This window comes from Eublepharis macularius, chromosome 16 (genome assembly GCF_028583425.1).
Source record: "Eublepharis macularius isolate TG4126 chromosome 16, MPM_Emac_v1.0, whole genome shotgun sequence".
Taxonomy (NCBI): domain Eukaryota; kingdom Metazoa; phylum Chordata; class Lepidosauria; order Squamata; family Eublepharidae; genus Eublepharis; species Eublepharis macularius.
Window position 1 is genome coordinate 46,360,817 of NC_072805.1, and position 51,771 is coordinate 46,412,587.

General features: G+C 48.4%; 1 protein-coding gene across 1 annotated transcript; it reads right to left on the reverse strand.

Annotated features, from left to right (window-relative positions):
- Positions 1-3,967: 3,967 nt before the first annotated feature.
- Positions 3,968-46,690, reverse strand: SLC7A5 (solute carrier family 7 member 5). Its single transcript, XM_055000229.1, has 10 exons — positions 46,138-46,690; positions 30,992-31,117; positions 15,221-15,326; positions 14,577-14,621; positions 10,943-11,066; positions 10,104-10,207; positions 9,437-9,533; positions 7,914-8,063; positions 7,140-7,317; positions 3,968-4,776 (listed from the first exon to the last, which is right to left on the reverse strand). The coding sequence occupies exons 1-10, from the start codon at positions 46,673-46,675 to the stop codon at positions 4,721-4,723; spliced, it is 1,524 nt and encodes a 507-aa protein (XP_054856204.1). The 5' UTR covers positions 46,676-46,690; the 3' UTR covers positions 3,968-4,720.
- Between the last annotated feature and the right edge of the window lie 5,081 nt (positions 46,691-51,771).

The following is a 51,771-nucleotide window of genomic DNA, read 5'->3' on the forward strand; positions in this document are numbered from 1 at the left end:
ACTCTCCACATTGGGAGAACGGGCAACAAAATGGCAGGTGAAATGCAGTGTAAGTTCATGCAACGTGATGCACATGTGAGCGAAAAAGCCCGTCTGAGCTGCTGAGGACAGACCAAGGGAAAAAGACCTTGGGGTTGCAGTGGACACTTTGCTGAGAATGCTGGACTAGTGTGCCGCTGCCGTTTAACAACAGCAAATCCCATCCTAGGGATCCTCAGGAAAGGGACTGTGCATAGCACAGCTGGTACAGTAAAGCTGTTACACAAGTCCCTGTTGCGGTTTCTTTGTGGGTTATAGCTGGCCACTGCTGGAAATAAGAAGAGCATCTAGATGGAATATCGGTCTGATCCCACACAGCTCTTATCTTCCAGTTGTTGGTACATTTAGTTCGCTCCTGCCTCACCTGACAGGCAGCATCTCCTGAGCACGGAGAGGTGTTTTCCCACTGCCTGGCTCCACAAGTCCCTTTACCAGGAAATGCCCAAGACCGAACGTGGCACGCAAAGCAGGCACTTCACCACTGAGCTACAGGCCCTTCCCAGAATGCAAGGGACAGCTGCCTGCCACACAGCTGATGTGGGAATGTCGTATGTCAGGCATGCATGCAGACTCATAACAATCGTATTAGAAAGTCTTACTGCAGGTAACCTGAAGGGGAAAACACCTTTGCTTAATCACACAACCCCTTGTCCAAACAAGACCCAGCATTCCCTGCTATATGTGAACAATGAATGGGCTGCCCCCCTTTATGCCCATATGTTTTATGCTTTATGCCCCTTTTGGTCCCAAGATTTTTAATAACCTGTTCTATATGCGTGCACACAGCTGCACATTTTTCTAAATTTGAATCGACTTTTTCAGTGAGGAACGGAAGAGGAAGTGCACCCAGCTAGCCTCTTTGCACCAGCCGAGTTTCCTTTCAACCTAGCACTATGCTTGGTTCTTCAGGCAATTTTGCAAGACGGAGCCCTGCAGTCAGCCTCAGCACCAGAAACGAGTCCTCTTAATACTACCATGGAACCAACACGTCGCAATTATGAGAAGTGCTACAAAGATGTGAAATCTGCCATAGAGGTAACAACTCTGCTTCAGTCCCAGATGTTCAGAAATATCCCAAGTAAGTGGCAATTCATTTCCTTGAAATTAAAAAAACAAAAAATTAAACCAGAAGTGGTTTTGCAACACAGGACTCAGACGGAGTATCCGCTACAAAGCCACTCACACAGCTATATTAAACAAGTTGTCACGAAGAAATGCATCCCATAATAATATGCATCTGGGCATGCCGTCCCCCAACTGGATCCTGCCATTCTTAGCACTACAATGGGCAATGAGTGAATCTATAAGCTGTCTTTCCGTTCTGTTTTAGCCCAGTTTTGAAAGAACAGTTGCTCTCTTTTCAGCAACACAAGAGAGTCTTTTACAGGCAAAAAGGAAAAGTTCTAGAATCTTCAAGAGTCAGGTTGAGACAAATCTTCCTAGTTTTCTGCTAGAATATAAAATTGGATAGCCTTGAACACTAGAGAGAGAGAGAGGCATTTAATTGCAAGCCATCTGACCATTTTATAGAACGGGGATCGACTTGCCCCATTTTTCTGTCCCTGAGGCAAAGCTTAAACAGGCTGCTGCCCCAAGGAAAACAAACCGCCTCCCCATATGGGACTTTGCATTCACATAGCACCTCATTCAAACCGGACTGTTCCTGACCAAAGCAGGGACGGCATGGCTCTTGATGTTCCAGCACCCAGGTGGCAAAGCCCCAGAGAGGTTTGTTTCACCTGGGTGGAGCAGACAAGTCAACTGCAAAGAAAATTCAAAGTAAGAACACAAAGCCGGCTAGGACCACACCAAGATGAAAATGGCAAGATGAGCAAAAACCAAGAGGTCTTCCGTGAACGAAAGAGGGTGCAGCAGCAGTCTTTGCATTTGTCTTCTTGAAAATGCAAGGCAATTCAGTTTTGGTCTAAAGCAGGAGATAGGAGGAGAGATGTTCTCTCCCTCTTCTGAGGACAAGCATGAAGGCTCTCCAAGCTAAATCCTTCTACAGCCTTTCCCCACAGCTACAAACTGCTGGTTATTTTTGTGCCCTTTCTTGCCCCAAATAAGAGATGCACGTGCTGAAAAGGTTCAGCAATACTGAGCTCCTATTACCTATTTTCCAAAGGAGATGCTTTATTATTAAACTTTAACTGATGGCAACAGAGCAGCTTATTTTAAACAGTTATTCAACCACAAGCGGCTATCTGCATGGACCGAACATGCTACACACGTGATCCTTCGCCTAAAAAAAAAATTCATTGTGCAAGTATCAAAAAGCTGGAAATACAGTACTAGCAGCACAAATATGTCGATTTCCATTTTATTTTTATAAGGCTGAGCTATTATCCCTCTTCTGTAATGATCAAAGCTGTTAATATGACAGCCGGTAATACATTCTTCCTTACAAAGTAGTCAAGGGCTTCCAGGATACTGGAATGACCAAGTTGTTGAGGGTTCCACAAATTTAGCTAACAAAGCAATATGGATTCTCAACAAAACATCCCCCCAGGCCAACTGCTGGCTTACATTCATTTCCAGGAACGTGTGAACCTTACAACTCCAGGCACATCTACCCTGTAACGCTGAAGTTTTTCCCCAACCTCCATGATGGTATCCTGGGATTTGTAATTCCGTGATGGGACTAGGTGATAGAGCATTCTTAGCATCCTCACCAAACTACAACTCCCAGGGTGCTTTGAGGTGCGGCAGCCATGGCATTCGCATTGGGTTCCTACCAGCCTTGAGCCTGGTGGGTAAAGGGCTCTAGGGAACCAAGGCTCTTGGAGGTTGGCTGTAGTCAGCTAGAAGGTGGGCACACAGAAGGGAAACACACAACTGTTTCCGAGATGGAAGAATTATGGTCCACGGACGCAGCTCCCCTCCCTCTCAATTGGTGTTCCAAAAGACGTCCTCTACCCCAAATGAAACCACAGGTACCCTACTGGAACAACAGCAACCCCCCCCCCCAGCCACCACACAAATACTGAGGGAAGAAAACCACTGCAGGGCTGTTCCTGCATCTTGAAAACACAGCCCTGTCAAGATGGCCCCAAGAGTCACAACTTGATTGAACTAGGCTCCGGATGGTAGCAATTCCAAGGGGAAGTTTAATTCCCACAGTTGGGGCATGGGGAGAAAGCATTTAAGAACAAGAAGAGAGGCTTGGGCAGTTCCCCTTCCCCCAAAAAAACACTCTACTCCCAGAAACTGACGCGAAAATGTTACAATCCGGATGTACACGAACAGCAATTCCTAGGAACTACACACGTCTCCTCACTCTAGCCTGTGTGGTCCCAAGTTCTGTGGGAACCAGTAGCGCAGCAGCGTGGCAGTTACCAAGAGTAAGAAGAAAAACCAGAGATGGCACGCCTTTTCATCTCTCTTGTAAGCACCCAGTGTTACATTGTGGTGTGTGTTTGACTAGACACAAGGACATATTGCTGCCACCATTGGCAGCTGTCCTCAAGCTTTGACTTTTTGCACATTTTCACTGCCCCCACCTACCAGCTGAAGTATTCTAGGTTCGTCACTGAACCGAACCTTCGTTCTCTGCCCACCCTCCAAACCTCAAGAGCGAGCCAATGTATGCGATGCGAACAAGTTACATTCTTGGTAGCAAGAAGACCAATGGAGACCAAAGAAGTGGCAGTACGAGACTGGAACATCAAATCCATCTTTCAGAAGGTAGCTAAAGTACAGACAGAAACCAGGCAACACAGCACGCTTTCGATTTCTCTTTCAGCACCAGAGCAAGACTAAAATTAGCCTGCTCACCACACCTGCCAGCACGCGCATTTTAATGCTACCGCAGAGAGGACTGCGCCACCTCTTTGTAGGTTTGGAGCAAGTCTGGTGGAACGTGGGTTTTTTGTCGGTGCGCCAGCGTCAACCAGAGTTGCTCGAAACAATCATAACGTTGCGAATGGGACAACATACAAAAAGTTTATTGCAAGTCGATACAAAGCAGAACTGCACGGGAGTCTCAAAGAAAAGTTAAAAAATTAAAAAAGGAGATCTCTAAAAATAATAATAATAGTAATAATAATAAAAATAAAAGTTCATATTGGAGTAGCTGTCCATCAAGCATGGAACTGGTTGATATTGGAGCTGGTCCACAACGAAAGGTCACGTTTTATGTTGCCGGTCCCTCTCCGTTAGCGTTAAAGAGTGTAACTCTCAGGAAACTTTGCATCGCTGGGTGAATCAGCGGCACTTTCGGCAGGTCTGGTGGCATCTGCGGCGTGCTGGCAGCTCTGCACCCTCACCTTCCTTGGATGGAGAAATTAAACTGCTAAATTTTTTTTAAAAAAGTAACCCAATAAAGAACTGACCTATACGAGTGCAGCCACTCACGGAAATGTAACAGAATGCCTGTTGGGTTCCCTGTTCAAAGACAGGTTTGAAACTTGTTGGAAGTTCCTGGCCGAAACTTCTCTTCCCGCAAGATTCGACGTTGGTGCCCAGAGCTCTTCTTCTCTGTGCTGGTCAGCTGCCTGGCATGGTGGGGAGAAGAAGCGAGGGACGGGAGGGGCAGGGCATGCGGGCTGTGGAGTTCTGGAGGGGGCGGTTACCTCGGCGGCCCCCAACTTGGATTTTTAACGAGGAATCGGAAGTACTCGCGTTTTAAAAAATAAAAATTGTGCGTTGGCCGGAACCATACACGTTGACGCGTTTCCGGTTCTTAAGACTCTTGAGGGACAACTTCCATCAGCTTCTGGCACAGGACTGTTGCAGAGTCTGAAAAGGGGGAAAGAATGGGGAGCATGTTGAGGTTTTTGAACTTCCTGGCGCCACTCAGTGGCCGACTCTTCTCATCAGTCCGTTACTCCCTCTCTCACCTCCAGCCCCTAAATCATTTACATGCATGGCAAAAGAAGGGCAGGGGAGAACAAGCCAGCTCCCCCGCCACCCCCAGGCTTTGAAAGGTATGTCACTGCGGATTTTAAATTTTTTAAAAATTGATTTTCAAACACAACAACAACAACGAAAACACCACCTAGGCCACAGACATAACATTCAGAGTTATATAAGGGAACAGAGAAAAAACAACATATGCAATAAAAGCAAAAAAAGAATAAAGGAAGGAAGAGAAAAAATAAAAGGAAAAGAAAGAAAGAAAAAGGAAGGAAGGAAGGGAGGGAGGAAGGGAGGAAGACAGAAAGACAGAAAAAGAAAGAAAGAAGGCAATGTTGAATCAACCTGTTATTGGAGGGCTTTTCAACTTTATCTTGTACTATATAGAACTCAGAGATGAATTTTTAATGGCATTTTTTCCTTTCTTCTAAAGCATTTCCATGTATGCTACAAATCTAATCTCTTTTCCACAGTCTGAGAAGGTCATTGTGGATTTATCCCCCTTTTTTGACCCCCAGTTAATCAGGTTTTTCAAGACTGTGTGCATTGTTGCAGAAACTTGTGCGTAACTGAGCTGCGGCACTGGGAGAAAAGGAGTGCGCCCCCTTTCAGCTCTTTTGCAACGTCTGTCTTTATTCCAGCCTAAAGGGCTGCATATATGGTCGGCCAGTCGCATCACTCTAGCAGCCGTGAGACGTTCCACGGGCCACTGAGGGGCTGATCGAGCGCAGGAAGTTGCACAAGCAGGCAAGCGGACTGTGGGTTTTGCATTCAGGCACTTAACAGACATTTGTCGCCACATTTCTTAGAAAATTATATTCTCTGCAAAAGCAGCTTGCAAAACAGGGTACTATGAACAATCTAGTTTGTTACCCGTTGGCTGTAAAAATGACTGTTCTTGGGACTGAGACCAACAACTTGGAAGAGGAAGAAAGGAAACAGAAGCAGTCCCAGACTTCTGAAGCTCTTGCCTGCCCCGTCGGCCAAAAGCCGAGACAAACCCAGGCTCTGCAGCTGGCCTGCCTTTCTAGGTCAGCCCCCTTTATTGTCTTGAATGCTCCAGAGACAGATGGTGGCATTCAGTTACAAGCAGACCATGCAGGGAGACTTTTTCATGGTTCAGCCATTCAAACAACCAGAGTTTCCAAAGCTAAGAGAAGCCAAGTGGACTCGGGAACCTCGAAGACTTCAGAGGTCTGCTTCGGTCAGCGCTTTCATTCCGTGTTCTCCCACTACCAGAGTTCATTACATTTCCACTTTAACAACATAAATTTATTTAGATTTGTTTAAAATGCTGCCTCTCCAGGAACCTGCCCAAGGTGGCTTGCAAATTAAAAAGCCTGTAACTTCAGTTGTTTAGGAATTGTGGTTAAGTTTTGCGCTTGCTGCCGGAAAGCGAAGCGAATGTGCTGGAAGATCCAGGATATTGCCGATCCAGATCTTGCCATAGCCACAAACCTATGAGGTAGCCTCAAGCAAACTACTCTCTCCCTCGTCCTCCCATTTGCTATACGGAGATAATCGTTCTGATCTACTTTACAGGGCTATTGTAGGAAGAAGGCCAAGATAATGCACAAGAAGGGCTTTGGACTCTAAAAGCAGTGTATTATATGATAAACCAGCCACGCTTTGACACAATATGCCTAAGCCTCAAACCCACATTCATCCCGAAAGGGTCTACCAAAGCCGTGCGAGTGGAGAATAGCTCTTAGTCCTCCCCTGTCCAAGCCCTGGCTAACCCAGCATCTGTAGGCATGTACAACACTGGAGATTGGTTTGTCAACAAATCCACCCTGAGCCAGGAGGGATCTCGAGGGGCGGAGCTGAGTGGGTCGATTGGGTGGAGCCTGGAGCCCGACCAGCGTTGGAGTGGAAAGTGTCCACTCTCTCCAACCTGCTCTTTTTAAAACAGAACTGAAAAGTAAACTATTCTACAAGCTCTTGAACTTTCCATTGATGCAGGAACTAAAAGCCTCTTTTTTGTGGAAAGTTATGGTGTGTGTGTGAAATAATGTGTCAGAGGTGCCGCAGCCTCACCAAAGTGGCCCTTCAGCCCAGAAAGGGGGCAACTTTCTTTAAAAAAAATCAAGAGGATCAATAAGATTAATTGATCTTACTGACCAAATGCTGGAGCCCCAATCAAGAGCGTTAAGTCCGCCACCCTGAAACCAAGAGTGCAGAAGCCCCCCATACCCCCTTCCCTCCCCGCGCAAGGTCCATTTACCCACATGCCAAACTGTACTTACATATCAGCTGGAGCAGCCACTTTGGTTTATTTTGCCACCAGACCCCAAAGTAATAAACTGGGATCCCGCTGAGGATGATGGTGAAACCGATGCCGCACTCCTTCGGGGTCATCCAGAAAGAGACCACAATGAGGAAGATGCAGGCCAGGATGAAGAAAATGGGCAAGGCGAGGTTCACCTGCATGAGGGAAACCAAGCAACGGACAAAAGGCGGTGAGGGTCGCCAGACTTGTGCAGGGTGGTGAACAGTCATTGTTATTATTATCCTCCCAATACAGCTGGGCCTGAGAGGAGAGGCTTCCCCCAAGGCCCCCTGCTGAGCTCATGGCAGTGGTGGGATTTGAACCAGCAGAGCACTGATTCACAGCCCAACCCCTGTGCGTGAGATTCGAGCCAGCAGAGTGCTCATTCGCAGCCCAACCACTTAACTGCTGTGCTATAGCAGTAGCGGGATTCGAGCCAGCAGAGAGCTCATTCAAAGTCTAACCACTAAACTATTATGCTACAACAGTAGTGGGATTTGATCCTGCAGAGAGCTCATTCACAGCCCAACCACCTAATCACTATGCTACAGCAGTAGTGGGATTCGAGCCAGCGAAGAGCTCATTCACAACCCGACCACTTAACTGCTATGCTACAGCAGCACTTCGCAGAGCTGTTTCTCTTTCACGATTACTCTTCAGGTTCTCTTCCAGGACCACTCCCTAAGTGTGCCCCCTCCCTCACGGCATGAACTCGAGGAGGTTCCTCCCTTTGCTACGGTGCTGCTCTCACCTTGATGGGTCTCTCCAGCTCCGGCTTCTTGTAGCGCAGCCACAGCATGCCGATGATGGCCAGAGCCACACAGAGCCAGTTGAAGAAGCTGAAGAAGTTGATCACGGAGAAAATGTCATCAGAGAAGGCATACATCAGGGTCATGACGCACTGTGGGAAGGGGAGAGGGAGAGAGAAGGAACAGCTGAACACCCTTCAATGTGAACCCTGGGAGCCAGCACAGCATGGTGGCAATGAGTGTTGGAATAGGATCCAGGAGACACAGGTTCGAATCCCTGCTGACCCATGGCTGGGTCGGCCACATGCTCTCAGGCTAAACTACCCTGTAGGCTTGTTGTGAAGTTAAAATGGGGGCGAGCAGAATGGTTTAAGTCACTTTGCGTCCCGATTTGGGAGAAAGGAGGGGTAACAAATGAAGTAAATAAATAAAATTCTGGAGAGACGGAGCTGGTCTGGAGTAGGAGTGAATGAATGAATGAATTTTATTGCAACGGTCATTAGACCAGCGATACAGATAAAATCAGGGCATAAAACAAGATCAAATACATTGTTTAAAATTCATATACTTCAAGTAAGATATACCAGCACCTGTCCTATTATTATTATACTAGTATAAAAGGTAAGCTTAATACAGTCCTGAATTAATTTTATTGACATTATATCCCCCTAATATAAAAGCAATGTTAGGCAGAGGTCTTTAAAACGATCAGGGTGAGAGAGGTCCCTCATAACCCTTCCGGTGTTTGATGGTCTATTTTTTTGCGCAATCACCTGGGCGCAAAACTTAGCTGACATCTTGGTGACATCTGGATTTTTGTCAACCAGTAACTTTGCCCAAGGATGTCCTTCGATCCCAATAACAGGGGAAGAATTGTCGAATCACTAATCCTTTTTATCCTCAAAACCAGTGGATACAATTAATGCACAAAATGAGAGCGTAATTAACACAGAGCAGGTCAATTTCAAGCTGAAGACAGCCCTTCGAAAGGTGATAGATCCAGAGGAGTTAGCCATGTTATAGTAGAGTCCAGTAGCACCTTTAAGACTAATCAACTTTATTGTAGCATAAACTTTTGAGAACCACAGCTCTCTTCGTCAGATGCAATTTTATTATAGCATAAGCTTTCGAGAACCACATCTCTCTTCGTCAGATGCAACTTTATTGTAGCATAAGCTTTCGAGAACCACAGCTCTCTTCGTCAGATGCATCGTCAGATGCATCGTCAGATGCATCTGACGAAGAGAGCTGTGGCTCTCGAAAGCTTATGCTACAATAAAGTTGGTTATTCTTAAAGGTGCTACTGGACTCTTCGAATGGTGGCCCTCTTCTGGACATCTGAAACGTGGGGCAACCGCTACAGAGAAAGAAGAAGGGTGAGCTTCAGCACTTCAAAGGCATGCTTAAGAACTGAGGCATATGGGCATCAGAGTTGTGCATTGTAGCCCAGCCTCCCTTGGACCCATTTAACGTTCCCAATGCTATAAAAAATAAAGGACCGGTGTAGTCCAGCGAGTGTCCTTACCGTGAAGATGAGCGAGGGCAGTGGAGTGAAGAGCCGAGGATGAATCATGGACAGGAGTGATGGCAGGTGGCCTTCGCGAGCCCCGACAAAGAAAAGCCTGGGGAAAGAGCGGAAGAATCTCCATATCATTTAAACTGCAAAGCAGCTTTCTGCTGCTCCGTGCATGCTTTTGGCGCCAAGTCACAATACACAAAGGATGTTGTTAAGAGTCAGACCAATCCCATCCAAAGAGAAAGAACGATGACTTTTTCACCTCTTGCAAGGATAACTCTGTCCATAGCAGGAAAGAGACATCCTTCTTGTACGGAAGGCATTCCAGAGCAAAAAGCATGTGTGAACACAACACAGATGCCAGGCAGACTGGAACGACCCCGATTGAAGTATTTACTGTTGCACCCCTTGTCTTCAGAAGTGGAGAAAGGCCACCCGAAAGCCGTTCTTCCATCATGCCTGCATCCAGCTCTCATTCCTTCCTCAAAACATATTTTGCAAATCAATGTTTACACACTGGCTTGAAAGTGCCTGTTAGCCACTTTCGAAGTGGATCACCAACTGAAAAGCAGGAGCAACGTTTTAAAAATTTTAATAATTCACATTTCCATTCACTGACTGCCCCGGGAGATTCTGCTGCCCGAAACACCTTGCGGCAGCACGGTCACAAACCTACCGAGACGAAGTGAAGAGGGACCCATTGACAGACCCAAAGCAGGACAAACCAACAAAGACCGGGATGATCCAAGCCATGACGCCCAGGTGATAGTTCCCAAAATCCTATGAGCAAAAAAGAGGAAGAACAGCACGTCAATCCTCCTGATGTGAATGTCTGAAAAAGAGAAAACTTGGAAGCACAGGGGCAGGAGAGCATGCGCGTGCCAGCGGAAATGCAGGGATCAGCCTCACAGGGTTGTTGCATGGGTGAACAGGAAGGTTGTGCTGCACTTTGCAAAAGAAAAGAGGGATCATGTTTAAAACTTGCACTTCATTTGAGACATTCAGGACAGTGTTGGTCAAGAAATAAGGGAGAGAGGATTTCCCCTTAACAGGAATTTGAACTAGAAGCTCTCTAGCACAAGGACTATACCCTACCCAGGACAAGGAGGTGCCTATATAAATTAAAAGCCATTGCTGGCACTGACAGTTTAAAACTACAAGCAATAAATAAGGCGAGGATCCTTTCAACAGCTGGCCTTACAAGAAAAGGGACCTTTCAGATCAATATTGACAAACTGCATTTCCTGCCAGACGTCACTCTGGTAACTGATCACAAGATTACGACGCCAGTGACGCCTTCCTCGCATTCATAACCAGAGACAAGCCCCAACCTGGCGGCCTCCCTTGTTATCTGCGCTCGTTGCCACGTGAGCCTTGGTTGTGCCCTCACAGGGAAAAAGAGATCCGCTTTGGAAGAATGAGAGAGATGGAGGCCAGAGATAACATGACGAGCTACGAAGCTAGAACGGTCACAAGCCCGAAAGGTGGAAGCCACTTCCGAATGACTCATTTTACCACGGCTACTGCTTCTGACACCAGCATTTCATCCGTCGACAGGGTAGTGAAATAAGCCAGGTTGGTCAGGACGTAAACCAAGGTAACGATAGGCAGAGAAATTATGATGGCCAGTGGCAGATTTCTGTGGAAGGAAGGCACAGAGCGTGTATTAAAACACCAGGACATTGCTGGCTTTTTCACCAACAATGCTGAAGATCTATCTCCCTGTCCGCGTGCCCCACTCCAGCATATAAACTTGGCAATGTTTTCATCATGCTATCCGCTAAAGTCAAGCCTGTGTTTGATCAGCACTGCTGTCGCATTCCAGAGGTGAGAAATTTAAATACCATGCTCAGTGACAAAGCCTTGTGAATTCGGCCAGAGTGCAAAGATGGAAGGACCCTTGTGTCAAAATGACACATGTATCCTTTCGTGGCCACCCGGCGGTTTTTTGCAGTATTTATTCTATAAGTAAAGGTAGTCCCCTGTGCAAGCACTGAGTCATTACTGGCCCATGGGGGGGACGTCGCATCATGACGTTTTCTTGGCAGACTTTTTACAGGGTGGTTTGCCATTGCCTTCCCTAGTCATCCACACTTTACCCCCAGGAAACTGGGTACTCATTTTACCAACTTTGGAAGGATGGAAGGCTGAGTCAACCTTGAGCCGGCTATCTGAACCTGGCTTCCGTCAGATATTCTATAAACATAGACTAAAAGCATAGACTAAAAGCAACCTGATGCTCAGGCCACCTTAGAAAATTCAACTGGAAGACAGGATGTTGTTAAAATGAAGTTTTCCCTGACTAACAGGTGCTGGCTCCATTAAAAAAAAATCTTTCATCCTTTTGGCTGCTGCTAACGTGGTAACATTAAATAGCTGAATGAATGAACGAACGGATACTGTCCCCAAGACTGGAGAACGAACGAACGAACGGATACTGTCCCCAAGACTGGAGAACGAACGAACGAACGAACGGATACTGTCCCCAAGACTGGAATTTTCTCTAAGGAAATTGCCTCCATTCTCATTAATATTGAGGCTCTTCGAAGAAAAATCCTATCTTGGAGACAGTAATACCTGAACCAGCTCCCTTCATATGTTACCTTGAGTCCCTTCCTATTCAAAGAGACCACAGGCATTCCAACGAGGAGGTGCCAAAACGGGCGCCATGAAATATTTGGGCTGGCTGTGGCTTGCTTTTGGATTTTTCCATTCATTGGATAAACTATTTGCACAAGCAGCGTTCATGGGCCGATGGTTAAATTGCCGCCTCTGCAATGCAAGGGGGGTTTCTGCTCACCTACTGCATTGGACAGGCGACAACTCGGAAGACTGATAAAGCTGCCTCCAGCTCAGGGGTATCCCCAACTGCCCTCGGCTCTGACTCTGGCTCTGCTAGCTCTGCTTTTGCAAAACAAGAAGCTTTCACTCCTGTTCCCGTTCTTACAGAGGTACATGCCAAGCACGAAACCAGCCCAGGTACAAGAATTGTATCATTCATGCCATGGTGGGGGGGACACAATGGGAGGGAATTAAGAGACATTGTAAGGGTCTCTTACTGGCTTGGCTGGCAGGGATTGCTTTTACTCCTGGAAAGATTAACTCAAAGGGATTGCCCTGTGCCAGCTTGGGGCGGGGGGAGAAGTAAACTCTGCCAAGCCACCTAGCTCCAGATTAAGAACTTGTCCCAGTTCTGGTACAGAAAGAAGACTGTTTGAACACACAGGACCGGCTGGGTCAGCTGTGGCCCGCAGGAAATCAAACAAACCAAGCTATTCCAAGAGGCCGGAACAAAAGGCAAGTCTGCCTTTCCCAGCAACACAATAAACCGGGGGGAGGGGGAACGGGACGGGAACAAAGATCTTCCTGATGTGGGCGTGGAACTGACCTGCAGGCTGCAAAGCCACAAGAGGCTGCTGCATTCACAAATTAATGACAGCCAGAGCAAACACTCTTGATAAGAAGGAAAGCATCCCAGAATCTCTATAGCCTGGGCCAACCATGCTGGGGAAGGTTGCCTTCCTGAGGATTGGGGAGGGGGAGCTGTCCTCATTTCCAAAAAACTTTGCCACAAAAAGTCTGCAGAATTCTGCTCTGCATTCCAGTTGTGCTACTGACTGCACAGCAGCACTAGCGAACTCCTCCAAGAGGTCTTTGCAACACCTCAGTGCTTTCGAATCTTGAGAAATGGACACCCCAAGCTGTGGAGGGAGGTGTGGTAAAGCCAGGGATTCCTAAGGGGAACTGCCAACTTCCCCCCACTGGCAACGCTCCTACGTCTTCTAACAACGGCCTGACTAACAACGGCAGGTGGCTCCCCTTCTGCCAGTGCTACCAGAAAGAGCTTTCTTCCCCCTACTGAGTCTTTGCTTGTCACGTTATGCAACAGCAAAAACACATGGGATCACTGCTAGAAGTCGGTGTTGGCAACCCTCGCATCTGGTAAGCAAGGTTTGGGACAAGCGATAAAAACGTAAGGCAGATAGTCCACTCCACACTGTCACGATTTAAATTCGGGTACGTAAGATCGGCATCAATTCTATTTTGTTTAAAACACTCGCCACCTTCCAGCATCTTATATAAGGTAGCACACTGAAAAAGTGTGGTTGTGAATACTTCTGATACATAAATGATCTCTCTCTCTCTCTCTCTCTCTCTCTCTCTCTCTCTCTCTCTCACACACACACACACACACACACACACACACTCACACACACACACACACACACACACACACACACACACACACACACACACACAAAGAAACTTGAATGATTTCCTGCCAACAGAATTGGTTTTGTTCACTAAGTCAGGAGTTTGTTGACAGAAAACCAGACAGTGCAGTGAACCCAAGGCACCAAGTGTCTTTCAAGTTTTACTGGGCTTTCCAGTTTGTGGCTTTTTCCATCTGAAGAGCTTTTTTTTTTAACTACTCTGGGGGAGGGAGAAAAGGAGGACTGAAATCTTCTTCCACTTCCTTCATTTTTAAAATGTGCTTGCGGCACTCTATCTGGAATGCATTTCATTCCCTCCTCCAGTGGAAGTAGCTGGCCTAGGGCCTGCCCCCTCCCTCAGCTCTGCCTGCCAGCACCAAGCACAGCTGCCCCCTTTCCAAATGGACAGGGGTGCCTTTGAGAGCCGCATGACGGACAAATCAACAGGTGAAACTTCATAGAGTGATGGGGAAAACTTCTCCTGTAGTTGCTGCCTGCTATGAAACTGTTCAGAACACGCATCCCTTACTCTTTAAAAAAAGCAAATGTTGTCCTGCCAAAAAATGGCAACAGAAAAAGGTTCATAAAGCAAAACACACATTATCCTTGATAAGCAAGGATAAATGCCCCATTGGCAAACTGCAGCGTATACAACAGCAGAACAATTGTTCTACAAACATCACCCACAAATGTCATTGCAAACTGCCCGTCAAAAACTCATACAGCAGTACGTAATCCGCCTTGAATCTCAGTGAGAAAGGCGGTCTATAAATAAACAATACTACATTTTTATCAAGTGGTTAGTTTGCCCTTGGCACCTGGGGAGTGGTGGAAATGTTGCTTTAAGAAATGGTAGCGATCTCTAAAGAGAAAGGGTAGAATGGATTCCTTCCCCCCGCCCCCGAGTCAATAGGTTGCTCCGGGGCAAAACCTACCTGTACGGGTTGATCATCTCTTCAGTAACAAAATTCAAGTAGTTCCTGCATTTTTAAAAGAAAGATCAAAAGGTAATTGGGGTTACACATTTGCACAACAACACAATCTGTTCTTGAGCACACCTTAGTTAGGATAAAGTGGAGAAGAATTATATAACACTCTTTGGGGAAATGGGGGGGGATTAAATGAAATAATGAATTAAAATAAATTTTAAAACAGCTGGAAAGAAAAATAGGAAAAGAATGTCTACAGAATGACTTGCATACATATTGGCATTTTCTCAAGATAGAAAAAAAAATCAACAAATCCTTACGAAAGCCCAACATTCCAAAATCCACAAAGTCTTTACTGTGTTTCTGAGAGCTGGCCACGGGAGTCGAACCCAAGGCAGACGACCTGACCCATTTTTCATTTTTTAAAAAATGGCATAGTTGTTAGTTCCCCTAAACAAAGCATGCCAGTTAATAAAATGATAGCTTAGGTGATAAAGTGTCAGAAGCGTAACGGGGAAGCAGAAGTCATGCCCCCCCCCCCATACACATATAAGGCAGAACACAAATAGAATACGTGGACTCTAAACGTACAGGAAGAGGGAGGGATCGGGGGCACACAACTTCTCTCCAACATACACGCACACACTTACCAGCCTCCATAAGCGAAGAGGCCACTATATAGGGCCAGGACGATTTTCCCAACTTCAAGGTTTGTGCCCTCAAAGGCATGTTCAGGGTTCAGGTTAGCCACTTCACCTGCACAGGAGAAGTCCAACAAGACAAAATATTCAGATACAACGGGCCCAAATCTGGTGGATCCGGAGCTAAAATTGCAGGCATGTCTGTGCTAAAAGAGGTGTCATACAGTTAAAAATCAGTGCCTTTGTCCCGTTACTGGGATTGTCCCATGAAAATTTTCAGCACCCTTGCATAACAACATTTCCCATGATCCTTAGCCCAGAGGAGGACCCCGTTATGGGGAAGCAGAAGGTGTGCCCCCCCCCAATGAAAAGGCTAATTCGTGTGACATCTGTATAACCTCCACCTAGTAAGGGACAAAAATTAAATACTATCTTGCTTAACGATGCTTCATATTTATAAATACCAAAAAGGAAATATACAAACTTGTTTCATATTAACCAATGTGAGATTCTTGTATTTTAGGGGGAGAAGTAGCAAGGAATTACTTTCCAAGGTCCCAGCTGAAAGCGACTGAGAACCACTGGCCTAAATGTTTCAGTGAGAAATTGCGTGGACCATTTCTGCTTGGAGACTCAGGGCTGAGATTCTGCCTGTTCTTTGGGTGGCCAGAGAAACCCTCAAGTCCTCACGTCCCCCTGAATTGTGGGAAGGGCTCGAACAACCAGGCTTCCTGTTATTTATTCTTTTTTGAAGGAAAACAGCCCAGGAAATGGGTAAAAATAAAGGAGGGGGGTGTCTTCAATTGTACATTTGTTGAAGACACTTCCACTACAGTGTTTGTTTTCGTTGCAAAAAACTCCAGGAGAAATTTCGTTTCATGCCTTTTGATCTGAAGGCCAAGCCCAGGCCCTGGAAAAGGGTGGGAAGAGGCCGAATCTCAATCTCGCTTCCTGGCAAGAGCGCGCCCAGAGGGGAAGAGATCAGGGAAGGTCGCTGGCAGCCATCTGACCTCCCAGCAGCCACCCATGTGAGGCAGCCACCCGTGTGATTCGTGTCTCAGGGTGCTGGGCGCCGACAGCCTGGTCACATGGGAGCTTCTGCTTCGGTGGGGCTTAACCCCTCTCTCAAGTCGACATTCCAGCTCTTTGCAATGAGGAAAGAACGGCGAGAGGGAAAGAAGGGGAGGAAACGTTCCCAACAAAAGCAGCTTTCTTCCTACCACTGCAAAACCCCTTATTTCCCTTCGCCATGCTGGCTGCCGCCAGTTTCATTCAAACAGGAACATCACCCACACATGCCTGTTCCCAAAGGAAGCTTTGTCCCGGAGACACCTGGGACTGTCTTTTCAGAGATCTCCTCTTGGCTCTGCTGGCCAGCTCCCACCTTCGTGCACCAATGTGCTGCAACGACCCAGCTGAAGCGTAGCATGGGTTGAGAGCGTCCTGGGCAAGGCAAGTATCACGTCTTGGCTTTTCCTCTCCATCCTGCAGGTACACATGATGACATCACTTCCAGTGACATCATCACACTCGGTGCAGCTGCCCCCCTCCACTGCAGCCAGCTTGGCCGCTGCAGGAAGGCCAGCTCGGTGCCCAGTGAGCCGGCTGCCCCATCAGCGCGCAGGCAGTGCAGGCGTGGCGCACCCCTATGAACTTTGCACCTGAGGCAACTGCCCCTCTGCCCCCCCTATGCTACACCACTGCCCCCCTCCATCCCCTCTGCCAGCTCCCTAAATGGATCTGCTCCAGTGGCCCATAAGCTTAGCAGGAGACCATAAAGTCTCCGAAGGGTCCCAGGCTCAGGGAGAGACCTCTTGTCTCTTGATTCTCAAGACCTGATGCCGTTTAGGGAAACCCACGACCAATGTAAAACTGCCTAAGTAGGGCAGCTGGATGCAAAGGGGACCAATGATCCTGAATATTTGGAGGGCAGGCGAAACTTCGAAAGGGGAGGGATTTTATCACACGAGTGAGAAAATCTGCTTCTCTTCAAAATCCTTCTTCTATGCAAAGCACGGGAGCCCTAAGCATCTATTCACTTTTTAGGCGTTTTAAACATGTATGTTGTAAACTATGCACAGCCTACACAATGGAGGCATTAGACTACGCAAGAGTAGGGCATTCCAAAGCCAGGATCCGATGTACATACGATGCCTGCCTGGGGAACTCTGGGCTCACACGGTGCCTCGTTTACACTGGGCTGCCGCTCAAAGTGAAAGCAGCTGTATGACATGCGAGTGCCAAGCCCAACGGGCAACGCGCCTTCGCCACAGCCAACGTCATACTTCGGTCAGGCCCCAGCGGTTGCAGCGCACCCAGGCCGGCCTTGGCCATGGCCTCCTTTCTACCCATTGCCAGCTGCCTTGCACCGCTGCCCTCCTGGGCCTGGCAGAGAAGACGCAGTCCATGTCCGAGACCGTTGTTAGGCTATGGGTGACAGGCTATGGCCGATAGATCCCTGTACCATTGCAGCAAGAAATCCAGGCTCTTGGTTAAATGGCTTTATTCAGAAATCAGATCGTTTCCACAGACATATGTCCATAGGATTACTCAGAAGCAAGGTAAGCATCTAAGCAGTAAGAACAGTATTGACAGGTTGGTTGTTGTGGGTTTTCCGGGCTGTATTGCCGTGGTCTTGGCATTGTAGTTCCTGACGTTTCGCCAGCAGCTGTGGCTGGCATCTTCAGAGGTGTAGCACCAAAAGACAGAGATCTCTCAGAGAGAGATCACACTGAGAGATCTCTGTCTTTTGGTGCTACACCTCTGAAGATGCCAGCCACAGCTGCTGGCGAAACGTCAGGAACTACAATGCCAAGACCACGGCAATACAGCCCGGAAAACCCACAACAACCATCGTTCTCCGGCCGTGAAAGCCTTCGACAATACAGTATTGACAGGAATGGTAACATGTGCGAATTCCTTCCTCTTAACACACATGGTTACTCTTTCGCCCTCCCAACAGTAAACAGGACTTTTGGCGCGAACTCGTCCTGAGCACATCTCACATATTTGTACTATCAAGTCGAGACACTGAGAAAGCAAGAGATCAAAGTTGAGACACAGCAGTGCATGGGAGCGAGCAGTATACATGGTCAGAAGCACTGGAAGTTTCTACAGTCCATTAGATAAGGCACCTGGGGCTTCAATAAGCCAGGAAACAGTTATGGCACTGGTAATATGACATCAAGTTATAGCATGAAATATTGGTTCAGAAACAGCAGGTCAGCATTAAGTAGTGGCATGGATGGAGCACAGACATGACAACCGTAGCCATGGGGAGGTGAAGCCAGCGCAGGTGCTAATGATTGAGCACTCAATGGGCCTCAAGGGACCTTCCAGACCCTAATGAGTATCCAGTCATTAACAGAAATCCTCCCATCGCTAGCATGAAGGATGCTATTCCAGACACACCACCTGGCCGCGGAACATGATGCCACCAGGTGGGCGTAAGCCCCCTTCCAGCCATCTGCTTCTTCCCCCAAAATGGTCTTCTCTATTTATATTCTGCCTCACCCCTTCCCGACTTCCAGTTAACACCAGCCTCCTCCTCAATTCAGCCCATTCACCAAACTTGTCCCCAGAACCCAGTGGCAGCTGCCCCAGTGGGCCGACATTCCCCACGCCCTGGCGCCAACCTCAAATGCCTCTTCAACCACACTCGACTCTAAAATTAACCAAATTAAAAGAAACATGTACCAACACCGTGTGCCCCTCCCGCAGCCCCTGCTCCATCCACAGCTCTTGAGCAGCCGAATGTCTGGTAAGGGTGAGCTGCCCTTTTTCATCCCCCGGGGGCTATTGGCAGGGTGGGGTGGGAAGAACAGAGGAGCGGCTCTCTCGCATGACTGGAAGGCTTAATTTTCAGCTCATGTATGCACCAGTCCGAGCAGTACTGGGTAATCTGCAGAAATAGGCTATTAACTGTGATTATTAAAAGGTGGATAAATGGCAAAAAAAAAAATGTAAAGACTGGAGTGGGCCACTTCAATTACAGGAGAGAGGCAAAGGCAAGGTGTTGCAGGGGCACTCATGGGCTTGCTGGTGCCCCAAACAGTGGCATCCCAGAAACGAAACAAGTCTGAGCTTGACCAGCTATCTCCCCACCCAAAAATCTAGGTGTGAATAAGACGGCAACTGTCTCGGGCCCCCTGGATTTTGGAAGTCAAATGCGGCCAGACAATATCTCCTTTGATGTGAGCTTTCATGAGAAGAGTTCACATCTTCAGACGTCAGGAAAACTCATACTGAAATAAATGCCATTCGTCTTTAAGGTACTCCGGGACTTTTCTTTCCTTTTGCTAGGATAGACTCACATGGCTAGCCTTTTGCAATTCAAACGCAGTTGGAATCGGACAAAGATCTCCATGGAAGACCAAAGAGAAACCTTAATAATAACATTCGATTTATATACCGCCCTTCAGGACAACTTAATGCCCACCAAGAGCAGTTTACAAAGTATGTCATTATTATCCCCACAACAGATGACACCCTGTGAGGTGGGTGGGGCTGAGAGAGCTCTGAGAGAGCTGTGACTAGCCAAAGGTCACCCAGCTGGCTGCAAGTGGAGGAGTGGGGAACCCAACCTGGCTCTCCAGATGAGAGTCCTGCCGCTCTTAAGTGACTGGCCCAAGGTCACCCAGCTGGCTGCAAGTGGAGGAGTGGGGAACCCAACCTGGCTCTCCAGATGAGAGTCCTGCTGCTCTTAAGTGACTGACCCAAGGTCACCCAGCTGGCTGCAAGTGGAGGAGTGGGGAATCAAACCTGGCTCTCCGTATTAGAGTCCTGCCGCTCTTAACCACTGCACCAAACTTACCAGCTGCAGAATGGCTCCTATTGGCATGAAGCATCTGTCCAGGGCAACCTTTGGTTCAAATGGACCGTGGCTCACCTGCCCCCCCCTGGAAAGTTGGCTGCCTGTTGCCATGCCTAGCGCAGCAGGTCACAGCTGCCCTCATGCCAACCGTCAGTGTTAAGAAGGGCAACATCTTATGGTCTTCCCAGCAACCACTGGAGAGGTCATTACTTCTGAGCCTCCTGCAGTTGCCGGTTTACCACCAAACAATTCTTTCCTCACCCTTCTTTGCACCCTGGCAAAGGCCCCCGGAACAGGTCTCTCCACAAAGGGCAGTGAACACTAAGATGTGGGTTCAGAGGGCAGGAAAGTACACAGCCCAGGGGGAGGAAGGCAGGGAATGTCCTACTAAACTACCCCGATCTAAACACAGACCAAAAACGTGCCAGGCTTATGTAACCACAGAGTGTGGGGGGGGAGCCTGACCCCCCCACCTCGCCCCGCCTTCATCTTTCTCTTTTGTAAAAAAGTAATTATTTCCCCTTGCCCTTCCCTGCAGATGAGGAGGGGAGAGGGAACTTTGTTACCAAACAGTCATGAAAAGTGCTATTATTAATTGCTAAAGATGAGAGACACAAAAGGCAACTTTGGCTGCCAGATTTCCTCCTTCCCCGCTGGGCTAAAAATGCATTATTAACTCAAGTTGAAGAGGCAACGGTGTTTGCACAAGTCCCATGCCTGGGAAAGACCGCCAGCCTTCCTGTCCCCCTCTCCACCAAGACCGTATCTCGAAGGATTCTCACGAGCAAGGCGGGGCAATTCCCGCCTAGGCCGCCACCCCAAACCCAAAGAGATTCCTCCTCTTCTGTCCCCCACTCCGTTGCCTTCTCTGTCTCTCAACATCAGCCGGCCTGCCCAATTTCCCAGCCCCATCTTGCAAAAGCTACGCCTGCCAGTCCCTTGCTGCACGTACTCTGTGAGCTGCCTTTGAGGCAGGGTGCCCCATGGCACGCCGACTTACATCCCCCCCATAAGCCTATTTCCTCGGGGCAGCTCAGAGGATTTAACCTGCGGCTGCAGAAATGCGAAGCTGAAGATGAAAAAGAATCTATAAAAAGCCATCCAAGCGGCCTTCCAGACAAGCTGAACGAGCACTAATTAAAAGCTTGTTTTGCTTGCAGTGGAGCCAAAAAATCTCAGAGTCGTGCCATGCACCTCTTCTACGGTTTGGAAATCGCCAAAAACGAAGCAGCGTGTCCATTCTCATTTTCAGCGGGATGCCACCAAAAGGCTGAACAGCATGAAACGCAGAAAACGGCTGTTTTTATTGCAGATCTATGGCTCAATGTAAGCAGTAAGTGATGGACTCTAGGAAGAAGGGAGATCTAACTGTATTTACAGTCTGAACGGCAGCAACTAGCCCAGAAAGAGATCTAAGGGCTATGGAGAAGAGCTAAATGGAAAAAGGGAAATGCCGGCTCGATAGGTGCAGCAGAAGCGAAGAAGAGAAATTGCATGCTGGGGATTATTAGGAAACGGCCTGAAAATGAAAGAGCCCACTATTATAATGACCTTATATAGATCTGTTTGGAGGCAGGCAGCGTGTGGACTGCTGGCTCCAGTTCCGGTCGCCTCCATCTCAAAAAGGATATTATTGCAGATTCAAAAGAAGTGCAGAAAAGTGACTGAGGAGTGAAACGCCTTCCCTAGGAGGAAAGGGTGCAGGAGCCCTGTTCACAAGTTACAGCGGAGACAGATCAAGATGGGTAGCCACGTTAGTCTGTCTGTAGCAGTAGGAAAGAGCAAGAGTCCAGTAGCGCCCACAAGACTAACATTTGCGGTAGGTATGAGCTCTCGTGAGATACAGCTCACTTCAGATACAGCTAGAATGCAAGTCCATCTGTCCTGATATCTTGGTGTGCGGAGCGATTTCAGATGTCGAATGGCAACAGCAGGCAAATGACAAAAGCCAGTGAATGACAAGAGCAGGGGGGATCGGATAGGGTGGGGTATGCAGAGGGGTGGTAAACTGCAATTATCAATTGCAATTCAGATTGCTGAATTGCAACTGATAACAAAGCTTGAGACAATGCATCCACCTGGATTGAATCGAGACCTAGGCTTCCTGTCTCATTACCAATGCTGATTTCTCCACACCCACCACCATACCCCACCCTATCCAATCACACCTATTGATGTTCACCGGCTTTTGTCATTTACCTGCTATTGTCATTCAGCATCTGAAATCACTCACCAAGATATAAGGACAGATGGATTCACGTTCTAGCTGTATCTGTAGAAGTGAGCTGTGACTCATGAAAGCTCATACCCTACCACAAATTTTGTTAGTCTTGTAGGTGCTACTGGACTCTTGCTCTTTTCTAAATTACAGTGTCCGCACATATCATCAGTGAACAGCATACACTTGATTTTTCTACACACAATGAGCAATTCTCATGTTCCATTCAATGCATGTACAGCCAAACATACAACTGAAATGGCCTGTTTATCCAGTTGCTGCCTCTGCTGGTTTCTGTTGCAAAGTGAACGCACTCGGACTCTTTCTTACAAACTGATGTACATGCACGCATGCAGGACGTATGTGCGTTCGCTGTAACGTGTGAACGGCGCTGCTGTGTTTTAGCTTTTCTGTTTTAGAACAGAACATGACCAAAGTTTATAAACTTCTGCATGATGTGGAGAGAATGAATAGATTTTTTCTTCTTCTCCTCCTCCTGAAGTGCTAGCACTCGGGAGTCATCTAATTCAATTCACTGATGACAAATTCAAATTAGACAGGAGTGCTTCTTCACAGGATATGTGACTCATTTATGGCACTCAGTGGCACTGGAGCGTGGGGACAGTCCCGGCTAGCTTCTATGGCTCTATAGGGGGACTGGACGAAGCCAGGGACGGAGGAGAGACTTTATTAGTCATTAGCCATAACAGCTAAAAATAGAGCTTCCACCTTCAGAGGCAGTGTGATTCCCCAGCAACCAGTATTCAGTGCCACAGCGAGAGACCACCGAATGGTGTTTCCTCCTTCCTTCGACACCATGCTAATCAGAAAATCCACAACCAAGGATCTGCCTTTCCGGTGCCAGTCAAGGAATTAGCAGAATAAAGCCGTAAGGGAGTGGGGGTGGAAAAGAGGAAGAAAATAAATAAATTCCAAGCATAATATACAGGCGTGACCTGACAAGAACTTTGCCTGCCCACACAATTAGACAAGGAAGCCCTTCTCCTGGGAAACAACTGCTTCTCTCGCAAGAGTGGGCAAGGTGAGGCATTTCCTGGAACGGGCAGGGGCAGCCATGCTTGGGCTGGCATTATTTTTAGGGGCACAGATCAGCCCGGGGCATCTGCAACACCCCGAGGGCACAGACGGTTCATGCGGTCTGAAGATCAAAGCAACCGGGACCTCTCGTTCATTGCGCACCTCCCCCTTCGCCTTTCATCAGAGGCCTGCACGGTGCAGGATGATATTTTCCTGCCCACCAATGAACTGATCACTCCAGGACAAGCCCACAAAGTTGGCTAGATGCATAAACACTGCAGAAGTGACATTCAGTGGGAGTCTGGGGCTGGCCCTATGCCTCCCCTGGAAAACAACTGAAGTTAAACCCGTTTGCAGTGTCCTCAAATGACCCTGCATCTGTTCAGTAGCAGCACAGCCATAAAACAGACCGAGCAAAGGGGGGCGGGGGGAGAAGGCAGCCCTGACAGCGTTCAAACTGCAAGGTGGCCCAGACAGCAAAGAATTCAGGGTATACTCGTGAGTCTTACGATTACTGCCTCATGCTTTAAGTACAGGCAAACTCTGAGAAGTGCTCAGAAACCACAGTTGGTTCCAAAGAATTATCGACTGCGATTGGACACAAGGAACTCTGAATGGGTTGCTGCCCCCTCACCAGCCTCCAGCTGGTTTCCTGACACAACTGCAAGCTCTGGTGTTGACCTCTAAAAGCTTTGGTTTGAATCCCTTTCCGCACCAGTTAATTCCGCCCGTTCATTCCCCAAACTGCACTGGTTTATTTGCAACCCTCCGCACTCTATTTTGTGCCGTTAATAGTGGGTCAGGGTTTCTTGTGGCTTTTCCTGGGAGCGTTTTCCAGTCGGTGCTTTCCCCCCTGCATAATCTTTATGCTGGCTTTTGGCATTCAGTCCTCTTCCACTCCTCTCCCACCAGCCCCCTTCTTTGTGATTGGCCACTCTCACCGATCCAGCCACTCTCTCCTTCCTTCTTTCCATCCATCCCCCCTTCCCTCTCCCCGTCCTTTCCCCCCTTTCTCCCCCCCCCCCGCTAAATCCAGTGTTGGATCAATGCACCAATGGTTTGCAAGCATGCGGGAGGTAAGGACAACCAAGCGGAAGGCAGAATGAAACAACAATAATATCCAATAACAAACTTCCTCTATATACTTTCAAGTGTAATGTGCAAAGTGCATAATATACGGTGCAATGCAATCATAGATCAGTCATGAAAATAAATCAGTCATGAATAAGTCATACAGATACACTGAATATCATCATTATAAGACCGTGTCAGTTCCAGACAATAAATTCAGAACAGCAAATAGTCCAACTGGTACAAGCTTCAATATGTAAGTTGTTATTTTCATGTGTAGACCATCCTCCATATAGAAGGGAACTGCATGTCTACGCCAGCAAAATATCCATCCCCGTTTCACGAAAAACACTTCCTCACGGGCATATATTGGTCTTGCCACACATAAATCTTAATACCAGTTGCCGTGTGGCATTGCTCCATTGGGCCGCTACAATTGGCATTAAGACCAATATATGCCCGTGAGGAAGCGTTTTTCGTGAAACGGGGATGGACGTTTTGCTGGCGTAGACATGCAGTTCCCTTCTATATGGAGGATGGTCTACACACGAAAATAACAACTTATATTTTGAAGCTTGTGCCAGTTGGACTATTTGCTGTTCTGAATTTATTGTCTGGAACTGACACGGTCTTATAATGATGATATTCAATGTATCTGTATGACTTATTCATGACTGATTTATTTTCATGACTGATTTATTTATGATTGCACTGCACCGTATATTATGCACTTTGCACATTACACTTGAAAGTATATAGAGGAAGTTTGTTATTGGATATTATTGTTGTTTCATTCTGCCTTCCCCTTGGTTGTCGTTGTCTCTTGAGTGGGAGGAGGCGCCCCAGCGTCGAGTTAGCATGCAGGAGGTGTCAGATTCCCAATAGCTTTCATTGCTTTAGTTTTCGTTTGTGTTTGTAGGGGTTGGAATATTGTACACTGCTGGGGGGGGGGGAGAACACAACCCAAATCAGCCAATCAAAGAGAGGGTTGAACAGGAGAAATTCTGAGAATAGCGACCCCTTCCAACATTCCAGCAATGCATCGATTTAGCGTGTACAAAAAGAAACAAAACTCTTAAAGGGCTGGCACTGTGACGCCTCCCATTACGCCACTAGTGACAACACCAGCCGTCTTCAATTCTGAATTTATCTGAGTACGGAGCAGATAAATAAAACAGCACACCAGCATTACATAGAAGAGGTGCGGAGGGAACGTGGCCAAGCCAATTGCATTGGCTTGGGCTCGATTTCTTGAAAAATGAGAAGTCTGAAGTACAGACAGGACCAGAGCCCACCTGACATAGAAGTCTGAAGCAACCTGTCCCAAGATCACCACTGTGCCTACAGCACAGCGAGTAGCTGTACGTGACAGGGCCTTCTTGGCGGCAGCACCTAAGCCACTCAGCTCAGACATTCCTTCAGCCCCTTCGTTGCTGGCGTAATCCTGGAGGGAGTTTGGCATCTGATGTTCTTTTTGTCCAACACTAAGTTTACTGCTCTTTTGGCATTGGTACTAACTGATCTCTTCTGCTGTTTTCATAAATTGTTTTTAATTTAGCATCATGTTTTATCTTTGCTACCTGCTTTGAAGGTCTTGTTTTCAAAAGGCAGGGTATGAAATTTCATAAACAAAGCACATGAAGTTTCATAAACAAAGCAAGAGCAGCCTTTAAAACCAAGAGCATCGTTCAGAGAATCCGAACTTTGGTTAGTTTTTAATAGCAAGTTTCTAGCGCTGATGGATGCAAAGACGGGCACTTGAAAAGGTTCAGCAACGACCCAGAAACAGAATGAACTGCAAGTGCTCTCAACGCCACACTCGCTTTGCAGCACGCATGACTCCAGAACGCGTGCTTGCAGTGGAAATGCGGGGAAGGCCTCGGAAGCAGATTCCTGGGGTTATGATCAGCACTCAGCTTAGAGACTCCTTTGTGCCAAAGCTGCTGCTGCATGAACACCAGCAGAGTCAATGGCCAGCCAAACTCCCGGGAAGGAGGAAAGCGAGTGCAGCCGAGTGGGCAAGGGGCAGGAGGTGCCCCCGCCAGAAAGAATGCCTTTCAGAGGGAGACACATGGGAGAAGAAGAAGAACTCCCAACAAGCAAGGAAACAGAGGAAGGGAAGATTGCACTAAATGCCCTTTTTGCTTTGCTCCAAGAAAGGGGGGGGGCTGTTGTTGCTTTGTCCGACAGAAGGAGTCCTGCTTCCCTCAAAAGTTCCCACCCGCTTCTTATCTATTTATCCATCAATAAAAAAATTGCTGAGCACAGATCTGCACTCCAAGCCAGGTTTCCTCTCGGCCAGACATTCCCAGCACTTTCTGTCACGAGGCCTCATCATTAGAAGGAAACACAAACAATTAACAAAAGTTGGCTTTATTTAAAAAAAAGAAAAAAGAGGCACCAGTGAAAGCTGCCAAAGAGCCAGAATTGGGCACGGGGGCTGAAAGGGCACATGCGTCCTTTGCATGAGATCTGATTGCTCCCCCGGAGCACGGGGAGACCAGTGGGGGCTGCTTCCTCCACATCAGCCTGGAATTGGGGCCCTGGGCAGCCCAAGCAGAGAGGCCAAAAGAGGGAAGCCAGTGAATAGCCCGCTGCGGCTGAGCTCCTGCTGCTCTGTGCCCGAGGGAGAGCAACAACAGGTGGCATCTGGGGCAGAATCAACATCCCTGGGAAAGCTCCATGCATCTGACGAAAAGAGCTGTGGTTCGCAAAAGCTTATGCTACAATAAAGTTGGTTGGTCTTAAAGGTGCTACTGGACTCGTTACTATCCTGGGAAAGCTGTTTCATCTATACCTCCACCTTTCTCCCCAGAAGCTCCCGAAGCAGCTTACTTTATTCTTTCTTTTATCCTCACACACAACAACCCTGTGAGGTAGGTTAGGCAGAGTGTGTGATTGGCCCAACATCACCCGGTAAGCTTCCGTACCACAGCAGGGAATCGAACCGAAAACCTCCCCGAACCAAGTCCAATCCTTTAACCCTACTCACCTCTCATTTAACCAGGTCTGACCTCTTCTTCCAATGTACACTTTCCTGACATTTGCTGGCCGAACCCCTCCCGCTCCAATGCCTGCAGTTAGACATCTACACCAGCCGCAGGCAGCTTGTAACCAAATGAAACAGCGGCTGGAGAAGATGCAGTTGAGCGATAAGGGAAGGGAGACCAGGGCCATAGCTAGCCACACACATGCTGCCTATGTTCAGAGTGTAGCCAGACAGACAAACAAGAAGTAAGAGACTGCTTTGGAAGCGGCAGTGTGCAACCCTCGTGGTTTTTTTGCTTTCGAGGGCCAAACTAGACATTACATTTTTTAAAAAGGGCTGGGTCCTAACTTACTCTACAAGGTTGTTGTGAGAATTAAACAGAGGAGAGGAGAATGATGCTTCACGTGTGGTATACGTGAAGCATTTATTACTGTGAAACTTGTTCTGAAACAAACCCCAATTCCTGTTCACCTTCCTTTGTTTTTGATAGCTCTCCGAAACCCACACTATGAAGTTCAGCAACATCACCGATGAAATCAAAATGTTTTTGTTCCCCTGGCTTGGAAACAAGTATTTGGAAACTCTGCAACTCCCCTCACCCCCAAACATGTTAACTGTAATTACTAGGATCCATTTAACTGCAGACTCTCTGCCTTCCCCCTTCCCTTTCATTAACAGCGTTGTCATGCACATGACGCTTTCTTCCCAGAAGTTTACAAGCCAAACTCAGCAGAAAACACAGCTTTGATTGTCAACATCTGACTTTGCACAACTGATGTTCTTCAGGCACCAGACTACAGAAAGGGGGAGGGTGGTGGACTTTGGGCAATGAGGTTACCAAGGGTATTTTTTCAGTCCAGGCCAGGGTCTGTTTTCTTTCGTTTTTTAAAAAATAAGACGGAAAAAAAAAGATAAAGGTGGTCCCTTGTGCGAACACCAAGCCATGACTGACCTATAGGGGGACGTCGCATCACGACGTTTTCTTGGCAGACTTTTTGTTACGGGGTGGTTTGCCATTGCCTTCCCCAGTCATCTACACTTTACCTCCAGGAAACTGGGTACTCATTTTACCGACCTCGGAAGGATGGAAGGCTGAGTCAACCTTGAGCTGGCTACATGAACCTGGCTTTAGCCAGGATCGAACTCAGGTCGTGAGCAGCACTTGGGCTGCGGTACTGCCGCTTACCACTCTGCGCCAAAATACATGTTTCCTTCCTATGGTATCCTACAGTTATCATTCACTCACTCCTCCACATGCAAAAGTGTTCAACTTTCCCCACAGGCCAGGAGGGGGCGCAATCTCATCAAGTACAGCGCACTGCAGCCCACCGCTGCCACTCATTCCTCTCCCTCCATCTTCTGGGAATACACAGCAGGTGGAAACAGAGGAGGCCGGGCATGCATGCTAGTTCACACCAAGTTCCCCTGGCAGGAGCGAGCAGCCCGAGGGGGGAAAAAAACATATTTGGTCTGGACCAGGACTAGCAGCCTGCTGTGGAAGAAACCTTGTGACCTGCTGCTGAAATCCACGCTGAGTGAGTGATGCGCTCAGGTGCCTGCATCGCATGAGGGCAAAGCAGCACAAGGACAGCCGAGGGTACCGGCAGTCAGGTGACCCAGAAGAGCCAACCTACAAGGGTATAATTTCTCACGGAGAATTCAGCTCTCACTTTGGGGTCCAGAAAGGGTTGAAACAAAGAGGCCTGATCAAGAAAAGGGGCACCAAAGCCCGCGCTCACACACTTCGAAAGGAATGATACTTGTGCTTAATTGCCCTGGGTAAAAGGTGTTGCTTCTTGATGCCAAGCAGACACGGCCCACCCTTCCTCTCAGCTAGCCTTTTGTTTCTGATAAGGGGGGGGGACCCGTTGGCACCAGCCGTGCACCAAGAATATATTTCACTGGGGGCTAAGAAGGCAGCTCACTTGGTTTTTCGAAAATATATTGGGTTAGATCTGGTGGCTCGCGGGTACAAAGACTGCAAACCTTCCTCCACTCTCACTACCCTCGCCAACAGTTCTTTCTGAAGCTGGAAAAGTTGGTTCCCAGGGTCTTAGGACCACATGACTGACAGCTACACAGGGCAGACGGCTGTGCAAAGGAGGGAAAGGGGGCAAGATCCAGTGACAGAAACAGTGGGAAGGGCAACTCCATCCCCTTGCCTCTCCACAATGTCAGAAAGGAATGGGGGAGATGCAGGAAAGATCTGCAAATAGCCGTGCTGTCCCCTGAGACATTACTAGAACCAACCCCTGCCTGTATTTTCGGCATCGGCCAACAGTTCAGGGATGTGATGAGATTGTCTCTCTCTCTCACACACACACTCACAACCATTAGAGCTCACATGCTTCTTGCAGCTGTGGTGACAGGAAGGAATTTCGACAGGTGAAGCTTTCACCAGCACTGCATTTTGGGAAGGGGAGGAGAAGAGCCTGAATTTTGGCTTTCTGCAAGCCAGCTGTGAGCTTCTCCTAACCGTATCTGGATGCTATTGACTACGGAGGGCCCTCACATCGTGGGTGGGACAGAAGGCGTACGCCTGCTTTCTTGCTGCTAAGACCAGAGGATCACAGCGGGCTCCCCTGGATCGTAAGGATGCCCTCCAAGTCCCACGGAAGCAGTTTTGCACAAAGACAACTCACGGCGGGCTACACTCAAGGGCCAAAAAAGAGGCAAAGAAACAGGATAAGAGTTCCTAGGCCAAAAATGGTCTCACGACTGCACCTTGGAATGCATTTTTGTTTAGAACCAGAATGGTGTAGTGGTTAAAGTGTCAGACTAGGATCTGGGAGACCCAGGTTTGAACCCCCAGTGTGCCGTGCAAAGTCACCAGCAGAGTCAATGGCCAGCCAAACTCCTGGGAAGGAGGAAAGCAGGTGCCGTCACATATGTATGTATGTATGTATGTATGTATGTATGTATATTCCACCTTTCTCACTGAGACTCAAGGCGGATTACATAGTGTGAGATTAGTACAATCAGTGGCAAGGACAAGGGCAGGCATTTCCATACAGTGTCAAGAACATTTCCATAAACAATGTCATGGGGTAAAAGAATATAAGTGTACAAAGATATTAGCAAGGATCCAGTATGGGGTTGAGGAATTGCTGAAACAGAACATAATCAATTCTAGGACTTACAGTGAACAACATAAAGCACAGATAGGATATAGGAGTACATATTTAAAGCGACAGATAATATGTAAGGCAACATAATGGTGAAATCTGTGGTTTCTAACTCATTAGTGAAAACATCTGGGATCCCTTTCCTACAATACCGCCCTCTTAGCTGAGAAAAAAGGCCTTTTTGAATAATTCAGTTTTGCATTGTTTAATTAAACCCCCTTTTTCACTGACTGGAGCCCCTCACTGGCTGCTTTGTGGAGCCAAGTTCACACTGGATGGGGAGAATCCCTGACAAAGCCATCAAAATTACAGTTCTCCCCCTGCCCCCTGATCTCGCCTACTTCACAGGGCTATTGTGAAGATAAGGCCACATACATGCCTTGCTAGACTACTTGGGGAGAAAATAAAGCACAATTTTTATAGAAACGCACACCGGACCCATTGCTGGGATTGGGGAAACACCTCCTTGCAACACACCTTTAAATCAACAAAGCAAGAGGAAAAGGGGGGGGGGTAACGAACTCACCCTTTCCAAGCTGAACAAACCCAAGGATGATGATCAAGGTGAGGGCCAGGAGCTTGGCGGCCGCGAAGGCATCCTGGACCCGCGTGGCGGCTTTCACACTGTAGCAGTTCACTGCGGTGAGCAACACTGGAAGAGACCAGAGACAAAGTTAGTGCCTGCTGCAGGGGAGTTCTTGCAAATGCCCTCCTTACAGACCCACGTCTAGAGCCGATGTCCCCTTAATCCCAAGGCATGCTGCACTCCTCAGCTGCTCCTGGTGCAAAAGGCCATGTATAGACCAAGATTCCAAGTGCCACCCCCCGGCCCCCCATCCAAGGGGTGCACATTGCCCTATCCAAGCAAACAGATGTGCTCCAAGAATTTTAGGCTGACGAGGTACACAGCAGCCTGCAGCAGCTGCAACTTTGCTCTGAAATCTGAGAAGTGGGTATCATATTAACCAACACACAGAAACACGTCTCTCATTTCTGCCTCCCCATCTGTGCAGCTGCATGGAAGGTATGAATGGCTTCCAGCATGCAGGATTGGACCACAGCCTTTCCCTTCTATCTGCTCACCCACAGAAAGCATAGGAATAAAGACACTGTTCAGTCCAAGATCCAGAGGAGTTAGCCGCGGAAGAGAACTGTGCTTCTCGAAAGCTTATGCTACAGTAAAGTTGGTTAGTTTTAAAGGTGCTACTGGACTCTTTTCTATTTTTGTTCAGTCCAAGAGACTCTCTCTTGGGGACTGGGAGGGGCAACTGACATGGGCCACATTAAGTAACACTGCATCTGATGAAGAGAGCTGTGGTTCTCGAAAGCTTATGCTACAGTAAAGTTGGTTAATCTTAAAGGTGCTACTGGACTCTTTTCTATTTTTGTTCAGTCCAAGAGACTCTCTCTTGGGGACTGGGAGGGGCAACTGACATGGGCCACATTAAGTAACACTGCATCTGATGAAGAGAGTTGTGGCTCTCGAAAGCTTATGCTACAATAAAGTTGGTTAGTCTTAAAGGTGCTACTGGACTCTTTTCTATTTTTGTTCAGTCCAAGAGACTCTCTCTTGGGGACTGGGAGGGGCAACTGACATGGGCCACATTAAGTAACACTGCATCTGATGAAGAGAGTTGTGGCTCTCGAAAGCTTATGCTACAATAAAGTTGCTTAGTCTTAAAGGTGCTACTGGACTCTTTGCTATTTTGCTACTGCAGATTTGGGGATTTACCCCTTTAAATAGCAATGTTTGTTTAAAATAGATTATATTAAATATGCAATAAAACCTGGAGTCATTTACAGAGGCCTCTGAGTTAGTAACATAACATTTCAGAAACAAGATTTGAGACAGGACAGACCTTCAATGATTTCCCACTCCCCCAGACACCCCCTTCCTTCTGGACCTCCAACACTTATTTCTCCACCTCCAACTTTCTCCTGCGTTAAGTAAGCTTAAAGCCCTGGGGCAAGAACTAAGCCATGCCGCTGTACGTACAGCGCCTTGCACACCTCTAAGCAAAACACTCGTGAATAAGCACAAGGTAGCCTCCTAATGCAAACCTTGCGAAAGCGTTTTAAAACCCTCCCAGGGTCCGATAAGCAGGGAGGGGCGGGGAGCTTGCATCAGTCCTCACCAGACCACTTTCTTTGCAAGGAAGCCAGCTGGGGAGCTTAGATATGAATAGCGTGCTTCTAATGAAGTAGTATGTACACAGAAGCGGCTGGGAAAATACACGCCACTCTGTGACTCATTCAAAGCGAGAGTCCCTGCTCTCTCCACTCTGCCTCCTCAAAGCCTTTTCTTCCAAGTGATTCAAGCAAATGAATGAATGACGATGATTTCCTGCCCAGTTTACCAGATGACTCAAAGCAGCCGGGCAAGAAAGGGGGGCGATTGCATCATCCAGCCATACATTCGCAGAGTAGCCTGCCTTTGCCAGCAGCTGCCATGTGCAGGAGCCCCGATCAGGGCAAAGCAGGCAGCCGGCAGCCACACCAAAGATGCAGGGCGGTAGCTAGTCTGGAGATGGAAGTATTTGCACCGCACAGCCTGCCTCATGAATAGAAATGAAAACGTACGCGCCAGGTCTGCCACCTCGCCCTGAAAAATCTGCATCAATTATTGCCTTATTGGAGACTTGCTTGCTGATTTTATATTGTATAATTCATTTAATTTAAAAAGCACACAAGTGGGAAGTCAAAATGTGCATAAGACAAATGAGGCTCTAGCCGCTGAATATCAAAGCAGCCCCGAGACACGAAGCAAGCTTGACTCACGAGAGCTGACGCCGTAATAAATTTTGTCTGGCTTAAAGGTGCCTCTGTTCTATTCTGTGTCAACTTGAACGTCTCCGGGCTTCAACTATTTCCCCTTGGTGCCAGGATTCAATGCAAGAATGTTGGAATAATACAGACCTCTGGGCATGTACAGAATCCCCATTAGCACTCAGTCAGCACAGGTGCCCTGAAGATATCTGGGACCCACCTTTGATGCTTCCACACCAAAGGGGCCTTAAGCCACTCAGTTCTTCAAGTGTGGAGGAAACCAAAATTAAACACTGTGAAGCCTGTGCATCAAGCTCGGGATGGTGGAGAACGAGGGAGCTGGGAAAGCAACACACCCCGTTCCAGGTACTGGGGCCACCTGGACTCGCCCGACTGATTTATTCTGTCTGGACAGGTGGGGTGGTTGGCAGGAGAAGCTCCCTCCATAAGCAGCTTCCTGGAGCCTCGGCTTCGCCCTGGAGTGTTCCTTTTACACAACATGTGCTGGGAACGGTGTCTGCTGCCGCCACACCTGCCTCTAACATACTCAGCTCTCTAACCCACCACTTCCTCTCTCTCCCTGTTGACGACAGCAACTGGGAGCCGATCTCCAGAGATCCTTTCACCTAGAGACGCCAGGAATCAAACTCCGGACTTTCTTGCAATCTGGCACTAAAACAAGGCAGAAACAAAATTCGGGTCCAGTAGCACCTTTAAGGCCAGCTAGATTTGCAGGGTATCAGCTTTCGAGAGTAGGGGTTTCCTATAGCAGAAAGAAGCTTAGACTCTCGAAAGCTCATTCCCTGGAAATCTACATGATCTTTAAGGTGCTGCTGGACCCAAATCTTACTCTTCTCCTACAGACCCACTGAAACTATCTTCAAAGGCAGAAACAAGAACATTAACGCTTCCCCAATATTAAAACCACACCGCCCAGGAAAAGCGGCAGCAACAGAGAACACCCGACCATCTTGTTGACCTGGTGAACGGCCATGTCGTGTCAGGTGGAAGGCCGTTAAACGTGTGTTCAGAGCACCCCTTTCAATGTTGACAAAGGTTGGCCATTTTAGTTACAAACTATTAAAGCCACATGCAGACCCCCTCCTCGTCCAAGTTTGCAATATGAGCACACAGAAGTCTTGTCTAAGGGCCGGCTCAGGCATCACACAAAAGTGGGTTTCATTAAGACATGTAAGTTTAGCTCAATTGTCTTTGCAGGCAGGCTGGGCTGCTCCATGAATTTATGAATTTGAATCTATGGCTCAAAGGCCATAGAATTTATGAATTTGAATCTATGGCTCAAAGGCATTTATTAATGGGTTATTTTGAATCTATGGCTCAAAGGCATTTATTAATGGGTTATTTTGAACTACGGTTTTAAGTCCTACGCGAACGCAGACAGCCTAGTGTAATACTGCCAAAGGTGTCCTTTGTGTGTTACAGATGAACCAAGCCACTGCACACACAACGTTTCAATAAGAGTTGGACAGAGTCTGTGGCATTCACACACAGAGTGCGGCTCTTTTACAACCCTCTGAGCACGCCAGCGACTCTCAGTTTGTTTTCAAGGGCCGCCCGTGGTAGAGGACAACTGGGTGCTGTGGTGCTACCGAGGCCTAGCATCTTAAATGCAAGATGATTCGTATCAGCTCAGAACAAACCAGAACAAGGCCATGCTTCAAGGGACGGGAGGGGCTGCTGTCTCGTGCGCTCCCCAGCACACACGCTTTGCATGCAGACAGGGTCTGCAAAGGAAAGGCCGCTGTCTGGCCAGCCCCCGCAGAGCTGGTGCCTGTCACAGGGCACAGCAGCGAGCCAGATGGAGCACTGACCGGACTTGGTATCCGCGGGAGGCCTTGGAGAGATGCTCCCAGCTGCAGCAGCAGGTCCTGAGCTAGTCAGCACAAGGGCCTCCCTCGGAATAAAGCCCCTGCACGTGTACGTCCACAAAGGAGCCACATAAATCGCTTGACTCCAGTTCCCTCCAACAAGAACATGCAGGGACAGAAAGCTTCTCGTTCCAAGGATGTCATTTCCTTCAAGGGATTGCACATATTTGCATTATTAAATAGCTGCACGGTTACAAGAAAGGCAAAGTTAAGCCAAAATAGAGGTCTTCCCTCTCCCTTAATTTGCTTCTTACAACAATGCAGAATATACCAACAGAATGAATGCGCTTCCCACTCCGATTCAAGAGTTTTGCATCCTCTAAAGTCACTCTATTTACACCTGGAACTCGTGGCAGGACTTTTCTGTTTCCTTGAATTGAAGATTATAGAACATGTTTCTTCCTAGAGGATCAAATATGACCAAAGCACTTCTTCTAGGAAGAGGTGATGCAACAGGTTCTGAGACGTAAAGCAGGAGCAAGATATATTCCCAGAAGCAGAGAACAAAACCGGTAAAGTGATGCAGACTGCAGGCTGAAGAAGAGGAAGAATAATCACCAATCAGCAAAAACTCCGAAGGAGAAACCACGGGCTGGACAGATTCGGAGACTGCAACGATTGCTATCAACCATCTCCTGTCCAATTGGGACTAAGAACTGTGGCACCGAAAGGCAGAGGATGCCAAAGCAAAAGGAATTTTTTAGACAAGAGGAGAACCCAAACAGAATTAACAACAACAGTAACAGCTGCGCTTATATACCACTCTTCTAGACAGATTAGTGTCCTACACAGAGCCGTGAACAAGTTAGTGTTATAATTATCCCTACAATACAGCTGGGAAGCTGGGGCTGAGAGGAGTGGCTGACCCAAGGCCACCTACTGAGCTCATGGCAGTAGTGGGATTCGAACCAGCAGAGTGCTGATTTGCAGCCAAACCACTTAACCACAGCAAGAATTGTGCCTATGGAACATAGATAATCCACAATACGGGATACGGACCACAAATGATAAGTTTCCATAGATATCCATCTCCAAAGGAACTGGGTTCTCTCATCCCCCCCCCCCCCATTTATCTTTCTTTCCAAAAAAATTAAAGATTTCCCACTTATTACAAAACATTAAAACATGACCTTTTTTTTTTTTTTACTTTTATGAAAGTTTTTAAAGCATTTCAGATTATACGGCTGCTGGATCTCGGAAGCCAGTGTAGAGGTCAGAGTGTCAGACTAGGCTCTGGAAGACTGGTGGAAATCTCCACTCCAGGTGCACTATTCAGCCTTGAAAGTGTGTTTTTTTTGGAGGGGTGAGAATACAGACTGGGGCTGCTGTGCTAGGAAAAGATGGGGACAGTATGATCTCGCTGATAAAAAACAGTCCTCACCGGGGCTACTTTATGCCATGGTTAAGGATAAAAAAGAGACAGGTACCCATATAAACAACAAACATTGTGCCTTTCTATTGAGACTAAAAACATCTGGGGGGAGGAGTATTTCTATCCGGGGAAGCAGCATGTTGGGGAATCCCTTTCTTAAGTGCAGTATCCCATGTCCCATATATCAGACTCCCACCACCATTTTCAAAACCAAGCCCCACGGCTGGAGCTTTAAGCCGAATCCCTTTAGCCAGCTTGCCTGCCTGGCAGGGATATACCCAGCGGGCAAAAATGCTGCTTTGCTCCCCTGACCTCAATTTTGCAACTCTCCAAAACCTTCGCCAAAGGAGGTACATCCTCTTCCCGTGTTTAGCACTGTTTAATGCTCTCTTATCGAAAACTGCCGCATTCCCCCAAAAGCAGAATCGGACATCGTGTCTGAATCAGGCAGGACAGCAAGCCTACAAACCAAGAGAATATGAAAAGCCCTGCCAGGTCAGGCCACTGTCTCACACAGTGGCCAACCAAATATTCTGGAGGGCCAAGAATATGGCATAGAGAAAAAGGTCTCTCGTGACGTTGACTCTTGTTGAGGTTCAGAGATTGACTGCCTCTGAAGGTGGAGGTTCCTTTTAGTCACCATGGCTAGTAGCCACCGACAGACCTACCCCCTCCATGAAACCAGGACTCCAAGCCACTGGTAGCCATTTCAGAATTATATGCCCAGCTAGAGCAAAACGCAATAAAAAACCTGCACACCTGCAATACGCTGCAGCCCAGGCAACTTTGCAAGGACAACTGAAAGTGCCTTCCCCGTTGCAGGTACGCACACCTGAGAAGCCAGCAAGGAGGTTTGGAAAGGCTGCAAGAACAGTGCCACTCTACATCCCTGGAAGGAGCTCAGTCATTACGGGAGGATTAGCATGTGTAATTAGCAAGGGAAACAAGGATTTTAAGGCGTCGGAAAGCCATCCCACAGTCCGGAATAACTGCGCTGGACAAAACCTGTTCAGTTCAGAGGCAAGACGGGCCAGAAGTTCCAGCTTGAAGTGGAACGAGAGTCCAAAGGTCACTCCCCGAAACACAGACAGACGACACACACGGGAGCAGGAGAAAGCTCATGTTGCACTGATGTGCACAGAGACAGGCCGGAGGAATTCACGGAGGCTGATTTTCAGATAGCAGAGAATGCTTGTATGGGAAAGAGCAGGGGCTGCCCCACAGGTCTGTGCCTACACAACCAACCTGCATTTGCATGCGAACTGCGTAGGGGCTCTCCTTCCCTTTCTGGCAATATGGACGTCAATGGAAGAGCATCGCAGGGGCTAGATCCAGCGAATTTCTACCCTTCTAGTTCCGTCTGGGGAGTTTTCTGGAGTGAAACGTCCCTAAGAGTTCTTGGCTGGGGGAAAAACGGTCCCAGGAGGAAGGAGAGGGGTGGCTTCCGTATTATGTCCTGGGAAGGGACTGGGCCTTCAAAACGGCTCAGGAGCAAGCTGAGGGAAGAAGCCCATGCAGGGCAACACTTGAGACCCGGCTGGCAACAACGAGAGTGGGCACAGCCTTGCCAGCTGCCACAGGGCAGATGCAGCTCTACTGTGCCCCCGTGGTTCCGTTTGCTCTTGGCCACGAGCGCCCCTCCAGGGCAGCAGCCCACTGGGAAAGTTTCTGGTAAATTTCTGGTCAATGCATCCGCCACGCATGAGCCGTGAGGCAGAAGGGTTAACACTCCACAGAACCAAAAAGGATTCTTAGGTACAGGCAAGTAGCTGGGCCAAGGCCCCAAACCTGCGCCAGTTTGGCCTTCCCTATCTCGCTTCTTGAAAAGTTGGAAAATAGCAGAGTCCAGTAGCACCTTTAAGACTAACCAACTTTATTGAAGCATAAGCTTTCGAGAGCCACAGCTCTCTTCGTCAGATGCGTCGTCAGCTTTCGAGAGCCACAGCTCTCTTCATCAGAGGCAACTGTCAGGTTGCCCCTGATGAAGAGAGCTGTGGCTCTCGAAAGCTTATGCTACAATAAAGTTGGTTAGTCTTAAAAGTGCTCCTGGACTCTTTGCTATTTTGCTACTGCAGGCTAACACGGCTGACTCCTCTGGGTCTATGAAAATCTGGAGGGATCCTCCTCTCAGATTCCTTTTTTCCCACTCAGCTATTTCCAGGGTGGACAACATGCAGCCAGGGGACACTGAAGGGGGCTTGTGGCCCAACGCTTAACAGTCGCCCGCCAGTGAAGATAGGACTGTTTGGCATCTCCCGGCTTTCTACAGTGGCAGAAATGTAAGGACAGGACAATTCCAGAGCTGCAGGCAGATACGCCAATGCAAAACTTGAAGCAATGATATTCTGATCTAGTGGGGGGGGGGGATTATACCCGCTAAGCAGCTGATGGATTACTTTACCCCCTCCCTCCCCCACCAAGCTCCGAACATGGCCAGAGATGCATCGCTGCTGCTCCCTGGAAACCGAGAAATATTTACATATCTTAGCAAAGTGTTGCAAGAGCCACTGCTTGTCTGGCGATTTCTTTCTAAAAAAGCAAGGGAGATTATGGATGCAATTTGGGCTGGAGCCATAAAAAAGGCACATGAAAGAGTTGTTAAAAGGACCACAAAGATGACTGGGATGGGGAGGGACGGCTCCAGGTACAAAGTTTGCAGAAGGAGAGAAGCCACAGATACCTTTGCAAAGGCCTGTTACGACAGGGCGGGGCTAGAGGCCATTACGGGATGGAGGCTCCAGTATTTCAGGGGGAGACGCGCTGAAGGCAAGAAGCCTGGCTTGCGATACTTTTCCTGGAACACCATGGAGAGATGCACAGGCATGCTGAATTTGCCCGTGGGGGTCTTTACTAACACTGACGGGAGCCGTGGAAGACTCGCTGGACTTCCCAACATAAACACACCACCTGACATTTATGCGCCACCTGACATTTATTGCAGTACACTCATCTGATCCGGGGGAAAGAGGCAGCACACCCTCAGCAGACAATTCAGTGCAGAAGCAAACATTTCTCCAGCCACCGCTGCGGGACAGAACGTATTTCTCTCTACAACAATCCAGAGAGACTCAACGGCAAGGAGTTTTGGGCAGGCAGAAGTTTTCCTAGAAAGGAGCGAGTGGAGGAGGAACCTGGTTTTACTTTGGATGAGATCAAGGCACACGCGGACGGAGGCAAACCTGGCAGAGCAGCGCAAGGTGGAGTGGGTCTGTACCAGCTGGGGAGCGCTGAGGGCCCGTACCCTGGCCCGATACGCGCACCAAACCAGGCAACACGCCAGTTCTACATTGAACAGTTGGCTCACAGAATGAAAAAGTTCTGCTTACCCAGCACAAGGAAGACTAAAGCTCTCCTGAAGCACAAGTTTAAATTGCAAAATTCTTTTCTTCGTACCTGCTCCCTCCCTCTCCCCATTATTTTAGTGCTAGTACTGAAACTTGGTCAGCGAGCGGCGGCCCATGTGCATAACCCAACCCAGGAAAAGCAGCCAGTTGGCCCACTGAACGCAAGTCACCCCCATCTCCAAGCAGGGCTCAAACTGGTCCACCTCTCCAAGCAGCTGCCCCCACTCTTGCCATCGCCTGGCCATGGAGGGAGGGGTGGGGGTGGGCTAAGCAAAACTTGTGCCAGAAAGGGAGGGCAAAATGGCAAAGTCACACGGCAACCTTACAAATGGCTCCTATTGATTCTCGTGTTATGACCTGGAAGCAACAGGGGACCACATTTGGTTGCCCAGCAAGCCTACCCAACATTTCCCCCCTTTTGGTTTCGTATTTCCCATTTACAGCCTTGCAGGGCCTAGAGTTTAAACAGCTGCAGTACAGAAAAAAAGCCTCTAGCAACCCCATATTTGGGGGGGGGGAGGGAAGGGAGAGAATAGCTTAATGATGGAGCCCCTGCTTTGCATGCAACAGACCCACAGCAAGGCTGGGAAAGACCCCTGGATCAGACCCCAGACAGCTCTTGTCAAGTCAGAAGACATTCTCCAAAGGTTATAGATCCTGAGGAGTCAGCTGTGTTAGTCTGTCATTGCAAAACAGTAGAGAGTCCAGTAGCACCATTAAGACTAACCAACTTTATTGTAGCATAAGCTTTCGAGAACCACAGCTCTCTTCGTCAGATGCACATAAAGTTGGTTAGTCTTAAAGGTGCTACTGGACTCTTTACTATTCCCCAAAGGTTGACATTGTGCAAAGGAAGTAAGCTTCCTACTGTTTAGTGGGCCTCAACAGTGTTCCATGTTTGACTGGCCCGTCTTCCCGACTGGGGTGCTATGCATTTGGCACCTGGGCCAGGCATCTGGCATAGATTTTGGGTGCCACTCAGAGCAGAGAACAAGGGCCCACATAGTGCCTGGGCACAATCCACGAAGGCCTCCCATGCAAGCCCTGGTGAAATAAGCAACAACTACACTCTTGTGCAGGAGAACCGCCCAACAGATTATGAGACCGATTCATTTGCCTGTGGGCAGGATGGATTTTTTGGCAAGCAAACACGAGCCCTGCAGGAGTTCCGCTTCCTTGCTTTCATTCGTCTACACAATCACAGCACGAATGCTCGCACGGTAGCATGCCCGCCAACATCAAGGGGGCTTTCTTCCGAGTAAATATACCCAGCAGCAGAATGTTCGCAGGCTCCCACCGGAGCACCACCGTGTTCCACCTCTCTGAAAAGCCCTTCGAGGCAAGTATCCGGCAGTGCTAGTCTTGAAATTGCTGCTGTGGGAACAAGTAATGGTAGGTTTGGGGTAATCCCTTGAAGAACTAACTTGTTCGCAGCCAGCTGAGAGATTTCACTGGTAACACCCAAGCTCTGTCAAGCATGTATCGGGGGGCGGGGGGAGAAGAGTACAGTAAAACACATCAAAAGGTACAAATTAGTCAGGAGGCAAAGAAGTCTGTACATGCGGAGCCGCTGTACAATAATCTTCCAAAGCTAATGAAACGTATACAAGGACTTAACTCAAAGCTTAAACAGAAATTAAACCTACTGAACGCCAAAGCGTCACACGTCCCCATTCCCTCCCCAAAAGGCAGCCTGTGGTTTTCTCATGGCATCTGCAGCCCAGAGGTCTAGTCCAGGCGGAGCCCCCCAGGAAACGATTGCCAATTACATGTGTGGGAAAGGAGCTTTACACTCTCAGGATAGCCCAGGTGGAGAGGGGAGAGCAGGGCTGGAAGACACCGTTGTGGTTGGCCATTCCTGCTGTGCCACAGAGAGCCAGTTTGGTGTAGTGCTTAAGAGCGTGGGACTCCAATCTGGAGAGCCGGGTTTGAATCCCCACTCTTCGGCTTGAAGCCAGCTGGGTGACCTTGGGTCAGTCACAGCTCTCTCAGAGCTCTCTCAGCCCCACCCACCTCACAGGGTGTTTGTTGTGGGGATAATCATAACATACTTTGTAAACCACTCTGAGTGGGTGTTAAGTTGTCCTGAATGGTGGTATATAAATCTATTATTGTTATTATTATCTCTCTGCTGGCCACGGGCATGGCACTTATCCCTTGCATCAATTTCTTCAACCTGCTCAGCAATCCCACTACAAAAGAACTCAGAAGGGGCTTCTACATTTTCCAAGTGTTCTTGCTTGAGAACCGTGCGTAATGAGATCAAGAGAAAATCTACCGGGGTGTGAGTGTAATAATTTTCCCTCACCCAGTAGTTTGCTTTTTTTAAAAAAAAATCATGCCCTTCTTCCAAAGCATGCAAGCGAGCATAACAACTTCTGGCAGTAGCACTATACATATTTTTTTTCTAATGTGCCCCTCCTTCCATTTTATTCTCAACAATCCAGCAAGGCAGGCTGTGGAGAGAGACAGAGTGTAACTGGCTCATGAGTAAAAATTACCTTCGCAAGATATTATGTCACCTTGTTTCTCATTTTAGAGAAGATTTCACAAAGCATCGCGTTAGCTTCAGTGGTAAAAATCATGTTCGCACCTCCACTCTTCATGAGGGGTGGGACAGAGCTATTTTCCTCTTCTCCCAAACGGACAGTCTGTCAAGCCCCTACCCGCCCAATTCTCCCCCTCCTTTCCAAACAACAAAAACGTCAGCGCATCACCTTGCACTTTGCTTCCTTTTGCACAACATGGCTAAATCTGAGAACCCAGAACTTTAAGGGACAAACGTTAAGTGTTTGCCCGAGGAAAGCGTCTGAGATACTAGAGCAACTAGACAGTGCTTCAGGATTGTATTTACTGTAGCTGTGTGAGACATTCCAGACGGCTGCCGAGCTGCAGTCCAGATATTTCACAATCCAAAACTGCGCCTGCCGTTTCTAGACAAGCCGGTTTTCTCAGGAGTCGATGAACCCGAAACACCAAAGCGAGCAGACCCATTCACACACACAAATGCCCTAAGTTACATCTTGCAGCCTCCTGCAAGGATCGCATTGGGAGGGCAGCCACAACAGGAGATGTGCGCACAGACCTCCTTGGAGTTTGCAGACAGCAACCACACCATGTATCATAGATCCAGAGGAGTTAGCCGTGATAGTCTGTAGTTGCAAAACAGGGAAGAGTCCAGTAGCATCTTTTAAGGCTGACTGACTTTATTGTAGCATAAGCTTTCAAGAACCACAGCTCTCTTCGTCGGATGCATCGGATGAAGAGAGCTGTGGTTCTCGAAAGCTTAGGCTACAATAAAGTTGGTTAGTCTTAAAGGAGCTACTGGATTCTTTACTATTTCACAGCATGAATGGAGAGGGGCAGTTCTTTAATGAGCTCAATGCCGATATGGTCTGTAGTTTCTTTTGTTTGCAGCCTCAACCATGGATTGGAGCAAATACCCTGCGCCCTCTTTGGAGGGTTGGTTCTAGTCTGAACACTGTTAGGCAAACGTCTGAAGAGGATGCTCTTTCTTTAAAAAGCAAGCCCAGAAGACCATCATGGCTATGGATGCATGAGACTCGCTCCATCGCTGCCAATGTCTACGGACTCCCTCCCCACTTCCTCTAAAGGAAAAATACAATCCCAGCACAGCATGCCTAAAGTAACTGAAAAAAGTGCTCTATCGGGCCTTGCCCACTCTTAAACCAACAGTTGGTTTCTTTTCATTGGTTCTGTGTCATCTTCTGCGTCCCTGGCAAAGGTGCAGCCCCCCCCCCAACAAAAAAGTCTTGCTACAATTCTTGAACATGACACTTAAGAGCGCCAGACTGTACCTTCTCTTATCCTGTATATTACACGCTGGAGATCTGTTGGACTAGTATTGCACACCCAGGGGCTGTGAGCCTATTTTTAAAGAGGATTCTGGGTATAGTGCGACGTCATACAGGTAAGCCCTTCTTGCCGGCATCTGATTAAAATCAGGCCTCGCCCCACTTGCCATATCTCATCATCTTTTGAAGTCATTTCCCCCACAACTGCTTACCGAAGGAAGGGGAGGGTAGCAACTACGACCAGATTAGGTCAGACTGGCTGGACTGGGTACAGAGTCTAGAACCTGAACAACGAGTAGCCCCCCAAAAGGAAAAGGGGAAGTTGGCACAGTAAAACTTTGCAGCCTGCTTTGCTTATCAGTTCCAGCAATAGCCTCTCTTGGCTGTGGAGACGGCAGTTAAAGAAGAACCCAGAAACTCTGGCCAGCTGGTGCAAAAACTGACAGGCTCCAGGCAAGGCAGCTAGACTGAATTTCTCACACACAATATGGGGAACTGGGCCTTCCGCCCTTTTTTTTTTTAATACCTCCCCTTCAAACTACACACAGAAACACACACACACACACACACACAAAACGTTTGCTGTTTTTAACTCTGGTCTGAAAACCCTCCGCCACACTTCACGCATCCGCCAAAGGGCAAGCATCGACCACAACACGCTCATTAATCTTTAAGGCGCTATCGATTCTTATCCTGGCCACTCACAAATTGGATAGGCGGGTAAGGAGATCTGATGCGCGGAGGCGGATGGAACCGGCTGCACACACGGGGCACGTGACTGCCTGAGACGGCCTCCTAGACGCTGCAGCCCTGCCGGTGTGTGTTTAGGTTACTGCTTTTCAGCAGCCACATGGACAGAAATGCAGAATGCTTTCTAAGGAAGAATGGTTTCTACGAATCAAAGCAGAACTTCAGAGGTGCACCGTGAGGGTACCTCTTTAAAAGAAACGCTTCTCAGTTCGCCCCTAAACATCAGGCCCCTATGCAGTTTCCGAAAAACCCTCAAGGATGCTCTCTGGCTTCTGATACTTCGTCTGCCCTCCGATTATTCTCTTTCCATGGATAAAACGCCCTTTCAACTGTGCAAGGTCTACAACACCATATGGTTTGCACACACCATATTTGCTGTTGCCACACTCAGCCCCTGAGTGCCACAAACACCGATCCCACAGGCGTGTCGCTCTGCCTGCTCCCTTGCTGTGACAGGTCACCCTCGAACAGGCAGTGCTTGCCAGTATACGGTTTTCACTGGCCACTTTTCCTAGAAAAGGTCCCTCTTTCCGAGCTCCCTACCACCAGCCCTGATGCACCCCAGCCAGGCTCAGCATCTCTAAAGAGAGCAGCACTGTAAGGAAGTGGTCCCAAAGAGCTGCATCAGTAAACAGATAGGGACTATTGACTTGACTGGTATGTACTGTCTGCTGCCATGAAGTAAGCTTCTATGTTGTTTAATATGCCAGGCTTAGAATTGCTTATGCTCAGTTTCAATACTTCTTCTGCTCCATATTGGATTTCTGCTGGCTTTAAATCTTTGCAAATTTACATTTATACACCCTATTCCATCGGTTAGTGACTCACACACAATGTGGTCCTCCTTGAGTCTCAGCGAGAAAGGCAGGTGATAAGTAAGGTCAATCAATCACGCGCGGCTGGACCAAAACCGTTCTGCTCCATTCACACTCCTCAGCCCCAAGCGGCTGATAGAGTTGGCAGGGTAGGAAAGCGCACCAGGTCAGGTGCACCAGGTGCTTCCTAGACCGGGCATGGCGCCCCCTACCCAGGCAGGCTCAGCATCCACAAGGACAGCATCATGCGCGGCTGGACCAAAGCATCCCGCTCCATTCATGCTTCTCATTCCCAAGTGGAGGGGCTTGTTAGAATTAGGAAAGGCACTCTGCACATGTTCAGAGACACTTTTGGAGAGGGACACCAGGCGCTTGCTAGAGGGGACACAGCTCTTTCTACATCACTGGGGTAGGAAAAGTGCTCTGCTCATGCTCAGAGTCACTTTTAGATAAGGGTGCCAGGGGCATGCTAGAGGGGACACAGCTCTTTCTACATCACTGGGGTAGGAAAAGTGCTCTGCTCATGCTCAGAGTCACTTTTAGATAAGGATGCCAGGGGCATGCTAGAGGGAAACGGCTCTCTCTACCCAGCTGTAGCAGAGAAGGAATTCTGCACATGCTCAGAGTCACTTTTAGCCAAGGACGCTGGGCGCTTGCTAGAGGGGACACAGCTCTTTCTAGAAAGGCGCTCTGCATATGCTCAGAGTCACGTTTAGATAAGGATCCCGGGGGCACGCTAGAGGGAAACGGCTCTCTCTACCCAGCTGTGGCAGAGAAGGAATTCTGCACATGCTCAGAGCCACTGTGAGCCGAGGGCGCCAGGCGCTTGCTAGAGGGGCCGGCGCTCTTTCTGCCCAGCTGGGGTAGGAAAGGCGCTCTGCACCCGCTCCGGGACGCGGCCCCGCCGGGCGGCCTACTCACGGACGCAGAGGCAGGCGAGCAGCTTGGCAGCGGCCTCGGGCACGGGGCAGGTGGCGAAGAGCGGCTTGAGCAGGTAGGTGGCGAAGACGAAGGCGACGATGTACTGCGAGGAGGGCCGGATGATGAGCAGCTCGACCCAGAGCTTGAGGAAGGCGGGCAGCGCGCCGTAGACCTCCAGCACGTAGGCGTAGTCGCCGCCCGACTTGGAGATGGTGGTGCCCAGCTCGGCGTAGCACAGCGCGCCCGCGATGGAGAAGAGCCCGCAGGCCGCCCACACGGCCAGCGCCAGCCCCGGCGAGCCCGCCTCGCGCAGCACCCCCGTCGGCGTCACGAAGATGCCCGAGCCGATGATGGTGCCCACGATCAGCGCCACGCCGTTGGCCAGCGTGATGGTGCGCTTCAGCTCCACCGGCCCCGCCGCGCCCGGCTCCGGCCCCGGCCCCGGCTCCGCCGCGCCCGCCAGCATCGTGGCCGCCTCCTCCGCCTCCGGGCCCGCCGAGCCGCCCGAGCCGCGCTTCTTCACCCCGCCGCCCGACATGGCGCGCACAGCCCCGACCGGCGGACGGCCTGCAGGCGGCTCAGCGCTCCGCGTGTGCTCCGGCCCGCGCCCTCTTCGCGCCGCCTTATAGCGCGCCCCGCCCCGCCGCAGCACGTGCTGGGAAGGGCCCGCCGGCGGGGAGGCGGCCTCTGCGGGCCCAGCGGCCGGCCGGCGCCCCGACACGGCACCGCCCGCCTTCACACGTGCGCCGGGCGGCTCTTCGGAACGCGCTCTCGGCCCCGGCGGGGGGGAGCGTCCCCAAGTGGGGGCCTTTGAGGTCGGGGGGAGAGTGCAAAGCAGGCGGCTGAAGGGGGCCAGTCCCGCTTAACAGGGGAAAGGCGCAAGAGCCCAGGAGCACCTCTGGGACTAACGCCGTTTGGGGTAGGGGCTGAGCTTTCCCGAGTCACAGCTCGCTTCTTCGGAGCCGTCTGTCCTTAGATCTTGCAGAGTGGCGTAATGCGAGACGGGCTCACATTCTCGCTGCAGCCGAAGAAGTGAGCTGTGGCTCGCGAAAGCTCACACAAATGTTGCTAGTCCTAGAGGTGCTACAGGACTCTTCTTCTTTTCCACTGCTGCAGACGGCTACCCATCATGATTTATCTCAACAGCTGAATAGTCCATATAGAAAACATGGACTGTTGTTTTTAACAGTGTGGGAATTGTACCTTACGGCTATATACTTTGAACTTTGTTCAGAGGTTTCTTTGAGGCTGGGCTAGTCTCCTTAATATCGGTCCTTCTAGGGTTGTCCGCTCCAGATTGGGCAGTTCCTGGGGGTTTGAGGGCTGGAGAGGCTCCAAGCCTGGGGAGGGCAGAGTTTGTGCCTAAGTGGAGTATAATACTGTAGACTCCAAAGTTACCATTTTCTCCAGGGGAATGTATCACTGTAGGCTGGAGATCGGTTTTAATTCCGGGAGATCGCCAACTAACACCTGGAGACTGGCAACCCTAAATCTGCCCCTTTTTTCAATTTATAGTTTTACTTATATTTTTAACTTTTTTATAACATAGAGATCCTTCACCTGCCTTTTGAGTTGGTGCAGCCCTTTCTACCAGCAGGGGGAAACCAGCTGTTGAGGTCTCAGCCTTCTTGTGTTAAAATGCTCCCCGCAGGCAGAAATCAGCCCTGAAGGTGCTTGAGTTGACTTCTCTCTCCCTGGTGCACTTTTTAAGATTTGTATGAGTGGGCTTACATGGGGGGGACATTAAAATTGGTGTCCCTCCTATGCAGGCTGAAATGGCCTCTCTACCACCTCACGTGGCTTCATGTGTAGACGAGGCCCTAGTAAGGCCTTGTATTTAGCAGCTGCCTTTCTACCTGCAAGGTGCTCACACACAAAGCACATGATTATTTGCTGCTACAGAAACCCACTCCCATAGCAAAAAAACAGCCACTTCTTTTGGTACTGGAGCATTTTTCAGAAAAATCTTCATAACACACTTGGTATATAAGACTTATACAGTATGTGTGGGGGAGCACTTGCAGGTGAAAAAATTCTGGTTTCTGTGAGTTAAAGACATGTTTGAAGCTGCTTTCACTGGAATCAAACTATGAAGAACAAACTGTAATAGTACAGAACATTGTAAAATGCTGGTTAAGATCACACAACCCATTCTTTTGTACAACAAAATGTTCTTCAGAAATTGTGGGCCTGACCAACAGGTTTGGCTTAGCATCTTCAGTAAACTGGAACACTGCGGGCAGAGCTTATTTTTTAATTGTTTAATCACCGTACAACAGCATCAAGCCCCTTTCTGAATAATATGCTGTAGATGGTAATTAAGTGCTTGGGCTTGGAATCAGCACTCTGCTGGTTCGAATCCCACAACTGCCATGAGCTCAGTAGGTGGCCTGGGGTCAGCCGCTCCTCTCAGCCCAGCTCTCCAGTTGTATTGTGGGGATAATAACAACACTGACTTTGTTCACCTCTCCGAGTGGGGCACTAAGCTGTCTAGAAGGGCGGTACATTAGCGCAGTTATTGTTGTTGGTGTTGTTATAGGAATGATGCTTCTCGCCCATGTTCTAAGTGTGGCTCCTTCATATCTTGAAAAGAGCTTTGCCGGCTCTTCTGAGCTGTCGCCTGGATGTGCAACTGTGTTCCCCCCAGACCAGGTCCCCAAATACACACACTGAATTTTTCCATGTGAAAACAGTCGTGGAGTACTCCCCCCCTCCTTTAAAATGTATTTCTGATCGTTCTCCACCTCCTTAAATCAGTAGAGGGGTGGATTCATGGGCACTAGAAACCTGCTCAGCAGGGATAAAATGGGCTGCTTATTTCATCCCTATTTCTCTGCCTTAGCTTCAGCCAGATCTCTCTAATTTTATTTTTGTGGCGTTTTGCCTTATCAGACTGTGCCCCCTAGTGGTCCTGGCACAGATCTCGAGGTTCTGAGAACTAACCAACCTGTTAAAAGCAGGCACACAAAGTTTTGATCTATACCCCAAAGCTATCCTTTCCCCGGCATGCTAGGCAAATCTCCCTCTCTATGGCAAGGTGAAATCACCCATCCGTTAAGCCCTCCCCAGCATACCTCCGTCTCGCTATAATCCAAAGTAGCTCTTTTAGCCCCACATTATGCCAAAGTCACCAGTGCTAAGCTTTGGGGGGCGCTTATGGGCTCACTCCCTGTTCTGAAATGTGGGTGGCAAAGGCAGCTGGGGGGTCCCCAGCAAGTAGTGGCTATTACCCCTTAAAATTTGGTTTGCCAGACTGGCCAGATAGGATGTTCCTATGACTCATGCCAGTGAGCCAATCTACGCCATACAAGAAGCTAAAATTGAGATTTCTGGGTTTGACTGTTTCTTCCCAATATGCAATATATTTTTTCAAAACAATAACAACTGAGCAAATAGTAAATCCTAACTACAAAGGAGCATGGATCTCGTCCCTGTATTATAAATTTCTCTATCTGCCACTCCATCTCTGGCTGATCGTAGGATATCTAATAGTGAGGGTTTATCTCTACCCATTGATAATGGGTCTCTCAAGGTTATATTGTCATGGCTCCCCCCCTCGAAAATCCCTAAGCCCCTCCATCTTGAAAATGCTAAAAATCCTCCACCCACGCCCTCAGCCTCCCCGACTTCAAACTACAATTCCTGGGTTCTTTGGAAGAAGGAATAAGAATTCAGCCATCACTGATCTACTTGCATTTCATGGTCTATCGCCTCTGCTGCTTACAGCTTCTTATTTATAACCCTGTCTGTGACATATTGGGTGCAGCGGGGAAGGAGGGAGTTCTGCATCTGAAGACGTTGAAGGTTACTGGCCTGGACTCCTACACCAGCTGAAGCCATGACCCCGGGGCAAGAGAAGAAGTAGGCACCTGGCTGTCAGACCTCTGCCCCAACTGTCCCTTTTTTTAACCAAATCAGCATTGGTGGATTCTTTGGGAATGCTGAATCAAAGAGAGTCCAGATCTATGACTTTGGGAATGCTGGTGAACTTTCCCTCCACATGGAATATTTCATTTATTTGCTTCCTGTTCATAGCCCACCTTTCTCACCTGCTTTGGGTCTGCAGGGAAAGGCCTTCCTGGTAGTGGATGAAATGTTCCAAATAAAGACACGCATGCATGGGTGAAATGTTCCATTCTGAATAAATACATGCATTGTACGCGCCTTTTGTCTTTCAGGCAGCTGCCAGAAGCAGCCAAGTTTTAAGGGCAAATGTGGCCACAAGACACAAGCCCCATTCGCTTTGTGTCCAACCATTAACTTTATTTTGTGGGTTCGAGATAAAAAGTAGCTTGAACTGGGTTTAGGTTCAGTTCGGCTCCTTTGGATGCCAGTTTTTGAATCCTCTGGCCACAGTTTGCTTTGACACTGAACTGCGGGGCTTTGAGCTTACGGGCTGTTCTTTTCCCCAAGGCTCCGAGTGAGCCTTTTAAATCAGTTGCAAGTGGCCTCCACTTTTATTGAGAATTACAGGACCAATAAGTTTAAAATAAAAAAAGTTATAAAGGCTTCCTTTTTTAATGCCTTTCACAGTGAAGGGGCATCTTCTGATTTTGCAGCTAAGAGACCTTAGACCTGATGCAGGAAACTTATGCGTGCCCGTCCTGTGGCAACATGACTGGCAGAAATTTGGTCCAACACCCCCACCCACTGCACCAAACAAGGCAATGCTTGTTACCAAGCCATGTTTGAGTCCTTTATTTCATGCTCACAGACCAATAGGTCGTAAGCAGACAGGTTCAGTAATTCAAAATACAGAATGATACAATTCGATAATAATAACCAAAAATGCTAAATACAAAGTATAAAATATGTCGTTAGGGGAAAAAAATTAAAAACCATCACCAGCCGTGTTTAGAATGTCTCGTTCTGCTTTGCAAAGAGGTTGTGTTCGAGCAAAGGGATTATTTTGCCCTCTGAGCTTTGAAGCGATCGTGCAAGATGTAGGAATATCAGTTCTGACGATGGCGTGCCCCCGTTATCGCTGCTCAGGCCTTCGCATTTGGCCACAAAACCTTTGAAGAGGATTTGATTATAAAAATCAGGTTTCCATGTGCTAACACTCACTTTGTCACATCAAAGAGACTCCCTTCTCCAGGCTCAATGTCACCTGAACCAAAAGTAAACTGGCCCCGAGGCCAAGAGACAATACATAGCCTACTTCTGAACACAGCGATGGGGACAATTGATCCCAAAGGTAAGTTATTCGTTACACCCACAAGCGCAAGATCTTATTTTCTGGACAGCTCCTCAGGCTGCATCACCTTCAGTTACTAATCTAGTTAAATATTTCCTTTAGGACGCGGTCCCGAAGCCAGCAATTTACATGGAATAGTCCTTTCACCGGTTCCAAACCTTGCTGCCGTGCTACTCACTTTGTTCTCCTTTAAGTAAATGTTTCGTGGCTGAGCAAGCTTTAAAGTTAGGTTTCGCTCACCTCCCCTTTGGATTTCTTCCGCATACCACAGGCATTATGATATAGGGGGGTTTAAAACTTTTATGCATAACATTGAGCAAGCAGCAAGCCAATGTGTGTGGGGAGGGTATTTAGAGAAAGGGGGGGACAGAATGAGATATTGGATTAACAATGTTATCTTGATTTACAAATAATCTATGGAAAGTGGTGGGCGTTAA

Excerpts from the sequence above, each read along its gene's own strand:
- SLC7A5 (XM_055000229.1), bottom strand. The coding sequence starts at position 46,675 with ATGTCGGGCGGCGGGGTGAAGAAGCGCGGCTCGGGCGGCTCGGCGGGC. Across the intron at positions 10,208-10,942 it reads TGTCAGAAGCAGTAGCCGTG|GATTTTGGGAACTATCACCT; the intron begins GTAAAATGAGTC and ends TTTTGCTCATAG. Across the intron at positions 4,777-7,139 it reads GTGGCTGCTCCAGCTGATAT|ACTCTGCAACAGTCCTGTGC; the intron begins GTAAGTACAGTT and ends CCCCCTTTTCAG.